This window comes from Bidens hawaiensis, unplaced genomic scaffold (assembly GCF_021521415.1).
Source record: "Bidens hawaiensis isolate Kalapana, Puna unplaced genomic scaffold, B.hawaiensis_p1.1 tig00044214_1, whole genome shotgun sequence".
Taxonomy (NCBI): Eukaryota; Viridiplantae; Streptophyta; class Magnoliopsida; order Asterales; family Asteraceae; genus Bidens; species Bidens hawaiensis.
The window spans coordinates 1-61,680 of record NW_027497853.1 but is presented as its reverse complement, the minus strand read 5'-3'; the positions used below and the strand labels follow the sequence as shown (position 1 = coordinate 61,680).

General features: G+C 37.4%; 6 protein-coding genes, 1 long non-coding RNA gene and 3 pseudogenes across 8 annotated transcripts; 6 read left to right on the top strand and 4 right to left on the bottom strand.

Moving 5' to 3' along the window:
- The first annotated feature begins 21,908 nt into the window (after positions 1–21,908).
- On the top strand, positions 21,909–23,591 carry LOC143594804 (uncharacterized). The gene has a single exon (XM_077074026.1). It carries the CDS (start codon positions 21,969–21,971, stop codon positions 23,535–23,537), a length of 1,569 nt encoding a protein of 522 aa, XP_076930141.1. The 5' UTR covers positions 21,909–21,968; the 3' UTR covers positions 23,538–23,591.
- Positions 23,592–27,661: 4,070 nt separating this feature from the next.
- LOC143594795 (heat shock cognate 70 kDa protein 2-like) lies at positions 27,662–30,167 on the bottom strand. Its single transcript, XM_077074021.1, has 2 exons — positions 29,929–30,167; positions 27,662–29,394 (listed from the first exon to the last, which is right to left on the bottom strand). Exons 1-2 carry the CDS (start codon positions 30,140–30,142, stop codon positions 27,662–27,664), a joined length of 1,947 nt encoding a protein of 648 aa, XP_076930136.1. The 5' UTR covers positions 30,143–30,167.
- A 2,746-nt stretch (positions 30,168–32,913) lies between these two features.
- LOC143594794 (dolichyl-diphosphooligosaccharide--protein glycosyltransferase subunit 4A pseudogene) lies at positions 32,914–33,154 on the bottom strand (annotated as a pseudogene).
- A 3,109-nt stretch (positions 33,155–36,263) lies between these two features.
- LOC143594803 (uncharacterized) lies at positions 36,264–38,928 on the top strand. Its single transcript, XR_013146405.1, has 3 exons — positions 36,264–36,387; positions 38,653–38,690; positions 38,810–38,928. It is a non-coding gene; the product is annotated as an uncharacterized LOC143594803 (long non-coding RNA).
- A 757-nt stretch (positions 38,929–39,685) lies between these two features.
- LOC143594790 (receptor-like protein EIX2) lies at positions 39,686–41,032 on the top strand. The gene has a single exon (XM_077074017.1). The coding sequence runs from the start codon at positions 39,686–39,688 to the stop codon at positions 41,030–41,032; it is 1,347 nt and encodes a 448-aa protein (XP_076930132.1).
- A 390-nt stretch (positions 41,033–41,422) lies between these two features.
- On the top strand, positions 41,423–43,967 carry LOC143594789 (receptor-like protein EIX2). The gene has a single exon (XM_077074016.1). It carries the CDS (start codon positions 41,430–41,432, stop codon positions 43,965–43,967), a length of 2,538 nt encoding a protein of 845 aa, XP_076930131.1. The 5' UTR covers positions 41,423–41,429.
- Positions 43,968–45,466: 1,499 nt separating this feature from the next.
- LOC143594788 (heat shock cognate 70 kDa protein 2 pseudogene) lies at positions 45,467–46,348 on the bottom strand (annotated as a pseudogene).
- Positions 46,349–51,067: 4,719 nt separating this feature from the next.
- Positions 51,068–52,403, top strand: LOC143594802 (histidinol dehydrogenase, chloroplastic-like). The gene is made up of 2 exons (XM_077074025.1): positions 51,068–51,247; positions 51,866–52,403. Exons 1-2 carry the CDS (start codon positions 51,239–51,241, stop codon positions 52,229–52,231), a joined length of 375 nt encoding a protein of 124 aa, XP_076930140.1. The 5' UTR covers positions 51,068–51,238; the 3' UTR covers positions 52,232–52,403.
- Positions 52,404–52,683: 280 nt separating this feature from the next.
- On the bottom strand, positions 52,684–54,959 carry LOC143594793 (uncharacterized). The gene is made up of 8 exons (XM_077074020.1): positions 54,744–54,959; positions 54,377–54,479; positions 54,016–54,123; positions 53,823–53,932; positions 53,621–53,728; positions 53,499–53,544; positions 53,287–53,418; positions 52,684–52,970 (listed from the first exon to the last, which is right to left on the bottom strand). Exons 1-8 carry the CDS (start codon positions 54,950–54,952, stop codon positions 52,887–52,889), a joined length of 900 nt encoding a protein of 299 aa, XP_076930135.1. The 5' UTR covers positions 54,953–54,959; the 3' UTR covers positions 52,684–52,886.
- A 3,973-nt stretch (positions 54,960–58,932) lies between these two features.
- Positions 58,933–61,217, top strand: LOC143594801 (ACT domain-containing protein ACR9-like; annotated as a pseudogene). Its single transcript, XR_013146404.1, has 4 exons — positions 58,933–59,084; positions 60,228–60,445; positions 60,532–60,637; positions 60,898–61,217. The product of XR_013146404.1 is annotated as an ACT domain-containing protein ACR9-like (transcript).
- Positions 61,218–61,680: the final 463 nt, after the last annotated feature.

Genomic DNA, 61,680 nt, shown 5'->3' with positions numbered 1-61,680 from the left:
ATCTATTTCTTAAAAGATATTCACTAATACGTGTTTTTTTCCCTTAAATTTAGAACATTTAAGCAGATCCAAAGCATAATAATATTTTGGTTAAAGAAACCATTTGGGATTTGGAAACTTCAATTGCCTATTGTACTGTACAACTCTGATTCAGCTTGTACCTTGAGAGCCTGTTGTCCTATTCCAACTGCTTGGGCACATTGAGACATAATGACCATGAACTACAGAGAAAAGCATCTCACTCAATAGAGATATATACCACAATATTTAATAACACCAAATCAAAATTAGAGTTTCAACACAATTTAATCAAATGCATTTGTGATAGCTGCACAATTTAAGGGTTTGAATATTATAATGTACATCACACGCATTCAAGTTATTTATATACCAATTGTTAACTTGTATTAATCTGCAAACATCATACATGCCTCCAACTGTGTAGAAGCCTTTTTATATTGTCTTTTGAAGCCATTACTTAAGTTGTATGATGGCAATTATTGTCATATATATACAAAAAAAAAAAAATAGAGTATTACTGTAAAAACTTGTGGGCTAATAAAAATCTATTACCCAACTCTGCTCATAATGTCATCTAAAGAAAGTCATGGATTCCAACTTTAATCGAGCTTAAACTTTCCTAAATTATTCAATTGCACAACAAACCTAATAATCGAACCGAAAACAAATAGAGTTCCAACCATAAATCACCATTGAAATTGTAAAGAATGTGAAATTAGGGATGATTTGACATACATAATTTGGCGAGACGATTGACCCAACACGGTGAATCCAAGAAGGAAGAAGAAAGGTGATGGCAGAAAACCTTTCTTTATTGCATAGCGGTGCTTTATTATTATTATTATTATAAAAGTTGTACATCAATGCAATAAAGACTTGTACATTATAATTAGTATCTCGATATTGAACATTTTATATCTCAAAATGTCAACAAAAATAAGCACGTTGCAACTATGAGTTTGGTTTTTTTAAAATCATAATATATTTAAAGATATAGAAGTAAACCAAAAAATAAATGAAGTTATCAAATGTACAGGTAAGATAAGGGTGCAAATTTGTAACTATTACTTATATTTACAATAATTGACTATAGTTGAGGGCTATTAATGCAAGTTTATTTTCATCCGTGTATTTAATTGTCAAAAGTCTTGCAATTATTGTTTTTAGATCTTTATGAGAAGATTTTTTAAAATATAGTATTTAAAAAGTCTACTATGCCCTAATAACTACTTTAAGACATGCATCAAAAGTTGTAATTTATGTAATATATCTTGTACCTCTTAAGTTTTAAGAGATTCGTGACCCCCTCTTTATATATAGTAGAGATTTATTTTATGACCAAGACTTTAAGTTCTTATGGATTAAATTACGTAGTAGTTTTTTTTATGACATATTCCCTAGTTTTTATGTTAATTATGCAAATTAAAGGAAGTTAATTTATAAAATAGTCTGAAATTTGGTGTATCTTTTAAGAGATTTTAATATAGTAAAACTAGTCTGAATAACTTTTGGAGAAAGTTTTATGGTATTAAACTTAAATATTATAAAGATCTGTAATAAAAAAATAAGTAAATGTCCACGAAATTCATGGGAAGCAATGCATGTTTTAATCAGAAAAAAAGATAGTAAACGATAATGTTATTGTTTATTATCAAACCAAATAGCACGGTATCTATATTGGTAGATTCAAATAGTCCAAAAATACAATCAATTCAACGAAACACCTTTTTCTAATTAACAACCACGACTTTAAGTAATAGTAGTCTCATATTTCACTAAAAGCCATATATTTATATATCAAGTATACCTGCAAATGTATGGAAAAGATGAAAAAACTTCCCCGAAATTTACAATTTTTTTTTTTCAAATATTAGTTGCATAATAACGAGCCAAGCAGCCCACACATCCTATATAAATTAATCATTCTCATCTAGCTTTGTTAACATCAAAACATAATTATATTTCAAATGACAATCCTTCTTGGGATCCTTGGATTTCATAACTGCGAAGGTTGTTCAAAAAAGGTTAGAGACGTGCTACGTGAAATCGGTGTCGAAATGGTGAAACTCGATCGTGAAAGCGGGAATGTCACGGTCTCAAGTGCTGAGAAAAATCAGATACGCTCTAGAGCGCAAACTGAAGAAATCAGTAGTTATTCTGTCACGGGATGTTGTTCCTGCAAACCAAAACGCCCGTCAGGTTGTATCACGTCATGTACCCGCAAAACAAACTTTAGATCTTCAAGGGTTGGGCCAAGTTGCACATAGCCTGGCCCGACAAGGTCATGGTGTAGAGATTAGAACTAAAGATACAATCGGGACCAACTTCATCAGCAGAGAAACTAGATTGATTGTTAAGCCGGAAACCCGTGGCAGTACTAGTGATCGTGATCCACAGAGACACCACCATAGTCGTGATCACCACGGGCAGCCAAAGAACCGGGAAACCAAAGCGGTTGCCAGGCAAGAAACCCATAGACATAATAGTCATCCAGAGAGAAAACACCACCATCACCACCATGGGCAGACATCGAACCGAGAAACCCAAGGTGCTAGGCAGGAAACCCATGGCAATAATAGTCATCCACAAAGACACCATCATAATAGCCACCACGGGCAGCCACATCGCAGTGGACACCACTGATGTCTACCAACTCGTGGCCATGACCATCCTAATGGGCGTTTACTAGCCATGCCTTTTTGGAAATTTTGATGTATATTATTGTATGATTGGATTTTCTGGTCGTTGTGTTTGTGTTTTAGGTGTTGTAAAACAAAAGGTTTAAGGTTGTTTGTGTGTGTGTGTGTGATGTTTCTGGAGTGAATAAAAGAATGAATAAGTGGAATTAGTTTTTTATCTTGTTTATGATTTGTCTTTAGCACGAGTTTGTTTAACGAACAAAATTCTTTGTTCTATGTTCGTTTTTTTTTGTCAAACGGACAAACACGAATGAACTAATTTATGTGCAACAGTTCACGAGCAGTTTGTCGAATATTTGGACATCCAATATTCTTCCAACTCTAGAACTAGTTGCAAACTTAATTGCGTCAGCTAGCTGCCTTTTAAATTAGGGGCGTCCAAATCGCTCACCGCTCGAACTCGCTCGTCGCTCGCTTGGAAACTGCTCGGAAAATGCTCGTTTGTTGATTGTAAACGAGCCACTCTACTTGGTTCGGTTTGTAAACGAGCCAAGTAGTGAGTAAAGGTCTGCTCGGTTCGGTTCGGCTCGAATATTTCTAATTTATTTTATATATAATTATATATGAACAGATATATAAATATATAGACAACACATGTAAAATATAAGTATACAATTTTTTAAAACCCTTTTAAATTTTTTCTATTCCGTCAATTTTATAGTTTTATTAGTTTAATTCTGGTTTTTTGAATACTAAAAGTTTGTTTATATATTTATTATATCTCACTTCAAACTTTTTTCTTCTAATAATTTCCTGCCTATTATACGTTTGTCTAAAAACTATTATTTTGTTTATAAAATATATTATTTACAACTTTCAAACTTGTTTCTTATTAAAATCTTAAAGTGAAAAAGAAATAAATAATGCTCGAAATCGCTCGATGTTTGATCGAAAAAGGCTCGATTTGATTTTGGCTCGTTTTGTTTTTCGCTCGGTTCGAATTTTAGCCGTTCAGTTTGGTTCGATTGTAAACGAGCCAAACAACGAGCAAACCTTCATAAAAGTTTAATTCTGGTTTTTTGAATACTAAAAGTTTGTTTATATATTTATTATATCTCACTTCAAACTTTTTTCTTCTAATAATTTCCTGCCTATTATACGTTTGTCTAAAAACTATTATTTTGTTTATAAAATATATTATTTACAACTTTCAAACTTGTTTCTTATTAAAATCTTAAAGTGAAAAAGAAATAAATAATGTTCGAAATCGCTCGATGTTTGATCGAAAAAGGCTCGATTTGATTTTGGCTCGTTTTGTTTTTCGCTCGGTTCGAATTTTAGCGGTTCAGTTTGGTTCGATTGTAAACGAGCCAAACAACGAGCAAACCTTCATACAGTTCGGCTCGTGAACAGCCCTATTTTAATTCCACTCTATGATTGGGCCCCGATGGAAATAATTTTGTTCAACCCACCTTTTGTGGAAACACATTAAGCCCATATGTGTTGCCTTTTCCGTTCGCCAATTCTAATTTAGTAGAACAGATATAAAAGCTTATATTAAACAGAGACGGAACAATATTTCTTATAGCTCATGCCAAATCCAATGAACAACTTTCAACATATAATGATAACTATAATAATCACAAGTTCACAACGATCTAGTTCAAGCTCTTAATTGTTAAATGCTACCATCACTGTTGGCACAATAATTTCCTTTATTCCTTCCACCAATTTACTGCTTGGTGTCTTCAATTTCTTGAATTCTCCATCGTTTCCACATTGCCATAATATCAAAAATGTTGTTAAAAGGGCAGCTTAAATAAATTTCTTCATATTTTTTGACCTTCTTTGTGCTTTTCCAAATACTAGCATTCGTATAACCGATTGCAAATGCGAAGGAGTTATTTTTAGCCATAAACAAATTTGGCGCTAAACCGATATAGCTAGCAAACAAAGTATTTGCTAATGGTACCTTTTGTAGCAACATGCTATCTTTACTTTTTTTTTTTCTCATTTCAAGTCAATTTATAAATTCTGAATTTTAATGACTGGTTTACTACTAAAATTATAATTTTATTGTTTTGGATCCCTATTTCATTTAAATTTAATACGAATATGAGAACAAATGTTATTAATTATAAAAAGATTGTCTCGTGCTAGTAGTAAATCAATCATTAAAATAGGATGCTGCAATGCGTGAAATGAAATGTCGTCTCTCTCATGGTCGTCTTCTAATTAGGGTTGGGCCAACGACTAGTCGTTGTTTGGTATAGGGTTTTCACAACAACGTTGTTTGGTTAAATGCTAATAAAATTAAAATAAATAAATAAACCTTATCCCTACAACATATCATCGGTATAGGGTACGTGTATGAAAAATATTTTCCCATTACTGAGATTAAAAAAAATTCAAAAACAAAAAATAATTACGTTGTCTGACAACATGTCATAAGGATAAGTTTCACAAGGCATCAAAGTTCCTGATAAACCTATCCCAATGACATGTCACCGATTTGGTCAAACCCGCCTATACCTACGACATCGTCAATATAGAATTGCTATCCTGGCAACATGTCGTCGGTATATGGTCGCCAGAACAATTTTCTTGTAGTCAATAGAGATGGAGATTGAGATGATAAAACGTTTTCGAATATAAAAGGTAAATTTAGATAATGATAAGTTTCAGTTAAATTTTATTTCAAGGATAAAGAGAGATACTAAGATGCAAATATTCTAATTATGGTTATGCCACTTTCTTATGTTTTCTTTAACCAAAAAAAGGAATCACCTATGACTATTATAATCCGTAGGTAATTACAGATGGCTAAAGATGTAACACCTCAATCCGAAACAAGCTGAAGTGTCACTATTACAGATATCAAATTAGAGCCACGATCCAAATTACAACAAAAATCAAAGTAACCTAAGTCATATTATTAAACCAAAATGAATTAACTTTTAAAATCTTGAACTTCATTAGTCTCTCTCATCACTAATTCCCCCGAGTCTCAGATTACTTGTGAACAAATAAGAAAAACACAACAAAGAAAATACGGCTGAGCCAAAAATTGCCCAGTAACGGAAAGAACAATAGTATAGGTAAGGCCAGACGAAGGAAAAGTAAGTCTAAGAACTTTGATTCAAACTCGAAACCAACTTTTTACTGACAAAAATACTAAACATAAACTGACGCATAATCCGACACTTGGTCGTAACAAAATCAAACGCATACAGAAACATATCAGAATATATACACACATCAAACCACGTGACTACACATATCAAGAACTCAAGTCACGTGAAACAGAAGCACCCACGAGCCTAAACAGAACAGACTGGTACACAACTAGCTAGTCCATGCACCTATGAGACGGTGAGCGTGGCGTACACCAATTATTCCATCTCCACACAACAAACACAAACTCAGAGCTAAGATCGATCTATACACCTCTAGGGGCCAAAGTACTACCAAAGTACTAGTTAGAGACGCCGTGAACTTTTATTACACACTGTCACGATAAGTGCATGCCGTTGACGCCCATACGACATTTCAGACATGCTCGAGGTGACAGAGTACAAAAGCTAATTTCATATAAATATGCAACAAAAATGCTACTAACGGAACATGCAATAACGAGTACAAAGTATATAATCTATTGCATGCTACAAAAATAAATATAAAACATACCAAATAAGTAAACCGAACTCAAACTAAAAAGTCCACGCTACAAAGTGACGGACACCGAATATAAAATGGAATATAATTTATACTACAGGTAAACGAAAACAGCAACCGTACTACAGAGCAACGAAATATAATTAATACTTCGAGTGAAGAAAAACAGAATCCGTACCTTGTAGTTTAGCAAGCAAAGCAAACCGGAAAACAAATAACTCGTCTTAAACCGATACGAGCATCTATCGTCTAATTACGTTGTGTAAGGCCCCGAACCCGGTAGCCTTACTTTAGCGTCGGATTTACTCATAAACACAGTTCTTACAAATCAGAGTTCATTAAAACTTTCGCGGAATATAAAAGCTTTCATGAAACGTTACAACAATCCAAAACTTGCCTTAATTAAACATTCTTGTTTTTCAAAATAAACGTCAATTACATTAAAACATCTTGAGTCTTCAGATGCCAGTCTCCTATTCGCCCACCATGTGCCCGCTCAAGCTAGCTGTCTCATTCTACTCACCTGCGTGCATACTAAAAGTCAGCTACGCTGAGTGAGTTCTAGTTAATCATACACTATACAATACACATAACTTATATTCTTTCATGCATACTTTCATACTTTCTTTTGTATTAACTTACTTTCATATCTTACGTTATAAAGAGCATTACGCCCTACATTCCTCGAGTATTATTAGGGCTCGGTACCCTCCTTCCTCGAGTATTATTAGGGCTCGGTACCCTCCTTCCTCGAGTATTATTATAGCTCGGTACCCTCTTTCCTCGAGTATTATTAGGGCTCGGTACCCTCTTTCCTCGAATATTAGTAGGGTTCGGTTCCCTAGTTCTCGAATATTAGTAGGGTTCGATTCCCTCTTCGTTACCATACAACCATACATCATACTTTCATACTTTCTTTTGTATTAACTTACTTTCATATCTTACGTTATAAAGAGCATTACGCCCTACATTCCTCGAGTATTATTAGGGCTCGGTACCCTCCTTCCTCGAGTATTATTAGGGCTCGGTACCCTCTTTCCTCGAGTATTATTAGGGCTCGGTTCCCTCTTTCCTCGAATATTAGTAGGGTTCGGTTCCCTAGTTCTCGAATATTAGTAGGGTTCGATTCCCTCTTCGTTACCGTACATCCATCCTTTCCTGCTTTTATTAACTTTATTTCATTTATACACATAAGCATACATATCATACTTACCTTATACTTAGCGTTACAACCTGACAGTACGTGCAATATCCGAAGATCGTTCACGTACCGTCAAGCCATCGTTCATACATTTTACATTATTCACATAAGGCATACACTTATCTCTTAGGATAAGTGTATTAACAAACATATTGAGTATGCACACAGCCCCGAAAACATAACACATAAATGGGGCTAGAAACTCACCTGAACTCTGCTTCTTCCTCCGATAGTTGTAAATCCCTTCTTTAATTGAGCTCGGCTGACTGTATAAGTTACACGTATCAATACTCGCCTGATTTAATCTGGTGGCCTAGTATTAGTTTACTTTTACTTATCGTTTTTAATTTATTTTCTAATCGAACTTGACTTTAGGCGAAGTTAAACCTTAGGCGAACTTAGCTTTAGGCGAAGTTAAACCTTAGGCGAACTTAGCTTTGCAGGCGAAGTTGTCATCAGGCGAACTTAGCTTTGCAGGCGAAGTTGTCATCAGGCGAACTTAGCTTTGCAGCGAAGTTGTCATCAGGCGAACTTAGCTTTGCAGGCGAAGTTCATCAGGCGAACTTAGCTTGCAGGCGAAGTTGTCCAGCTGCAGGTACTGTTCGTCCTTAAATCCCTTAATCATCTTCGTTTCTTAACCAAATAACTCGATTTAGGTATCCACGGAATCGTCTGACCAGCGCCTACAAACCCCAACCATCAAATCGACCTAACATCGATGTTTAAAGGGTGCGATTTAGGCATATAGGTTACGGGTTCTTTTATCAATCGATTAACCCATCAAATCATATCCATTTTCAGTAAGTTTAGCTTTGTTGGATTCGTTTTTACCATACAAACACAGATCTATCATTTTTATACTAATCCAAACCTAAACGAACAAGTTCTCGATATAAACGTACCGTAAATGAGTCGAACTACGAACACGAGCTGGTCTTGTTGCTTTGGTTCGTCACGACGATCTAGCACCAACGAGCTCGGGTCCTCGCCTTTGGATCTTGGTTCGGGTTGTGTGTGTTTTGGAGTGTGTAGAGATTAGGATGGATAAATGGATGGAATGGAAAGGATTGGGGTTTAAGGGGGTATTTATACTCCCATAAGCCCATGGACCGAAGGCCCATATTTCCTTTTGGTCCATATCTAATCCCATCTAATTATCATACTAAGTCTTCATATTTTGCTATTATTATTATCGTTCCACTAACTCGTTTATTTCACCCGACAAAATAAGATAATAAATATTACTTTAGAAATTTCGGGATGTTACACGTTGTTAATTAGATTTACAAAAATCCATGCATGTTGACTGATTCGAATACTGATTGATTTTTCCAGCGACGACGACTTTTTGAATAATTAACTAATTTGTTAAACACATCAAACCATTTACTTATTCGTTTTATAAATCTTATATCAGTGATAGTAAATAAATAACATGTTAACAAGAAATCATATTATTAGTGATGTGCTCTTTGATATATTCAGACAACACACGTAAAATATAAGTATACAATTTTTTAAAACCCTTTTAAATTTTTTCTATTCCGTCAATTTTATAGTTTTATTAGTTTAATTCTGGTTTTTTGAATACTAAAAGTTTGTTTATATATTTATTATATCTCACTTCAAACTTCTTTCTTCTAATAATTTCCTGCCTATTATACGTTTGTCTAAAAACTATTATTTTGTTTATAAAATATATTATTTACAACTTTCAAACTTGTTTCTTATTAAAATCTTAAGACCCAATTACAAATTTTGTCCTTTAAAAAAAGCCAAATTACGGTTCGTGTCCTTTCCTTGCAGGCGGTGTCCTTTAAACATTTTTTTCCTACACGTTACGTCATTTACGCTAACTGGGTTATAAAAACTCAGTTAAATACCCTCGCGTGAGACGCATGTGAGGGCATTTTTGTCTTTTCGTCTACCCTGCAACTTCTTCTTCTTCTTCTTGCAGATCTCAATCAACTGTAAACACCGCTGTATACACCTTAGGGTTTCAAAACCCCCAATTCAATTTCAATCCTATTAACTCTCAAGTTGCAATCTTTATGATCAAGAAAGCTTACAAGACTCAAGATAATCATACCTTTTACGTTAATTCGTTTCTTAACTTGATTGGACCGGATACAATTAACTATTTCTCCGGCAAGGTTTCACAGCGTGGGTTACGCCTTGTTAAGTTCCGGCCGCCACGGTTTGTGCCACATGGCGTCGGAGCTGAGTTTCGGCTTTCTGGGTTTTGGGAATCAGGTCCCGGGAAGCTTTGTTTGGTGATGGTGATGGAAGGTTTCTAGGTTTTGTGACGGCGTCGGAACGAGGGGAATTGACCGTCGTTTTGTGGGTTTCTGGGTGTGAGAGGGGTTTAGGGTTTTGGAAAGAAGGGATTCGACCGGAGTGGGAGTCGACGTCGGAGATGGGAGTCGGCGTCGGAGATGGAGCGGTGGTTGGTGGCAGACCTGTGGTGGCGGTGGTGATGGTGTTTGAGGAAATCCATGGTCGGAGTGGTTGTGGTATGGTGATGGTGGTGGCGTAGAGAGAGAAATAAGAGAGAAAGGAGTTGATTGAGATCTGCAAGAAGAAGAAGAAAAAAAAGAAGAAGAAGAAGAAGTTGCAGGGTAGACGAAAAGACAAAAATGCCCTCACATGCGTCTCACGTGAGGGTATTTAACTGAGTTTTTCTAACCCAGTTAGCGTAAAGGACGTAACGTGTAGGAAAAAATGTTTAAAGGACACCGCCTGCAAGGAAACTAAAAAAAGGACACGAACCGTAATTTGACTTTTTTTAAAGGACAAAATTTATAATTCTGTCTAATAATAATAATAACCTTTTAATAATCATCTTCGTCTTCTATTTACAGAGACAAACAAACATGACCGGTGGTTGTTTAATATAGGAGCTGAATCAAACGAACAAAGGAGTTATAAAACTTTCATTAATAAATAATTTCCCATCTTGGAAACTATAAAGTCGCCGGAAACCAATTAGAACCCGAACAACCATATGAAACCATATCGGCTAAACAACAAAGGATTAACAAAAACGACCATTACCTTCGTAACCGAACAGCACCGAACGGATCGAGGAGCGGGAGCGGTGAAAAGCGTGACGATAACTGTCTTCACTAAAACAGAGAGGTCGATGGTGGTTTATTCCCGGAAGTTTGCAGAACGGTGGTGGCGTACGTCGTCGGTATCCGAAACTGATATGGCGAAACCGAACAACTCGGATTGCTAGGTGGTCGGTTCGTGACGGTGGCTATATCTTCGCTAGATCAAAGAGATCGATATGGCAGCGGGGCAACTGGGGGTGAGGAGGTTGGCGTTTTCCGGCGATGAGTTGCAGGGCGGCGGCGTTGAAGCACGGATTCTGGTTTTTGAGATTAAACTTGATCTTCAAAACTCCTTGCCGGAAAAATGTGGATAAAGAAGATCAGTGGTTTTCAAAATAAGTTTTGGTATATGGCTAAAGTAGTCCTCCTACTTTGTTGAATAATTAATTTAATCTTTACAAAACAAACCTCTATGTTTATAATTTAATTTAACTAACCCATAAACCTTATTTTTATCGTTTATCTAAAATGTTCGACTATTTTTCGTTCCAACAAGATATTAACACCTCTAATAATTGACCCCAAATATCCGTCAGTTATTACGTTATTGTTATTATTATTATTATAATTATTATTTATTATTATTATTATTATTTCAAATTTTCGTATATTACAAAAGATACGAAAATAAAGTATTATTTTTAAAGTAGTTTGGCCGTAATTTTTGACGAAATACCAATCGAGATCATTTTGGTGAAGATCGATCCTCCATCACTAAAAATCCATTGTTATTAATTATAGTGTATATGAAACCAATCTACCATTCAGCTTCTGGACTTCTTTCATGGTGGATGGCGAGGGCATGTCAAGGATGGCCTCCACCTTCTCCGGGTTCACCTTGAAACCATCCTTGGTGACCATTACACCTAGGAATTTTCCCTCCAGTACGCCGAAAGTACATTTGCTCGGATTGAGCTTCATGTTAACTTCCTTTAGGCGCCCAAGGGTTTCTTCGATGTCTTTGAGCATTTGCTTTTCCTCCCTGCTCTTGATCACCAAATCATCCACATAGACTCTAGGTTTCTTCCGATTTGCTCGCTGAAAACGGCATCCATAAGTCTTTGGTAGGTGGCGCCCGCATTCTTCAAACCAAAGGGCATTTTTGTGTAGCAAAAAACACCCTTGTCGGTTCTAAATGCGGTCTTGTCCTCATCTTGTGGTGCCATTTGAATCTGGTGATAGCCTTTGTAGGCATCCAGGAAACATTTGAGCTTGAATGGCGCCACGGAGTCCACCTTTGCGTCGATGTTTGGGAGGGGGGTAACAATCTTTTGGACACGCTTTGTTGAGGTCCTTGAAGTCAATGCACATCCTCCACTACCCGTTACTTTTCTTTACCATCACAGGATTGGCTACCCACGTCTGGTATCGTATCGGGCGGATGATGTTTGCGCGCAGTAGATCCTCAACCTGTTCATTCATGGCCCTCGCCTTTTCATCCCCCATGATTCTCTTCTTTTGAGCAATTGACTCTACAGACTTGAAGGTGTTTAGAGAATGCTGCGCCAGATCTCGCGGAACCGAAGTCATATCAGAGTGTTGCCACGCGAATACCGACATATATGTTGTGAGCAACCTTTTCATTCTCAACCTCGTGTCGTCTGATATCGTTGCGCCAATTGTGATTTTCTGCTCCGGGAATTTTGGGTTGAGAATCCATTCCTCTGGCGCGTTGTCTGCCATTGGAAGTTTCATTTTCCCCTCCCGCGGAGTACTTGTCACTGCACACAAATGATCCCGGTATACAAAAGTTATACCTGTTGGTGTTGGGAACCCCAACGCGCCGTGCGCTGGCGACGGTATGGCGTTGAATTGGGCAATCGTTCCCCTACCCAAGATCATATTGTGGCAAGAAGTGGTGGGCAAGACCAAGAAGTTAACAACTTCGGCTCGCTTGTGTTTCTCATCCCCCATGGTTAGTTCAAATTGTATTTGACCTAGGGGATGAATGATTTCATTTGAAACACCAGAGATTGGTGCATTCACAATTTCAAGCCTTGCTTGGTCTGCCGGATCCAGTTTTCTGAAACATTGCTCATACATGATGTCTGATTCGCTGCCAGTGTCCACCAGGACTTTCGACACTTCATAATGAGCAATGTGTGTAGTGATGACAAGAGGACTGCTGATGGAAGGGCCTCCCCTGATTCTTGGGAAGATTACTTGTTGCTCGCGCCAATCTCCTTGGATTTGCGCACTTCTCTTTCTTGATGTTTGCCCTTGCCTTCCTCCCTCGGCTACACAGATTCTTTTGTACCTTTTGCTGGCAGAGGCTCCCTCTGGTTGTTCATTTTCTGGTCTTGAGTTTTTTACCAGGTGAGCCAGCTTGCCTGATTTCACATCCTTTTCAATTGCATCCTTCAAGTGGTGGCATGCATCAGTGTTGTGTCCTGTGGACTTGTGAAATTCACAGTACTTGCCACTGTCTGATGGTCCCTTGTAATGTAGTGGCTTGGGGCTTTTGAATTGGACATTCTCAGTGTTTAACACCTGTGAAGGCGTTTTAGTGAGGGGAGTCCATATTCTTGGCAGAGGTTTGTTAGGATCTCTGCCGCCTTCCCTCTTGTCACCCTCCCCGCGATTACGAACATCTTTTTGGGGCTGGGGTGAGCTTGGTTGCGCCTGCTTTTCTGCGGAAGAAAAACTGGTTGGTTGCAACCTGGACCATACAGAGTTCTGTTTGCCCCTTTTTTCTTTGCTGCGCGGTGACTCAGCTTGATGCGCTCTTTCTCTTGCCCTATCTTGAGCAATTTGTTTTTCATTTCTCGCGAAAACTCGCGAGGCTTCCATTAACTTGGCCCACGTGGTGGGCATGCCATCTCTGCTTACGAGAGCTCGGCGGAGTTGATCACTGCGCGCGCCTTGTATAAAGGCCACGCGCAATAGTTGCTCAGTGATACCTCCGATTGCCAGAGACTCCTGATTGAAACGAGTGATGTAGTCTTCAATCGTTTCATCATTCCTGCGCACGCAGTGCATGATGTCATCAGGGTCGCGCGTGTGTCTGCGCTGCTGTACGAAGTGGGCTTGGAACTTTTCCAAAAGTTCCTCGAACCCATCGATTTGCCCAGTCGGCAAGCTCTCGAACCAGACACGCGCCGCGCCCGTGAGGCAGCGAGCAAACATGTGACACCATGTTGGCATCGTCCAGCTCTCTAGGTTTCCCGTGTTGTAAAAACCTTGCAAGAAATCGTCTGGATCTGTTGTGCCGTCATATTTGCCCAAACCACTTGGCATCTTGGTTTTGTGCTGGATGGGAGCCTTAGCGATGCGCTCAGTGAACTTTGAATGTTTCACCAAGATGGCCGGTCTGTACGGTGTGGTTACGTCCACTTGCCCTCTAACTGGTGGGCTGTACGGTATGTGCAGATCCAGATCGGCTCTGGCTCCAGGCGCCATGTTCACAGGCGCGCGGAGCTGTGAGCCTCCTGCATGAGTATCTCGCGTCTTCCTCATGCTGTGCACTTCTTCATCACTGAACTCAGTGTGTGCAGTGTGAACAGAATGTCCTTCTTCCGGCGCGCGCGGCCTTTTTGTTCCATGAACAGTTTGCTTATCAAACGCTTGCCTTTGCGTTAAGTCGGCTAGTTTTTTTTGTTTGACCATCTCATTGTACTTGTCCATTAGACGCCGCTGCTCGTTTATGAGCCATTCTTTAGGATCATTTGTTTCATCTTCTGGACCCATTGGTCCTTTTTGTTTCGCGCCGGCAAGATTTTGTAACGTGAGATCGTCTGGAGGAGTTTCAGTCTGGCCGTGAGGAGTTGTGATGAAGGGACGGTTACTGGTGGTGCGCGTAGAATCACGCGGCCCCCTCAGAAACTGCTGTCCCTCATTAACATCCTCACGTTCAATATCCTCCAGAACTTGATCAACGTTATGAACGCCGGAAACCATGGTGATTTTTTTTATGTATAGATCTGATGAGATCTGATTGCCGTTGTAACAGTGGATGGCGCCAATGAAGAAGCGTGGATCGACTCACTGGTAGACGATCTACTTTACTCGGGTGTGATTATGCTATTTCACCGATGGTTTCTCTTGAATCTGATGTTCTTCCACCTACAAAACGAACAACACCGTCAACTTACCCCTCAGAAAGGGACAGAGGGGTCCTCTTTGGGGTAACCCTCCGGTGTGAGAATAAGTATTTGTGGGAGAAGATAATAATATGTCAGAGTAAGGAATTTGGAGTGTATTGCTTAATAGCTGAATACTCTGTGATTGTATGTTGTCAGGTGATATTTGATGATCCTTCCTTGTGGAGTTGATGCTGTATTTATAGTGCTAGGGTTTCCACTGATTGGGCTCAGACCCAATTAGGGTTTTGTTGGCCTCCTCCAATTGCTTGGCGCCACGTGTCCTTGGGGACACCTGGTGCTTTTTCATTGGTTGTAATCACGTGGTAGCACATGGTTTATGCTGAGTTGTCCACCTTTCATTTGGCAGCTGTCAACATCAGCATATTCTTATTCCTTAAAAAGATACCTTCTGGAAGGTTGTCTGACGTGCACAATCAAGGTTGCCCTAATCCTGATTTGGATAAGGACGAGGTTGATTATGTGCATGTGTGATATGCGCCAATCCTGAGGATGCGCGAGGTCCTCTCTTTATTCTCACGCGCAGATGTTTCATGCGCAGATGTGATATGCGCCGCGCGCTGATGCGCCACGCGCATATGTGATATGCGTGAGCATATGTGATGCGCGAGCATATGTGTGCCTGGGCATATGATGCCTGAGCATGTGTGGTGCCTGGGCATATGATGCCTGAGCATGTGTGGTGCCTGGGCATATGATGCCTGAGCATGTGATGCATGAACATATGTGATATGCGTGAGCATATGTGATATGCGCCATGCGCGTAGGTTTTGGCTTTGTGCCTTCATAATGTCTTGATTTCAAGCTTCTTGTCTATATCTTGTGGGTTGACCCGCCTTGCTCGGTGTTGAGGCGGGTACATACCTCTTCAACCGCGGTTATTGATGGAACACCGATGCGTACAGCGCCAGGTGATAGCCCTTTATTTTGTAGTGTTTCATGGAAACGTTTACGTACGGTGAAAAATGGTGGGGACTGTTGTGGAGGTTGGTGACTTGGATGATGTTGTAGATAGCAGTGAATGACGGGTAGTAGTTGGTATAAAAATGTTACAGAAATGGTATAAACAATGATCAATGTATAAAATAGTTACCAAAAGTATTCAGAAAATTCTTGGAAACTAATGAATTTAAGTTTTAAATTATATTAAACAATATAATTTAAAACATTTTAAATATTATAGTTAACCGGCCAGCTTAGATTTAAACCAATCAAAATTACAACCATGTCATTAACATAATTTCTATACGAAAAAGACTTGAAGTGTCATGACTTAAATTACGGTAGTTGCTGCTTGACGGTTAAAAGATACAACCGTTCTTCAATTTCTTGACTCACTGAACTTCATCATATTTGATTTGATTAGTTAATTGTGAAAGTTTGAGATGAAAATGATTAAATATATTAGAAGATGGAATCTTAAAATATACACAACTACTAATTTGAATTATAATATGCACTAAAAAAACTCATATGACTGATGATTTTACATGTTGTTAACTGAAGCACGCGACACGTTATTGTCGACAGGAAAACACAAGCAAAATAGAGAGAAATAACAAAGAACTTCCCCAGAATATAGACACAAATTTTCAAATGTGGTTACGTATGCATGAATCCTATATAAATTACTAACGCTTAACCAAAAAATAAAATTATATTTCAAATGACGATCTTTCTTTGGATCATCAGGTTTCATAACTGTGATGGTTGTTCACTAAAGGTTACAAAGGCACTACATGAACTCGGTGTTGAATTGGTGGAACTCGATCGTGAAAGTGGGAGTGTCACGATTAATGCGAGTCCTGATCAAAATCCTGAGATAATCAGGCACGCTCTCCAGCTCCGACTTAAGAAACCAGTTATTGTTTTATCACAGCTCGTCCCCGCAAACCAAAGCCCTGGTCCCATTCAAGAGGTAGCAGCACAGGTTGTTGCTGGATTGGTCCAGGCCTTGGATGGCGTGGAGATCACACGGACGAACACGAACACGACCAGGATCTACTTCATTCACAGAGAACCTCACCAGGCGGTGTTCAAATAAGAGATGCTTATGTTGAGCATGCGCTTCCACGGCCACCGCCACGGTCACCACCATGGACAGCCACAGAACCGTCGGCACCAATGATGCCTGTGGTGGAACACGCGGTTTATGGGTATCCACAGGGTTATTATTATTCTGGAGTGTCTAAAAGTTGTGGACATGACCACCCAAAAGGGTGTTGCAGCATAATGTGAGGATGTATGTGTGCCTTTTGAAGCCAAATGTAAAATATTTATCTGTTTTGACGATGCTTTTGAACGTCTTCTTATTGGTAGTTTTGATCTTGTATACTTGGAATTTCTGGTGATTTTGTTTGTGTTTTCAGGTGTTGTAATTGTAGATTTGTAGGTCACATTGAGTAACCGCATCCTTCCTCTCGCATTTTCATGAATATTTTAGGTCTTTGTTGGTTAAACAATTATGTGTGAACCCTCGGGTGGGCAAAAGTTAAATTGCACTAATTTTGACGTTATTTTACTAATCTCGTGAAAATAACGTTAAAAGTGACGGACGGTTAATCAGGCATCATGTAGTGGCGTTGATAGCTGAAAGATAAGGGTACATGCACCGATCAGCCGGTGTCCCGATGATTGAGTGCTATGTGCCTTATGTCCAAGGCTTGATGCAAAACTACTATCGAGCCGGGGGTCTCACCGGAAGCAGCCTCTCTATCCCTATGGGGTAGAGGTAAGGCTGCTTACATCTTACACTCCTCAGACCCTACCATAGCTTTGCTATTGGTGGGATATACTGAGTACGATGATGATGATGATGATGATGATGTTGGTTAAACAATTATCTAGTTTTTATTATTATTTTTTATTATAAGAACAATCATTCGCATGAATAAAGAAAAATTAGATATTTAGATATCATATTGTTTGACCTGACTTAAACCGAATAAACGACCCCAACCAAAATTTTTTTAAGTCCGTGACTTCGGTTACCGTTGTGACTAAGCTGAAGCTTCGCCACTGCTTACAATCAAGATGAAGAGATACAAATATCATTCAATCTATAGCTCTAAAACATACCAAACATGCTTTAATTACTCTTAAATAAATAAATAATTATTTACCATAACTAAACTCACATGTTCCTTTAATGAACTCGGGTTTCAACTATTGTAGGTCCCACCTCACACCACCAAACCAACACACAAAACACACACAACATCGTCTCGTTTCATTCTCCTACGTTAACATCTCAATCTTAGTCTCTCTAGGGTTATCAACCAATTGTCATCACCGTTTCTAAAGGAATATAACAAACTCTTTTACAAAATTAAATTAAAATTCAAAAAATTATATTCACAATAATAATAGAAACGACAAATGACAAATGTAAAAAACAATTCAAGTAATATGTAGGCTATAAGCTAGCGTGTGTGTATATATAGATTTTGGATTTTATGGATTGGTTCAGTTAAGATAACGCTGACTGAGTTATGACCCGTGAGAGTTACATTTTGTGTAACGAACCTAAAACCTGCTTAAACAAGTTAGCCAGTATTAATAATAATAATGAGATGGTATTATTTATGAACCAGGCTAGAGATGGGCTTGGTGATCTGGTTAGGATTAACAAGTTTATTATAACTAGTTAACCTAATGATAAGTCGATTATTAGAAAAAAACCTAGCCACCAAAAGGCTTTTAGCCCCCTCTCTCTCTACTCCACCGTCGTCATCCACCCAGCCCGTTGGAAACCATCAACCGCCGCTGTTATCTTGTGCCTCTGCGTTGTCCGCTGTCGTCCAGCCACCGCACCGCCGCCGCCGTCCACCGCTGTTGTCGGCTGCCTCCAAGCACCGCCACCACAGAGTCTCGTTTAACATTGTCACGTAGCGAAGTTTGTTATCCCTCGGTGTCTCAAACGGTTATTTATTAACCGAGGTAAAATTAAATATTGTCGGTTTTGATTTATATTTAATTGGTTGTTAAGATTTGTAATCATATTGTATGTAAACAGATCCTATCAAGTTCCATAAAGTGATGATTACTCGTTTAATTTATCCGATCTGTTACGTTGATAGTAATTAATGAGATTAATAATTATGAAACCTTAATTAAAACCGGGTTTAATTGGTAAACCGTTAACTGATCACCACTATAACCCAACAAGAGAGAGAGAGAGAGAGAGAGAGAGAGGGGTACGTATATAGGTATGTGTATGTGTATGTATGCATATATAAACATAAATATAATTAACATAGATGTGGCAACTCATAAGTAATTTACTACCTTAGCGGCTACTTCATGTATATGGGCCCAACGGCCGTTTTTATTCATGAAATAGTCGTTTGGTCGGCTACAAACGCGTAGGTGAAGTCCTGGGTTTAGCGCAGTCATAGTCTCTTTCATCTTCTATTTTATGCTTACGTACACCTTGACGTGAAAAATAATATTGGACATTGGTCAACAGATTTATACAATTGTCATAAGAAAAAAACCATCCAATCGTACCATGTAGTATTTTCAGATTTGGATTTAATAACACATTAATGCCTAAAGTCCCAATACATGTTTGCTATTATTAAACATGAATCAACTTCCAAATATTAGGATACGCTGTTATTAACATGAACCCACATATTAACTAGAGCATTACTAATTTAGTGTAGTAATTCCCAATTATAAATGTCTAAATATAACATTATACTTTTTAGTTGTTTTTTAGCTATTTTTCTTTTTAAAATTAAAATATATATATATAAACAAGGCAAAGTCATATACTCATATAGTTTGTATAAAATCAATATTTTTCACTAAGTACTTAATATGTAATAAACTGTATATAAATTGCACCGATCGAAAGTAATGGAAATGATCATGGTTCTATTTTTATTGTTATGATACTATAAAGCCATAATTTATTGTTATAATACCATAAAGTCATGGTTCTGTATTTGTTAATTGAAGCTAGCACGCTACACGTACGTACGCCCACTAAATTCAAAGATAAACACATGGGAGAAAACATCAAATAATTTCTAGGAAATGTGGAGGCACTATTCTTCCATACGTTGTTACGCAATTAATTAATATTAGTATAATGCATGGCGCAATCAATACACATCCCAAATCTATATAAACCATTATCACCATTCATATTCCTTCAATAACATTATCTCGTTCGATCCCCTTCCTTAAGAGACAAGTCAAATAAAATCATATTTCAAATGACAATAATTCTTCATATCATCGGATTTCATAACTGCGACGGTTGCTCACGAAAGGTTAGAATCGCACTACGCAGAATTGGTGTTAAGTTGTTGGAACTCGATCGTGAAAGCGGTAATGTCACGATCGAGACTGCTGAAAACTGTGAAGTGATCAGGTGCGCTCTCGAGCGCCAAATTAAGAAATCAGTTGTGGTACAATCACGAGCCCTCGTCCCTACAAACCAAATCCCTAATTATATCGTATCGCATGATCAAGTACCCGCAAATCAAACTCTAGATCTTCATGGGTTAGGCCAAGCTATGCTTAGAATGGCCCAGGTCAATGGTGGTGTGGAGATTACAAATTGGAATATAGTCAGGATCAACTTCATCAACCGAGATACCGCACTGGTTGTTAGACCCGAACCAAGTGGCAATATGGGTGTTCAACAGATAGATCGTGCGGATGTCGAGTATGCACCAGCACCAGCGCCATCATGGGCAGCCACAGAACCGTCGGCACCAGCGATGCCCATGGCAGAACAAGTGGTCTACGGGTATCCACCGGATTTTTATGGGTTCTCTACTACTCGTAGTCATGATCATCCAAATGGGCGTTGCACCATCGTGTGAGAATGTATATGTGTTTTCTTTTTATTTTTTTTAAATGGCTTTGAGAATGTATATGTGCATTGGTAATTTGTTTGTATAGTTTTTTTTTGGTAATTTGATATCGTAAACGTGAAATTCTAGTCGTTGTATTTGTGTTTCAGGTGTTGTAAATATATAAATAATATATCTGGAATTGAATTTTTTTATGTGAATGACAAACTATCATATTCTCAAATTTCTTTGCACTCTTTATTTGTATTTCAAGTAAATTAATATATGCATTAGGTCGTTGTTAACAGAGTCAAATTACAACAACATTTTTGTTTATAGCTAGTTGCCTAATTATTAGAGAAAGGCTTGGTGATTTTTAAAGTGTGTTCCTCTACACCGGCCATCAATCGAGAAATGTGTTCGCTCTCCATATATAACAATGTGATATGATATGAAATACCAGCTTTTACATCTTTAATTGGGTGTTCTTATATTTACTTTTACAGTTTTACTCCATATTTATTTCAATCTAGAGGTGGATCATAACCCAATCCAAATCTGGTAAGGATTTGCTTTAACACATACTAAATACATTTTACTCTTAAACAAATAAATAAATGAAATAAAATAATATTTAACATAACTAAACTCACATGTTCCTTTAATAAAACTCGGGTTCAACTAGTGTAGGTCCCACCTCACACCACCAAACCAACACACACACAAACACAACCTCGTCTCATTTCTTTCTCCCACGTTAACATCTCAATCTTTGTCTCTCTAAGGTTATCAATTTTGACTTTTCTAGGCTTAGGGTTTCATCAACCGTTCTGTTTATTATGAAATTGTTTGTATTTATCGATCAATTCGTTTGATTTCTGAACCAAATTCATCGTAAATTGTTTAAATTATTGATATTGTTTATAATTTCAGCTGAATTGTGTATGATTTGAGTTGATTTGGGGAATTTTTGTATAGAAATATGTAAATTGATTTCTTTGATTTAGGTTTAGGGCATGATAGAACTGACGGGTTCGCGGCTTGACCCGTTTAAACCGTGTATTTTATATTTAATTTTTTAAAGTGTGTTTTATGTAATAAACGTAATTTTAGACTATTAATATGTGAAAAGGATTAAAAAGTTATAAACTTTCGGGTCAAACCGGTTGTGCTCGGGTCAACCCACAAATATGCAGGTCTTGTTCAGGTTCACGTGTTATAGGATTTTTGGGTTTGGGTTCGTGTCCGATTGGAGACACAACGCATTTAACACCCCTAATTAGAATGTATATAAGGAGTTTCGGTTGAATTGTGTATGATTTAGGAAATTTTTTTATATAGAAAGGTGTAAATTGATTTCTTTGATTTAGGTTTACGGCATGATTGTATGAGGTTTTTTGTTTCTTCTCATGCTGTTGAGCGTTGATTGTGGTGGGACGAGTGATTCCACCGAAGAAGATAAGATCACAATAATGCCTGCAAAAGAGAAACTTAATGGAGATTTGCTGACTAACTTATCCATGGATAATAATAATCATCTGTCAACAATGTTATCCATGGATTCATGTATATCGGTACATGATGAGATGGAACGAGAGCTGAACCGAGCGGTGGTTCTTAGCTTACCTCCCGATATTAACCTTCCGTTTTCAGCGGAACCGAGCCCTCCGCCATTTCATGACGCGTGTGACATGTTGGAGGTTGGATTAGGTCCGCAACATTATGAAGTGGAAACGAATATTAATGTTACAAAGCTTGGTAAAAAGTGTGCCAAACGGCTTGATAGCGTGTGGGGCGCTTGGTTTTTCTTTAATTACTACTTCAAACCGGCTTTAAACGAGAAATCGAAGAATAAGGTGAATCGGGAAAACGTGTATGATAAGTCAGATTTGAAGTTGGATGTTTTCCTTGTTCAGCATGATATGGAGAATATGTACATGTGGGTTTTTAAAGAGCGGCCCGAGAACGCGTTGGGAAAGATGCAGCTGAGAAGTTACATGAACAGGCATTCCCGACAAGGTGAAAAGCAGTTTCCGTTCAGTGCGGATAAAGGGTTTGTGAGATCTCACCGAATGCAAAGAAAACAATACCGGGGGCTTTCTAATCCGCAATGTGTTCATGGGATTGAAGTCGTGCGGGCCCCGAATTTATCAGGGTTAGATGAGGAAGATAGAAAACGATGGGTGGAGCTAACTGGCCGGGATTTAAACTTTTCAATCCCGCTTGATGCGAGTGATTTCGGTTCGTGGAGGAATCTGCCCACTACCGATTTTGAAATTGAACGTCCTCCGGTCATCAAGAACGTTAATCAACCGAAAAAATTGTTAAATGGTTCAGGGTTGAATCTTTCAACTCAGGCATCAGAGCATGTGGTCGGTGAGTCAAACGGGAGTTTAAACGGGGTTGAGCTTACGGTCGGGTGTAGCAATAAACGGAAGAAAAACTTCTTCACGAATGGTAACGATGACGATAACTATGATGGAGTTCTTGATGTTAATCATGTGGAGCCGCATTGGGTCAATGATTTTTCGGGGGTTATGAGGAACGCATGTGGGCCCGTTACAGCTGCCAAGACAATTTATGAAGATGACGAATCATTCTTAATTGTTGTAAGCTTGCCTTGTGGTGATCTTAACAGGGTTAAAGTTACATGGAAAAACACTCTTACTCATGGTGTTGTGAAGATCTTTGGTGTTAGTGCCGGGTGCATGCCGGTCTTGAAACGAAAAGATAGGACTTTTAAGTTGACTGATCCTGCACCCGAGCATTGTCCGCCTGGCGAGTTTATTAGGGAAATATCTCTGCCTGCGCGTATTCCTGAAGATGCTAATATAGAAGCTTATGGTGATGATAGTGGGACCATACTCGAGATTGTGGTTCCTAAACATCGGGAAGGACCGGAAGAACATGAGGTTCGCGTTTGTCTTCGCGTCTGTGATCAGCGTCAGTATGTTGACTTCACAGAGACTTTGATTTAAGGATTCGTGAATGGACCGTTTACAGAAGAAAATGTCGCAGTTTCGCTGTTTTTTTTTATCGTATTTATTTTTATCAGAATTGGGGTAGTTTTGCATTCTTCATGAGCGAAAACAGTAGAAACTATGAAGGGTGGGAAAGTTGCATTCTGTAGATTTCGTTTTTTGCATCTTTGTTTGTTGAATCTTTTTATATGTTTAGTAAAGAAATTGCTTATTGCTCATAGCCCATGGGTTATCTATATGCTATTTGAATATGGTAAGTCTTAACTTGTAACCTAAAAACGGTTGTGATGCAACATTCGCTGGCTGAATTAGGAAGGTTCGTTTTTTAACCGTTGAAACTGCTTGAACTGTCTAAATTGCGATTGGACTGTCAATCCAAAAACGGAAGAAATTTGAGGTAAGTCGACTGGTTTGAGATCCAGGTTTTTGCGTTTGGAAATTAACGGTTTGTCCGGTTTAAAACATGAAACCAACCGTTTGACCATATTTACTATTATAATAAAACAAGGTTTTTTTAACACATGTCATCCCTACAACAGCCCTCATTATTATCTTTACTTTATACAATTCATAACATAAATTTAGGCCGCTTCAACCTGTTCCCTCCATCTGAGGAGTTGCCAACATATTCTCGGCTATCAGTTTTTTCTCTTCTAAAACCACCTTGACGATGGTTTAGACCCCTTTCTCTTCTCCTTCAATCGAGGTTACTTGAATTGATATACAATTGCTATTTTGTCATTGAAAATCAAATTTTACTTCATATGTTTAGACACATGATGCAAAACTTGGGAATATTGCCTGATCAATCTTCCGTGTGGGCGGGCTGGTTGAATCGGAGATGACACCATATCGGAGCTCAATATCTTGCATTGCTTCAAATGGCACACCAAATTCGAAGGTGACATCTCTTGATCAGTTGTAACAAATTCGAAGGTGACATCAATACTTCATTTGGAACGTTATATACTTTCACTCTACCAAACAACTTTTTAGCAGCATGTTCATAGTACACATACCAAAAAATCTCCTTCAGAACATAAGATTGGATCACAATTACAAACCTGTTGCTGAACAGTCACTCCTCAAAAAAGTCAACTCTGATGCTTGGTTAAGTGGTCAATTAATACATTATCAAATCAATTCTGCCAACTCGAATTCATCATCCCAAAACGTAAGTATTAAACTGATTTTAGGTCGATTTGGGATAGGCGTGTAAAATTAACAAAAGAAAAGCCAAAAAGCCATTTTTATGCATAAAATTTATTAATTAAATCATCTGATTCAGTAAACCAGACTAATACTAGGCAACCAATTATTCATTAAACATTCAAAACTTCTTTGGTCAAAAATACTTCAGGTCAACCCAACCCATCCGTCTTTTCTTTGTCTAATGACGAGTAATTGCAGGAGAGAAAAACAAGTCGTCGTAGTCTCGGGGATCCCCTTGGAACTTCGTTTACTGATAGTGCCAGTCTTGACAGGCCCGGTAGACTTTCAGATGTATCTGCTCTATCTGCTGTAAGCTTGGGGACCAAAATCAATCTCAATCTGGGCCATCGGTTTCTTCTGCTTCATCCATGTCTTCATTGGGAACCCATAATCTTTCTGATACATTGAGTCCTTTTTGCAATGAAGAAGCCACATGGGACAATAAACACAATAATGTAAAAGAGGAAGGAGGGCCATATGCTGAAATGGTAGAAGTTTTGCAAATAAATGTTGATGAGGATAGTTTTAAATACCCTGAGCCACTTGTCCATCTTTCCCTTTCTTTAGGAGCATTAATCTATGACCCTGCGGTATGCAAATATAGTTTTATACTACTTTCTCGGTGGCTTATAGGTGATAAATTAGGATTATAGTTTGTCTGTGTTGTGTAAAGATGGCAGCTCGACCCTTTTTTTATAGTGAACGGGTGACTTTGGTTTGTGTTTACTCTAAAAAAGGTCAAATAATGTTATTTTATTTTTGGTAAAATGAGAGGGTGGTCAAACGGGTTGATTTTGTGTCATAATTAGATTGATTATAAGGATGAGTGATATGATTGATAATGACCACAAATATGCATAGATCCACACCTGAAATAGTTGAACCAACTATTGAAATATGATTATTTTCTAACATATAATTATGGTTTCCTTGTCATTATGTGTGTGTGAATTTTGTTTACAACAAGTTATCTTTCATTAACGGGTAAAGAAAGGTTTTGTTATCGGGTCAAATTTAACCTGCTAACGGGTCAACATTTTTGCTTCATTAACAGGTAAAAAATGTTTCTATTGTTGGGTCAAATTTAACCCAGTATCAGGGTCAACCTTTTATTCCTTAACGTTAAAAAGTGTTTTAGATAATGAAACAAAAAACTATAGTATGATACTAGATAACAGTAGTTTGTTTCATGTTTTCCTAATTATCTTTAGTGATCAGATTTAGTTTTTGTAAAGCTATTTAGGTTGGAAGAATGTCTCTTATCTGTGTACTTAGGGTGCCAAATCACATGACACATGCTGATTTCTGTCAGTTTTGTGGCTCCTTCATTTATAATATTTTGGAAACACGTGTTGTCAGGTTTGCTGTCAATAGTCATTAGTATTCAATATTGATTCTTTAAGGCATAGTTTTGTTAATCTTGTATTGCGGTTTAGAAATGATGGAATGGGGAACTGGTATAGTATTCTGGTAACATTTGATGACCAAAACTCAACGGATGCATTACATATTTACATAAGCATTTTAATGGAAGACGCTTCTCATCTTCGGAGGTCTTTGTTCCACTAATCACAGTTTATAATAAAGTTTTATTCTGAATCTTTGTTAATTGTTGCGTTAGAATGCAGGCAGAGTACCTCATGTCGTGCGCTTTTCACTGTTGATGTGCAATATATATTGTCTAATTGAACACACGCAAACTTCACCTGCAAATACAAAGCAGCCCTCGTGTACAGTTTGTCTTGGCCAGTATTCACTAAATAACTTAATATATATGTATATTTCTATGAAGTTTTATGAATGATTTTCTTTTCTTTTTGTTTTATTTTGTGTATAGAGATTGGAAATATAAGTGGGATTTTGACAAGCATCTGCAATCAGTCATTTTATTGCTCATGTATTTCAAGGTGAATAGATTCTTCATTTTTACTCCGTGTAAGTCACCAGTTTGACTTTGGCTTTTCATTTTAATATTGGGATGTGCATATATGTTTGCAAAAGGATTCTTAAATTACTGAGAGAATTGGTTGTAGCTCTTATTAGTGAGTTCACTTCCCGTGTTATCAAACAGTTTATCTATATATCCAATTTTTTTACTTGCGTATTATTCAATATTTATTTGATGATTTGCTTTTGACATTTCATGTTAAACATAATGATGTTAAGCTCAGTTTCTTGTGCACAGCCCCGTGTAGTATACGGGTTTATAACCTAGTTATGAAATATATGCTTTTTTCTTCAGAAGTATACCGAAAGCCTTGGTACTTGTCTGATCAATCACACTGATAGCTTAACTTTTGGATTTAAACCGATTGAATGATTAAACTTAAAATTAAGTCACGTCAATTTTTTGAGACCCAGACATTCAGGTTATTATCCTTTGGAAATTAACTGTTTTTCCATTTTTGGGTTAAGACCTAAACTGTTTAAACTTTGGAATGAAGCAAGTAGGTGCTTTGAGGTCCAAACAAACATTTAGGATTTTGCAGTTGAGAATTTAGTAGTCCGATCTCACTAAAATAAAATTCCTTTTAATTTTTGGAATGAACAATCATCATGAATCATATTTTTCTCAAAATTAATGATTTGAAAGGTTACTGGTTCGGTTTGACCTGCTCAGCCCAACTAGTTTGATTTGCCGTTTTCTCAAACCGTAACGAGTATTGGTGATTCAGATATAAACTTTGTTAAAGCCAGCCAAATTGGGAAGATGGATCAAATATTATTAGTCATTGGCATTGTGGAAATAGTTATTGTCCTAGGTTGCACAGCATTATGGAAAATATTGGGTCGAATGCTATATCATTAAAAAGTTTAAAAACATACCATCCCATACATTTTATAAAGAAAGAAAAAAAAATACTGCAAAAAGCTTTTCTCAACCAAGAACAATATTCCCAAAACTAGACTTAATCAACTTCTTCAATCTTGGGGCCTGCACCATTCCCATCAGCAGTTTGACTTGGACCATCAGCTTCCATATCAGGCACACCACCAGAACCTTGATACATCTTAGCAATTATAGGGTTACAAAGACCCTCCAACTCCTTCATCTTGTCTTCAAATTCCTCAGCCTCTGCAAGCTGATTCGAGTCCAGCCACTGCATAGCCTGCTCAACCGCATCCTCCACCTTCTTCTTGTCATCAGCAGGAAGCTTTGAACCGATCTTATCATCTTTAATTGTATTCCTCATGTTGTAAGCATAATTCTCAAGAGCATTCTTTGCCTCCACTTTCTTCTTGTGCTCTTCATCTTCCGCCTTGTATTTCTCAGCCTCCTGCACCATCTTCTCAATGTCCTCCTTTGACAACCTTCCCTTATCATTAGTAATGGTAATCTTATTCTTCTGACCACCAACTTTATCTTCAGCCAACACGTTCAAGATACCGTTGGCGTCAATATCAAAGCACACGTTGATTTGAGGCACGCCACGTGGCGCAGGGGGAATTCCCGACAACTCAAACTTGCCCAACAAGTTATTGTCCTTTGTTCTTGCTCTCTCCCCTTCATAAACTTGGATCAAAACCCCGGGTTGGTTGTCAGAGTAGGTCGAGAAAACCTGCTCCTTTTTGGTGGGAATTGTGGTGTTTCTCGGGATCAAAACAGTCATCACTCCACCTGCGGTCTCCAAACCGAGAGACAATGGAGTAACATCCAAAAGCAAGAGGTCCTGCACTTTCTGGTTACCTTCACCACTCAATATAGCAGCCTGGACCGCGGCACCGTATGCAACAGCTTCATCAGGGTTAATGCTCTTGCAAAGCTCCTTCCCGTTGAAGAAATCTTGTAACAGCTGTTGCACCTTTGGGATTCTGGTAGAACCTCCTACAAGAACAACATCGTGAACCGAGCTTTTGTCCATTTTAGCATCTCTCAAACACCTCTCCACAGGCTCCATACATTTTCTGAACAGATCCATGTTGAGCTCCTCGAACCTTGCTCGTGTGATGGTTGAGTAGAAATCAATACCCTCAAACAAAGAGTCAATCTCGATGGTTGTTTGGGCGGTAGAAGAGAGGGTTCTCTTGGCTCTCTCACACGCGGTTCTCAGCCGTCTAAGAGCTCTCGGGTTTCCACTTATGTCTTTCTTGTTCTTCCTCTTGAATTCTTGAACAAAGTGATTCACCATCCGGTTGTCAAAATCCTCACCGCCCAAATGCGTGTCACCAGCAGTGGCTTTCACTTCAAAGATACCCTCTTCAATGGTAAGAAGAGAAACATCAAAAGTACCACCACCAAGATCGAAAATAAGAACGTTTTTCTCTCCAGAAGAAGTTGCCTTCTTGTCAAGACCGTATGCAATAGCAGCAGCTGTAGGCTCATTAATAATACGCATCACATTGAGGCCCGCAATCGCACCTGCATCTTTTGTAGCTTGCCTTTGAGAGTCATTGAAGTAAGCAGGAACGGTTACAACAGCGTTCTTGATTGAGGTGCCAAGATATGCCTCTGCAATCTCCCTCATCTTTATGAGAACCATTGAAGAAATCTCTTCTGCTGAGAACTGCTTCTCTTCGCCTTTGTAAGTAACAACAATCACCGGTTTGTCAGAAGGACCGGGTATAACCTTGAATGGCCATAACTTCATGTCACTCTGGACAGAAGCATCACTAAACTTTCTGCCAATCAACCGTTTCGCATCTGTCATTCAAGCAAAACTTCTGTTTAGTATACAATCTAGGATTTAACAAATGTAAATACAGTAATTTCTAAGCAGGCAAGTAGGCAATTAATAGTTTTCCTCAAAAATACATAAAAAATAATAAAAAAAACGTATGTAAATTTAGTTTAAAAAAATAATAAAAATTTAGTCAAAAAATAATAAGAAGCCGAGACCGAGCTAGAGAAAACGACCTGCTCAGCTCGTTTACAGGCAAAGCAGGAAACAACAGAACAGAGTTGTAATGAACAGTAAAGGGTTATAACCGGAGATCCATACAACAGTCCAGATTAAACCCCAATTCTTCAACAGAATCGTCATAATTAGGCTTTCATAAAAAGTAATTCGACGAGTAATACATAAAATAATGAGCATAAAAGGAATGCAGAAAATAGAATTTATAACAATTTCATAAATAAGCCCTAGGTTACTAATATTATTTATAACAACGTCAAATTAGTCAATGCAGTTGGTAAATTAATTAAGCGAAACAGAGTAGAGAAATAAAATCTTACCAAAGACGGTGTTGATAGGATTCATGGCCACCTGATTCTTGGCAGCATCGCCGATGAGGCGTTCGGTGTCCGTAAAGGCCACATAAGACGGCGTCGTTCTATTCCCCTGGTCATTAGCGATGATCTCAACACGGTCGTGCTGCCAGACTCCCACGCACGAGTACGTCGTCCCTAGATCTATTCCGATTGCAGGTCCTTCACCTTTTCCCGCCATATTTCTTGAAGAAGAAGAAGAAGAAGAAGAAAATGAGCGTGTGTGTTTGTTATTATGCGTAAGAAAATATTATTGTAACGCTTTTTTTTGTTAAAGTGATTTGATGTGAGGAGGAGGAGGTTATATGGCGTGGAAGATATTCCAGAATCTTCATTACTTTGATTCCTGACCGTCCGATTATCGGTTAAATTTGGAATCCAACGGCTGATCAAGATCTTGACCACTTTGACGAAGATTTTATTTTATATCATTACTTCTCGCTCCTTCTCGACGATTCTTGTTTGTTGCTTAAGTTTTTGGACACGTCTTCTTTTTCTAATGGATCTCTACTTTCCATTTTACAATTTTGAATTAAATGATGATTTAATTGCATTTATATCCCTATGATGACTTAGGTGCTGTTTGTTTTTGCAGACATAAACTGTCTGCAAGCTGATTTCATCTGTTTTCATGTCTGCAACTGAAGATGTGGTCTGAAGATCTGCAAGCTGAAAATATAAGACTGTTTGTTTTTATAAGCTGATACTGTCTGCATAACTGTCAAACTTATCTCACAAGATAGAAGTAATTTATTCAAGTTACATAGAAAATATAATAATAAAATTGTGGCGGCGGACGGTGGGTAGTGGCGATGGATGGTGGTGGTGGATAGTGGGTGGTGGTAATGGACGGTTTTGGTGGGTGGTGGACGGTGGTAGTTGACGGTGATGGCGTCCGACAGTGGGTGGTGGTGGTGATGAACGGTTGTGGTGGGTGGTGGACGGTGGTGATTGGTGGTGGCTGTGATGGATGGTGGTGGTGGTGGTGGTGGTGGCGGACGATGGGTAGTGGTGGTGGATGCTGGTAGTGGCGGCGGACGGTGGGTAGTGGCGGTGGATGGTGGTGGACGGTGGCAGTGGGGGATGGTGGTGGTGGCGTACGGTGGGTGGTGGTGGCGGACGGTGGTGGGAGGAGTGGATGAGAGGGTGGCTTCAAAGGGATAAGAGTATGATTTTTTTGCGAAGATGTTTTAAGCAAGATTTCTTTGCTTTTCTTTTAAGATGAAAGAAGATAACTTAAGATCTGTTTTAAGAAAAAAAACAAACAGTCTTCAAGGGTAATGTCTGCGCGCGTGCAGACATTAGCTCCCTTGAAGATGTTTGAAGAAAAAACAAACACCCCCTTACTTTCAATTATGTGGTGGTCATTTCACATATAAGGTTCATATGGTGTCAAGTCACAACTTTAATTTTTCTATGAAAAGATATCAATATCCTTGCAATTTTAAATAAATGCAATTTGAACCCTCGTTTTGTTTAACGATTTCCCTCAAAAAATAATAACAAAACCGACCACCATGGGTTTCGAACCCGGGTCTAGCCACGCTAAGAAAGAACTGGTGTACCACATAACACACTAATATACTAAAATGTTCCAATGAACATGAAGGACCTTTAGATAGCCTTGAATGTTGTTACCTAGGACCTTCAGGCAACCTCAGATGTAATAAAAGGGTTTAGGCATAAAATAATAGTACTTGAAACAAAACACAATGAGACATTTATGTTTTCGTAAATCGAATCTTTCCACGATGTTTTTGTAAATAGACGAATGGTTTCCACAATGTTTGAACGCTAGTCTCACCAACGTAAGCTCCATGGTTTCTTGATTAATCACAAACCAATCTCTATCCAATGTTATAATTTTTAGAATATTATTCAATGTTATAAATTTTAGAATATTCTTGCGGTGTTCATCATTTTGAGGGGTCTATTGTTATTGTTATGATGGTTTTAGTCGTCCGTTTTGTATAACTTTAGCAAGTTCTTGATACACAAGTCGTCAAAAAAAGTTACAGCTGGCTCTTTCGAACTCTTTCAAGTGTATGCGTGTTACCTTATCTCTCTACGTATTGATGCAATCTTATAGTGCTATGGTGAGTTCTCTATTGCAATAATTATATTTTCACCCAATTTGTTAAATGTAAAAAATGGATAAAAAAAGAGATGCTTAAAGGGTTGTCCCAACCCCAATCGATCTATCTTGACCTACCCATTTTTCACAATTTGCTTAGAAACAAATCAGAACATTTTCACTTTTAGCAGTATATCAGTAGAACTGGTTTTATTATGGCGATTCATTCCGGAAGATAAAACATTCAAAATCAATCCATTTATAAACATATTTGTTGAGATTGAATTTGATGAATATAACTTCATATCCATCGCTAACTAACAGAAACAAAACAAGCTATACTATGAAAATTTTTGAACACAACATGATTACTAGATCTGTATAATAAACTTTTGGGTTGTCACATTTAACCCTTCTAAAATAGGGTCATGTTCAGGTTGACAGGTTTAATTTACTAAATTACAGAGGTCGACGTGTTTTAACCTATTTAACCATTTTTTTAATTGATCCACCTTTCTAAAAAGGGGTTCAAGTCCAGGTTGGCAAGTTTAATTTACTAAATTACGGAGGCCGACATGTTTTAACCTATTTAACCATTTTTTAACTGATCAACCTGAATGTCACGCTTACAACTTCATTATTCAACACTGTAGAAAAATAAGTTAAACGGGTCACATTCGAAACGACTTTAATTGTGTGCAGGTCAAGGTGGATGTTTTTTAAACGAAAATAAAATTTCGGTCATGTTCAGATTGAATTTCAACCTCACACAATGGCACCCCTGTATTTATCTAAAACTCGCAAATTGGACAGATATCTAGTCCTTAACATCCTACCATATATCTCGGAAACACAAAACACAATATCCACCAACTGATAAACAAAATTACCAAAGTTTTAATATCATAATAGTGCCTTCTTAATGTCAAATGTGTAATTCTTAATCATCTCATAACACCTCTACAACTGCATTTCACCATTCATCTCACCCACCAAAAGGCCCCTTCAGTTCCCTTCATATTTCGGGTCAGCAAGCACACAGTGATATGCAATTACCAGAGCAAATATGAATATGCCAAGGAAGTTGGCAATGAATCCCAAGTCGTTATCGGTAATCATCTGCAAGAAGAAAACCACAAGAAAAATCCAATATATTAGATCAAGCATACAAGTAATTCCAAGTTGTTCAAAAATTAAATGATCATAGTGTGTATACATCTAGGTGTTCAATTTGAAAAATCGTATTTGAACTGATAAAATATCTTCAAAATTAGAACTAGTTTTGAAACAATATGCAATTTTAAAGAACCTGCATTTTCCACAATTGTCAAAGTTGCAATGAGTTAAAAATATAAAAATAAAAAAATGTTTGCAAGTCTTTTAAATAATTTAGAACTGAAAAAAAGCATTTGAGTGTAAACGAGCCAAGCTCGGGTCAGCTCGTTTTGACTTACAAGAGCTCAATCTTGGCTCGTTTCCAGCTCTTTTTTTAAAGCTCGAGCTTAGCTTGTGAGTTGTTTTTTCACCTTCTGGTTCGTTTTTTATTTATTAATTAAATCATATACGTTTTTTAATACATTTTGCGAAAAAACTTAAACGAGCCTAAGCATGGCTCAAGTTCAACTCTGCTGTTTGAAATTAATACATAGAATTCCAAAAGTCAACATAAAACTTAAAAATACACAAGGCTCGACGAGCCTAAACAAGCTTTGTTTTTGAGCATGAAAAAACTCGGCTTGTTTCGAGCTTTTCGTTATACCAAACTCAAGTAGCTCGGTAGCAGCTTTTCACGCCTTAATTCAAAACCCTAGGACCTCCTGTCTGATGAAAACCAAAAAAGGACAAAAACAAGGGCAAACACATAAGAATTGGATGCGATCGCAGTGAGATTTGAGATCCTGAGTCTACTCCAAATTAGGGTTCAATTGCAGTGAGATTTACACATACAGATGATACTGCTAGATCTAGAAATTAGACGTGCAAATGCCAACACAATACTATCAATTTATGCATCAATTTAATATCTATTAAGATAAATAGTAAGAGATCGCATACCTTTGATCGATTGCAGAAATGGTCAAACGATCGACTGGAGAGAGTCCTAGCTACGGTAAATAGGCGAGTAAGTTACAAATACTGTCCTTATACTTATGGTTAATCTACAGTTTTAGTCGGTGAAGTTTTTGTATTTTGTTGTTATTACTTACGAGTTATGAGCTAATACAAGTCTTCTAAGTCTAACAAATTACTAGCACATGAAGAAGTCTGTGTAAGAATAAAGATTCATTATTTCAAAACAATAAAGTTTATAGCACATGAAGGATAAAACATTACTACGACATGAACGATATACGTATATACAGGGCCGTTTCCGGTAACCCTTTAAAATTTGGGGTCCGGGAGGAGTAAAAAATAAGCCTCTATAATGGACTTTTCAATATGTAATAAACAAAAATAATAATAATAAACATGTTACTAAAAGTATTCATATGAAACAAATGAATGTTCTTTTTCTATTCAAAAAAGAATACTAATAGTAGGAACTGAACTATGACATATGTTTCCATAGTCTAGGAAATTTTTCATTCAATCAAAAAGTCATTTTATATACTTTTATGTCAAAACAAACTATATATAAAATATAAATTTTATTTCTTTAACATTTATGAGCCTCTTGGGAGAGCGGGCCCGGGTCCGTTGCCCTCCTCGCCCTCCCCTTGGGCCAGGCCTGCGTACATAAATATGTATAGAAATAAATTTTTAACTAGAGTATTTTTGTATTCAAGAGATTTTCACTAATATTATCTTTTTCTCTTCTTTCTTAATGTGTGATTAAATTCCTATGTTTTAAAAAAGAGTTGTCATTTAAACTTGTCTCTGTTTCTTGCTTCATAATCGAGGTAGACATTGGTAAAATGGTTTACTTTAAAATGACTAAATTGACAACTTTCATAATCACACATTCATATATTCCCTACCCTTTGTTTGCTTTTTCATCTTTCATGATTTTATAGGCTTTCTCTCACTTACTTTAACAACATTTTAAAAAATAATTTTAAATTTTACGTGTGTTTTTACAGAAGTGTGGAATTGACCAAACAATATGCGCTACATGGAGTGCACTTTCACACAAAGACTTTTCTGTAAGGTCGTTCTACAAAGAGTACATGTGTTTACGCACATTACGTGTACCCCTGGAATGAGTTTTTCACACAAAGATGGACACGTGGAGTGCGTTTTGTGTACCGGTTAGTTTTTAGGATTTGAAAGTAGTGGTTATTTTGAAGACATACCTAATGTATCTTATGGTCAAACAAATATCTAATTATGTTCATAAGTGGACTGACTTACAACAAGCAAAGAGCTATAACCAATTTGATAGTCAAAAATGATACTTTAAACCTCGGTACGGAAGCTTATAAGGGTTGTCGTGTTAACTATATGCAGTCCAATGATCCATACAAGACTCAAATAGTTATAGTTATCTGTAGTAATAAAGACATCACACACTTGAATAACATGACACGAACGTAAACCATGCAACTAATGTCTCTATGCATGCCAACATTAAAAGTAGAGGGGGTGTTTTGAAATCATATGGAAAACGCCAATGCCAATACCTGATACTCTGATATTACAAACGAATCAAACCACAAGCTCGTACCACTCTCGCCGCCGTCTTCCGTCGTCACCGGCCGCCGGTCATCGGCATCAATCCATCTGCCTGCCACCGCCGATCGTTCCTAATCTGTTTCTTCCACTCTTCAACGCTCCAGTAACTAATCGTAAGCAATTCCTTACAGATGTCAATTGTATTTATGAATTATTAGTATTTGCTGAATCGATAATTTAGGTTATATAATTCAATTGATGATTTCTGTTATTAATCCGTCTATCATTATTATTATTATTATTATTATTATTATTCAAATGCGTAGTATTTGTCCAATCGAAGTCTACGAAATGTATGAGTGTTTCGTTGTTGAATTCATAATTTAGGTCATATTAATCGAATTCGTGATTTTTGCTCTGAATCGTCTTATTAATTATCACTCGAATGCGATAGCTGTCCAATCGAATTCAACGAAATGTATGTTTTGTTATTGATTTGATGATTTTATGTTTTTTGTAAGTACTATTGAACCAATGCTTTGTGATTTTGAGGTTTTTTTTTTTCGGTTGATTATCAGGACTCTCACCATCAACCACAGCCACCAGCATACTCTCTAGTTGTTTGTGGTAATGTCAATTGTTGCATACAATCAACTGATTTTCAGTCAGAGCTCTGCTTGCCCTCGTTTTTGTTCTTTACGCCGGTCAACGATTGGCTGCTTCAGAGCTGTATCATCCAGGTCTATTTCTCTCTGTGGTTTCATTTTTCGTGTCAATTACTTATCCTTCATGCATCAATTGTGAGATATTAGACGCCACGGTAGCGTAGTCAAATTAGTTACTGCCACGTCAGCAAAGTTGTTTAGCTACTATTAGTTATATTAGTTAATGTCATTTTCCTCTCACAATTTCATCATTTTAATTTTTTTTATTACTAGTGGATCATCTTTGGGAAATATTACTAGGATTTTGAAAAATTTAACAACCAGTACATAAGTTTGATCTGTATTCTCGAAAATAGAGCATTCTCATCTAATCCCCCAAAATTTTGTGTGGGGAGTTTGTAAATTATAGGGTGGGGTTTTGAGTGGTTGTGAGTGTAAATTATAGGGTGGGGAGAGAAAAGGTAGTGATTTTTTGTAAATTTGGGGAAAATGTATTGATTTTTTGTAAATTATAGGGTAGAGAGAGAAAACTGTAATAATTAAAGTACAAAAAAAATATATATTTAATTAAACAGAAGAGAGAAATGTAGTGTTTTTTAGTGTAATTATAGAGATGGGGATAGGGGATCGGTTGAGAATGCTAAGGCACCACGTGGATGATTTCTTAGCAATTTTTTTTCTGGTGATGGCTTATGTGTTGGTATATGATGCGAACCCGTTTTCTCTATGTGTGGGTATTAGAGCCAGATCCAAAGAAGTAGAAGGGTCCAAGGGAAATAAATGGGTGAGGATGCTGAAGGGTCTAAGTAACCCCATCATTATTAATATAGTTAGGTCTATTTATATGCTAGTATTTTAGTTTATTGATCATCCATGTTTTATATATTAAAAATATTGGGGTTTGTTAACCTTGTATTTGGAGAATTGTCAACCCTAATCAGCTAACCGGAGACTAGCCCATCTCGAATCGGGTCAACTAGTTATTGTTTATTTTAATCAATCAAATTTCTAGGTTCTATCATTTGGTTCCATTGCCGGGAAACGAAGCAAAGATGGCTCATACCCGGAATAGTCAAATCAAAATGGGAGGTTCAAAAGTTGATCTGATTGCTGTTCAATTAGCAGAAATTGCAGCAAGATTAGATGTTATTTTTGGAACCTTGAAGGACGACCTTGAAGCAATCAAGGCTCGGATGTATTGAACACCCTCCAGGTGCCACAAATATGAAGCCATTCTCATAAAGTCAGAAGTGCCAACTACTGGTAACCATGAGTTTCACAAGGGGGACCATATCAGATCCAATTTGGATATGGAGGTTGACGGGATTCGTCTGACGGTTGATGAGGTGATGGGAGATGACTATAACTGTAAAGAAGTAGATGATGATGAAAAGGACACGGAGGCGGAGGATAGTACGGTGGTGAAAATGATATCAAGCCAAAACATCAACCCCTCTAAAGATCAACATGAAACCATGGATGATGTTGTTTCTGAGAAACTTCACAATTTGCAATCCCTCAACGTGATTCAGCTCCAAGAGACCATCGAGCATCGCTTGGCGGGGTTTAATCGAAAAAGGTTGGAGATTGGTATTTTGAGCAGCAGGTCGAGCATACTTGAAGTTGAGATCGGTGAAGAGAAGTTTATGTTGTCTTGGGTTTCTGAGGAGAGAGATGCAATCAGGGGTCAGTATAAAGATCAAATTCAAACTGGTGGGTATTTCGAAGGCTCACTTTCTGGGAAGCTTCCGTGTGAAAAGAGGTGTTTAAATGGTCCTGATCGTACTACAGGATTGGTGGCTGCTGCTCATCAGTGAGTTTCAGCAGCTGGTTACCCGGTTTTGGAGCTGCTTATCGCTTGGGAAAACTACAAGCAACTAACTGGTCAACTTCCTTCTCGACTTGAGGACAAGTCGTTTTGCCCGGCGGGATGCATTGATGCGAACCCGTTTTCTCTACGGGTGGGTATTAGAGCCAGATCCAAAGAAGTAGAAGGGTCCAAGGGAAATAAATGGGTGAGGATGCTGAAGGGTCTAAGTAACCCCATCATTATTAATATAGTTAGGTCTATTTATATGCTGATATTTTAGTTTATTGATCATCCATGTTTTATATATTAAAAATATTTGGGTTTGTTAACATTGTATTTGGAGAATTGCCATCTCTAATCAGAGACTAGCCCATCTCGAATCGGGTCAACTATCCTAGTTCTTGTTTATTTTAATCAATCAAATTTCGGGGTTCTATCAGTATATGAGTGTATGTGTTATAAGTTATAATTTTACATATATGATATATTTAATCTGAATCCTAATTACTTTTGCTTTTTTTAATTTACAGGAAGTTATCATTCAACAATCACAGAGGACTTTTATCAGGTATAACTAATGCATGTTACTACAATGATTCTGTATTTCTGTATTCTCCATTATTTGCTAAGAGCTAATGTGGATTGTTTTTTTTCCCTAAAAGTGTTCCTACATCGGTTCTGTTGCAGGACCCCTTTCTAAAACTGTTACGTGTGCAATGAAATCGTATAAGTTATCTGATCTCTCACAGAAAGAGGTTGAGGATCTTAAAGCTCGACCCCGAATAAATTTTTCTTCTATTTTCAGTACGGTGAGTTGCTTTACTTCTTTTTCGGAAGGAATTTATTATATTAATAAATTTGAGGGAGTGTTTATGAGATATTGAATAATCAGAATTTGATTTGTTTGGGTATACTTCAACTGTTTTGAGGTTATAATAATCAGATGATCATATGCTGAATGTTTGGCAAAACTTGTAAGAAATGAATGGATAAAATTTTTAAAAATGACATTATTGAGACAGAAACAGAGTTGGTATCTGGAATGAAAATTAAAGTCTATCAAAGTAGGTTAAGAAAGGGCTAAATGATTAGTTTTATTTTATCCCCAGATAATCAGTTTTATTGTCACTGATATATCAAACATATTATTAACCCTTAGGTAATTAAATAACAAAAGCATAATTTGTGTATTCATACAGTAAAGTTTTATCGCTGCATTTTTAATTCTCATTTACCAGATAATCAGTTCTAAAACACAAATCCAATCATCCCCCATAATTTTATATGTATGCCTATTCACTAGTTCCTAATTTTCCTGGATGCCCATCCCTGCATAAGTTAGACCTCTCTAGAAATGGATTAACTGGAAAGTTACCCAAGACCGTGCAAAAACTATTAAATCTTGAATATCTTGATGTTTCATCCAACTCCCTTAACGGTGTAATCTCTGATGAACATCTTCTAAACCTCACCAAACTATCCTATCTGGACCTGTCTTTCAATTCCGTCGCACTAAAATTAAGCTCCAATACAAGAATCCGTTTCCAGTTAAACACCATAAAAATGCAGTCATGCAAATTGGGGCCTAGTTTCCCCATGTGGATTCAAACTCAAAGACATTTTCAATATCTTGATATCTCCAATGCTGAAATATCAGATCACGTTCCTGCGTGGTTCTGGGACCTGCCACGTGGGTTGAAGTTTCTTAATCTTTCTTCAAATGAAATAAAAGGTATGCTACCAGATATCACATTAGTCTTTGAAAACCATCCTGGAATAGATTTGAGTAACAACCAACTGGAAGGTACAATACCGTTGGTACCTTCTAAACTGGCAGCATTAAACCTCTCTGGAAACAGGTTCTCAGGGACACTTTCTTTCTTGTGTCAAATTGAAACGACTTTGACTTTCCTTGACCTCTCCAGCAATTTATTATCAGGGAGTCTGCCTGATTGTTTGAAAAAATTCCAAGAAATGTTTGTGGTTCTTAATTTATCTAATAACAGTCTCTCTGGAGAGATCCAATCTTCTTTGGGATTCTTGTCTAAACTTCAGGCATTGTATTTGCGAGGGAACGCCTTTGTTGGTGAAATACCAAAGTCTTTAAGCAACTGCACAAAACTAAGGTTTGTAGATCTCGGGGAAAATAAGTTGTCTGGTAACATACTAGCATGGATAGGAGAAACACTTTCAGAGTTGCGTGTTCTTGTTTTACGGTCTAATAGATTTAATGGTAGTTTACCATCCCAACTATGTTTTCTGAATAACCTTCAGTTCCTTGACCTATCTAATAATTCGTTATCTGGAAATATCCGTCGGTGCTTTGGTAACTTCACGGCTATGGCTAGGAGAGGCTTTCAAGATGATATTATGAGCCATTCTTACTACTCTTACACTGCAACTTTCTATGGAACCAAATACGGACATTCAAGTTATTATTCGGATGAAGAGGCCCTTTTCATTGACAATGCACTGGTTGCGTGGAAGGGAGCACAACGTGAATTTGGAAGAGGCCTTTACCTACTTAAGAGCATTGATATTTCAAGCAACAAGTTAAATGGAAAACTTCCCTATGAAATCACTAATCTTCAAGGGTTAGTCTCCTTAAATTTTTCCAGCAACAAATTTTACGGGGAAATTCCAAAGTATATGGGTCGGTTGAGATCTCTTGAATCTCTTGACTTGTCAAGAAATGAGTTTTCTGGGAGTATTCCATTGAGTTTGTCACAGATAACGCCTTTAAGTTATCTTGACCTCTCTTACAATAACTTGTCAGGAAGAATACCACTCGGACCACAACTTCAACTCTTCAGTTCCTCTTCCTACACCGGGAACTCTCAACTTTGTGGGCCTCCACTTACACAAAGATGTGAGCCTCCAATTCCACCTCCAACTGCTATTGTTTTGTGATTCCTGTTATTTCATCAAACTTTTAGTCAAACTGTAAGAAGCTCAATTACTGTTTTTGAGTTAATAAAATATATTTATAAGACTGGTTCAAAAGAAAAAGAAACCAAGAAGGAGTTGTTCACTTCTGTTTTCAAAGTCAACTTAAAAACTAAAAAGTACTTGGAAATTACTTCAATTAAATTCTCCGTATTAAATTTTATAATACCAACTAATTGACAAGACTTGTTAGGAGACTTCGATCTTATCTTCCGTGTTCAAAACTCCAAACATTCAACAATATATATAGAGCCTTCGTGTTGGATTGGAAACAAACAAGTGTTCTCCTTCTAAAGTTTAAAACAGGTTTTAAAAACCATATTGATTTTGGTTTTAATTACACGCCAACGAACATCACATAATGTTTGTTTTCGTGTCGTTACTACTTTGCATGGGGTCATTAATCAATGGTGGTCTTACATCGGGTTTCAAAGAAGGTGCCAACACGACGACTGCAGGTTATTGTAATGACAAAGAGAGGGAGACACTACTAAATTTTAAAGCAAACCTAGTAGACATCAACAACACTCTAAATGATTGGGGGAACAAAGAAAACAAGGATTGTTGTCAATGGGCGGGTGTCCGTTGTGACAAGAACACTGGTCATGTGACCGAACTTCACCTTGCTGGCTTGTCTGGTAATTTTAGTCCTTTGTTATCATTATTACCGAAATTACAATATCTTGGTTTAAATGGAAATGATTTTCAGTTGAATCCTATACCAATTTCTTTGAGTTCCCTTTCCAACTTACGGTATTTGAAAATATCCTCTTCGAATCTCAGCGGGACTATTCCAGTTGAACTAGGTTATCTTTCCAACTTGCTTCAAATCGATCTTAGTAATAACTTTCTGACCGGGGAGATTCCGGTTTCCTTTGGGGAGTTGACTTCTCTTACACATTTAGACCTCTCGGAAAATCAATTAGTTGGTGTCGTTCCAAATTCCTTTGGGAACTTGGCATCTCTAGTTCAACTGGATTTGTCAAAAAACCTCCTTAACGGGGCATTGCCTAACTTTGTTAGATGTCCATCCCTGCACAAGTTAGACCTCTCTAATAATATGTTAACTGGACATTTACCCCACAGTGTGGGCAAACTATCAAATCTAGAATATCTTGACGTTTCATCCAACTCCCTTGAAGGTGTAATATCTGATGTTCATTTTCTAAGCCTCACCAAACTAACCTATCTCGACTTGTCTTCCAATTCTTTTACGGTAAAATTAAGCTCCAATGCAAGAATCCCATTCTCCTTAGAGACAATAAAGATGCAATCCTGCAAGATGGGGCCTAGTTTCCCGATGTGGATTCAAACTCAAAGATCTTTTGCATATCTTGATATTTCCGATAATGGAATATCTGGTCGCATCCCTGCGTGGTTCTGGGACATACCACCTGGGTTGAGATTTCTGAATCTTTCTTCAAATGAAATAAAAGGAACATTGCCAGATATCACATCAGTCTTTGCACGCAATCCTGGAATGGATTTGAGTAACAACCAACTAGAAGGTACGATACCGGTGTTACCTTCTAAACTGGCAGCAATAAACCTCTCTGGAAACAGGTTCTCAGGGACACTTTCTTTCTTGTGTCAGATTGACGACGTCGGTTTGGCTTTCCTTGACCTCTCCAACAATTTCCTATCTGGGAGTGTGCCTGATTGTTTGAAATTCAAAGTAATGCTTGTCGTTCTTAATTTATCAAATAACAGCTTGTCCGGGGAAATCCCTTCTTTGGGTCTGTTTAAGCTTCAGGCATTGTATCTGCGTCAGAATGATTTTTCTGGTGAAGTACCAATGTCCTTGAGTAAGTGCACAAGACTAACGTTTTTGGATCTAGGGGAAAATAAGTTGTCTGGTAACATACCAGCATGGATAGGAGAAACACTTTCGGAGTTGCATGTTCTTGTTTTACGGTCAAATAGATTCAGTGGTAGCTTACCATCCCAATTATGTTTGTTAAATAATCTCCAATTCCTTGATCTGTCTGAGAATGGATTATCAGGAAACATTCCTAGGTGCTTTGGTAACTTTACGGCTATGGCTACTAGACAGTTTCAAGATGATATTATGAGCCATTATTACTCCACTTATAACCCAACTATCACTGTAACCATTGGACAACACAACTCTAGTACAAATAATGCACCAGACAAGGGCGTTGTATCTCTGTGTTCGGAACCTTTGGAACGAGGTGGTGTAGTTTCTTTAACTTGCGGTTTGGGTGAAGAGGCCATTTTCATTGACAATGCGCTGGTTGCATGGAAGGGAACACAACATGAATTTGGAAGTACTCTTCACCTACTGAAGAATATCGATATTTCAAGCAACAAGTTATATGGAGAGCTTCCTTCTGAAATCACTAATCTTCGAGAGTTAGTCTCCTTGAATTTTTCCTTCAACAAATTGCATGGGGAAATCCCGAGAGATATCGGTCAACTGAATTCTCTTGATGCTCTTGACTTGTCAAGAAATGAGTTCTCTGGGAATATTCCGTTGAGCTTGTCAAATATAGACCGTTTAAGTTATCTTAACCTCTCTTACAATAACTTGTCAGGAAGAATACCAACAGGGACTCAACTCCAAGGCTTCGATAATGCCTCCTACGCTGGTAACCCTCAACTTTGTGGACTTCCACTTACACAAAGATGTGACCTTCCACCTCCAACTGCTACAGTTGATGGAAAGGAAGACGTTAAAGAAGAAGGAGGTGAGTTTTGGAGATCATATTACACAGGTATGGGTGTTGGATTCGTTGTTGGGTGGGGAATTTGTTGTGCTTTACTCCTCAACCGAAGGTGCAGATATTTCTTATTTGCTTCCTTAGAAAAGATGAAGGATTGGATATATGTAACAGCGGTTGTGTATTTTCGGAATCTTCATACCAAATTTAGATGGTAAGTGCACGTTCTATTCATAGTGACGTTGTTAGTGTTTTCTATTAGGTAAGTAGATAATTTAAGTTGCATACGGCCATGGATGATTATTGCCATTGTGTTACCTTGTAGAACTTCTGTTCGGTAGTTTGTGAGCAGGTTATTTTCTGTTTGTTAAAATGATCTTTGCAAGAATCACAGAATTTTTATCACACGTGTCTTAAAAGCAAATGAATTATGTTGAATTAAATGTTTTGATAATAAATGAAAATAAAGTGGCTAAATTTTTCACAAGTTTTAATCAGGTCATGTTGTTGGATTTTCACTTGTTGGTATGTTTGTCGTGGTGCTAGTAAACATCAATTAAACAGGTCGCCCAATTAATGTTTTTTTGATTAATAAAATATACTTATTGACTGTTTCAAAAGAAAAGGAAACCAAGATTTTTTAGACCCAATGAGGTGTTGGAAGACTTATTTACTTCTATTTTTCAAGAAACTTAATCATGAAGTCTATATATGGTGGAATTTATAATACCAATTAAAGTGTTAAAGTGATTAGGATACTACATGTTCAAACTCAGTTCCTAATTACATTTAGCATATAAATGTAGAGCCTTTGTGTTAGGATTAGAAACAAGTACTATTCTTAGCCTCTACAACAGGTTCTAACTAAAAAGTTGATTTATTTTGGTTCTGATAAGACACGAACAAACGAACATCATAAAATGTTTGTTTTCGTGTTGTTGCTGCTATGCATGGGATCGTTATCAATGGTGGTCTTACCTCAGGTTTCAAAGAAGACGCCAACATGACCGTTTGGCCATATTATGAAATATTTTTCTTCTTCAGAAGTGTACCAAAAGCCTTGGCACTTGTCTGATCAATCACACTGATAACTTAACTTTTGGATTAAACCGATTGAATGATTAAACTTTAAATTGAGTCAAGTCAGTTTTTTGAGACCCAGACATTCAGGTTATTATCCTTTGGAAATCAACTGTTTTTCCATTTTTGGGTTAAAACCGACTAAACTGTTTAAACTTTGGAATGAAGCAAGTCGACGCTTTGAGGTGCAAACATCTAGGATTTTGCAGTTTGGAATTTAGTTGTTCGATCTCACTAAAACAAAATTTGTTTTCATTTTTGGAATTAACAACCATCGCATATCATATTTTTCGAAATTTCAATGCAGCTAATGATTTAAAAATTACTGGTTTGGTTTGACCTACTCAATCAGACTAGTTTGATTTGTCGTTTTCTGAAACCGTAATTAGTATTAGTGATTCAGATACAAAATTCGTTAAAACCAGCCAAATTGGGAAGACGGATCAAACATTAGCCCTCGGCATTGTGGAAATATTTATTGTCCTAGGTTGCACAGCATTATGGAAGGAAAATATTGGGTTGGTTGTAATTTCAAAATGCTATATCATTAAAAACATAACATTCCATACATTTATAAAGGCGAAAAAGATTACTGAAAAGGCATTATCAACCAAGAACAATATTCCCAAAACTAGACTTAATCAACTTCTTCAATCTTGGGGCCTGCACCATTCCCATCAGCAGTTTGACTTGGACCATCAGCATCCATATCAGGCACACCACCAGAACCTTGATACATCTTAGCAATTATAGGGTTACAAAGACCCTCCAACTCCTTCATCTTGTCTTCAAATTCCTCAGCCTCTGCAAGCTGATTCGAGTCCAGCCACTGCATAGCCTGCTCAACCGCATCCTCCACCTTCTTCTTGTCATCAGCAGGAAGCTTTGAACCGATCTTATCATCTTTAATTGTATTCCTCATGTTGTAAGCATAATTCTCAAGAGCATTCTTTGCCTCCACTTTCTTCTTGTGCTCTTCATCTTCCGCCTTGTATTTCTCAGCCTCCTGCACCATCTTCTCAATGTCCTCCTTTGACAACCTTCCCTTATCATTAGTAATGGTAATCTTATTCTTCTGACCACCAACTTTATCTTCAGCCAACACGTTCAAGATACCGTTGGCGTCAATATCAAAGCACACGTTGATTTGAGGCACGCCACGTGGCGCAGGGGGAATTCCCGACAACTCAAACTTGCCCAACAAGTTATTGTCCTTTGTTCTTGCTCTCTCCCCTTCATAAACTTGGATCAAAACCCCGGGTTGGTTGTCAGAGTAGGTCGAGAAAACCTGCTCCTTTTTGGTGGGAATTGTGGTGTTTCTCGGGATCAAAACAGTCATCACTCCACCTGCGGTCTCCAAACCTCAAACAGCTTAATCTCCTAATTCTGTCTATTCGTCTAAACCGGACCCGACCCATGATGGATCGGAGACCACAACATAACAATCTCCCACTTGGGCTTCGAGACATCTTCTCTAAACCACCACTTGGATGCGTCAAACATTTCAACCTGCTCCCATTTGGAGACGTAAAATGTCTTCACCTGCATTGCCTTGTACATGTAAATAAAACCCATCTGGTTTTGCACCTCCTAGTTACCCTTCGCCTTCTCAACATTATTCCTGAAGGCCTGCTGAAGCTCTGCACAGCTTCAGCTTATCCAGCATCACCTGCTTTGTGAACATATCTGCTGGATTCTTAGCACCTGAGATATTTTTCAAACTGAAAACACCATCACTGATCAAATCTCTGACAAAGTGATATCTCCTCCCGATGTGCTTAGTCTTCGAATGATAGACTGGATTCTTCGCAAGTTTCACTGCACTCTCATTGTCACAATATAAGAAGAACTCTGCATGTTTCTTTCCCAACTCTTCAAGAAAAGTTCTCAACCATACTAATTCTTTACTTGCTTCGGCTGCTGCCATATATTCTGCCTCAGTGGTTGATAAAGCAACACTTTTCTGAAGTCTGGACATCCAACATACTGCTGTTCCCCCAACTGTGAAAACATAACCAGTAGTGCTTTTAAACGTCTTCTTACATCCACCCAGATCAGCATCTGAATAACCCCTGAGAATTGTATCCTTCCCCTTAAAACATAACCCCAAACTGGAAGTACCCTTTAAGTATCTGAGTAACCATTTCACCGCTTCCCAATGTTCCTTTCCCGGATCCGACATAAAACGACTAACTACCCCGACAGCATGAGCAATGTCTGGCCGTGTACAAACCATGGCGTACATGAGACTGCCAACAGCAGATGCATACGGAACTTTAGCCATCTCTGTTCTTTCTTCCTCTGTTTTGGGAGACTGGTCTTTGGTAAGTTTGAAATGACTTCCCAGAGGTGTGTTTCTCGGTTTAGTCTTCTCATCATTCATCCTGAATCTTTCTAACACTTTCCCTATGTATTTCTCTTGGGATAGTGTTATGGAGCCATCTTTCTTTCTGGATATACTCATCCCCAAAATCTGTTTGGCTGGACCAAGATCTTTCATCTCAAATTTATCAGACAACTGTTTCTTCAACTTGCGAATCTCCTTCATATCAGATCCTGCAATTAACATATCATCTACATAAAGAAGTAGAATGATATATGAGCCTTTAAACTTCTTTAAGTAGCAGCAATGGTCGGCCTCGCATTTCTTGTACCCAGTTCTCACCATAAAATCATCAAACTTTAAGTACCATTGCCTAGGTGCCTGCTTCAGACCATACAAGCTTTTCTTCAATTTGCAGACCCATTTTTCTTTCCCGGCAACCTGAAATCCCTCAGGTTGTGCCATATAGATCTCCTCGTCAAGATCACCATGTAAAAATGCTGTCCTAACATCTAATTGCTCTAGATGTAAATTTTCTGCAGCAACAATACTTAAGATCAATCTGATGGTGGTCATCTTCACAACTGGAGAGAATATTTCATTATAATCAATTCCCTTCTTTTGCTGGAAACCCCTGACCACTAAACGAGCTTTGTATCGTTTAGACCCATCATGTTCTTCCTTGACTCTATAGACCCATTTATTCTGTAGAACTCTTTTATCTGGTGGAAACTTGGTTAAAACCCATGTCTGGTTTTTACTCAAAGAGTTCATCTCCTCCTTCATAGCATGCTCCCACTGGAGTGAATCTTTCAACTTAAGTGCTTCATAATAACTCTCTGGCTCACCATTTTCAGTTAAAAGGAGATAATTAACTGAAGGTTTGTAACGTACCGGCTGTTTAGAAACTCTGGTGGACCTCCTAACCCAGTGCTGAGGCGGGTCAGGTTCTTGTGGAGACTGTTCATCCTCAGACTCTGAACTCCCACTGTCAGAGACTCCCTCTGACTCTTCATTTCCACCAATATCATCATCTTCAAATTCAGGAACTGTGGTTTCTTCAGTTTCTGTCTCGGGTTCGGTAGCTGACTCAACTGTCTTTTTCTGAGCATCAATTTCGTATTCAACCTGCTCTTTCTGAACCCTTGATTTTGAAGTGTTTCTATCTTTGTATAACTCAGCCTCATTAAAAGTTGCATGCTTGCTTCTGACTACTTTTCTGCTTTCTAAATCCCAAAGCCTGTAGCCCATTTCGTTTGACCCATATCCAATGAAAACATATTTTTTAGCTTTAGCATCAAGCTTGTCATTTTTCACTAGATCATAAGCGCTACACCCAAAGACTTTCAAATGCTTATAATCTGCAGCTTTACCTTTCCACTCTTCTTCTGGTGTCTTGAAACCCAACGGTACTGACAATCCCCGGTTAATTAAATAAGCTGCAGTGTTAACTGCATCTGCCCAGAACGTCTTTGGAAGCCCGGCATTAAGTCTCATACTTCTTGCCCTTTCATTTAACGTCCTGTTCATTCGTTCTGCCACTCAATTTTGTTGAGGAGTGCCAGGGACTGTAAAGATCATCCGAATACCGTACTCTTCACAATAATCACGGAATTCTTTGCTAACGTATTCACCACCGTTATCCGACTTCAAGCATTTCACCTTCAAATCAGTTTCCAATTCAACAGCAGTTTTCCATTTCTTAAAAGTATCAAAAACATCAGATTTATTTTTAAGAAAGTAAACCCATACCTTGCGTGTCGAATCATCAATGAAGGTGACATAATAGTGCGATCCTCCCAAAGAAGAGACTGAAGTTGGTCCATAGACATCAGAGTGAATAAGCTCCAATTTCTGAGCTTTCGGTTGTTTTCCGGTCTTCACAAAAGATACTTTCTTCTTTTTACCGAAAACACATGGTTCACAAAATTCAGATTCAACCTTCTTTAGTTCTGGAATTTTTCCTCTAGCAACGAGCATTTTCATCCCTTTTTCACTCATGTGGCCGAGTCGTTGGTGCCACAAACTAGACTGACTCGGTCCACTGGTCACTGCATTTACCCCATCAGCTGGAATTTCAACCATGTATAAAGTGCCCTTCTTTTTACCTCTGGCGATCACAAGATTCCCTTTCACAACTTTCCATTGACCCCCACCAAACATAACATCATATCCTTGGTCATCTAACTGCCCAACAGAAATTAGCTTTCTTCTAAGGCTAGGAATGACCCGAACATCCTTTAGAGTCCATGAGGTGCCCAATGAAGTTTTTAGTTCAATATCCCCCATCCCCGTGATATCAACAGCATGATTATTAGCCAAACGAACTTTACCAAAATTACCTGTTCGGAGATTCTTCATCTTCTTCGTGCTATAAGTGGCATGAAAAGATGCACCAGAATCCATAATCCATGAATCTGTTGATTCTTCAACACAGCAGATAAGAGTCTCTTCTGAACCTTCTGAATCATCTGAACCGGTGGCCAGATTAACTTCCTTCTTAGATTCTTTATTTTCTTTTGAAATTGAGGGGTTAGGGCATTGGTTTCTGAAATGCCCCATTTCTTTGCAATTCCAACACTCAATGTCTTTTCTGGGCTTTGACTGACTTCTTCTTCTAGACTTTGACCTACCCCTGCCATTACCTTTCTCTCTTCTCCTACCTCTCCCTTCGGTGCTCAATATAGAACTAGATGTCTCACCAGAATTTCTTCTTCTTATGTCCTCCCCTAAAATCAAATCCCGGACTCCTTCAAAAGTAAGCTTAGTATTCCCAGAAGAACTACTAACTGCAGTAACAGTCCCTGACCAACTTTCGGGTAACGAGGATAACAAGAGTAACGCTTGAACTTCATCATCAAACTTGATATCTACAGAAGACAAACGAGAAATAATAGTGTTGAAGTCATTAACATGAGAGGTAACAGATGCCCCTTCCTTCATTCTGGTGTTAACTAGCTGTCTAATCAGAAATACCTTGTTTGATGCAGAAGGCTTTTCATACATATTTGACAAGGCTTTCATAAGACCATACGTGGTAGTTTCATTTACAATATTGAATGCCACATTCTTAGCTAGTGAGAGTCTAATAACAGCTATGGCTTTTCTGTCAAGTACCTTCCACTCATCATCTTTCATACTTTCCGGTTTCCTCTCTTCTAGTGCTTCCATTAAGTCTTTCTGACATAGCAAATCCTCAATTTGCATTTTCCACCATCCAAAATCCTGACCATCAAACTTCTCAATCTTGATCTTTCCGTCCTCAGCCATTATCCAAACTGAGTTTTGATTACAGCAAACAACCAAACTACCCAAGGAATAAAAGGACTGGAAACTGATCAGAAAAAACGAACCAGCAGCTGCGGAACCCTAATCAGCGGCGGCGGTACTGTAGCAGCGGCGGTACTGTAGCGGCGGCGCGGTACTGTAGCGGCATCGGCGGTACTGTAGCGGCGGCGGCGGTACTGTAGCGGCGGCGGTGGAACTGTAGCAGCGGAGCAGCGGCGGCGGAACTGTGTGTATAATCGAGAACTAGGCTCTGATGCCAATTGTTAGGTTCGGAGTCACACACAAACACGAATACAATAGTAAAACCGAAAGAATAAACGAAAGAGACACAAGGATTTAAGTGGTTCGGTCACGGTGTATGACCTACGTCCACTGTCGATAACTAGGGTTTTCTTATTATTGAGTGATACAAACTTACAAGTACAGGAGAGAATATATAGACTAGACAATTAGGGTTTAACCCTTTAACTAAACTGGGCCTGATTAGAGCTTTTGGGCTTGGCCAAAACTCAAACAGCTTAATCTCCTAATTCTGTCTATTCGTCTAAACCGGACCCGACCCATGATGGATCGGAGACCACAACATAACAATGATGACGTGGCATTATCCTCAAGTCCCAACTTTTCCATGTTCAGGCTGAGCATGGACCAGATAGCCAGGTGGTTCTGGTAATTGTTGGTGAAGGGGTAGACATAAAAGCCATTGATGAAGAAATCACCAAGCAATGCAACAATCTCCCTAGAGGAGAGTTTGCTTCAAAAGCTCTTAGTCACAGCTTCACTGTTTTTGCACGCGATATGGTTGAGGTTAGTTTCTTTTTTTAGTGTTCTATATGCATCATGCAACTTTTAAAGCTTATAGGATTAGTTTCATATTTACCCTTACAAACTTGAAAATTTTTATGTATACCCAACCAAAACTAAAAATGTTATGCATACCCTATCTTAATGAACCTTTACTTGATGACCATTCTACTCTTTTCCATTATATATGTTCAAATCTTATTCTTTTTATTTGGATTTTGATCAACAACGACGATTAGAAAGTGAAAAGAACTATTGTCTCTCCTCTTGAATCAATATGTTCGACTCAGATAATCGTACTAGGTATAATCGCATGATAATTAATAGGCAATCTTATATTTTAATAAACTTTGTTTATGGGTAAAAAAAATAAGTTAAAATAGGTTTAAAAGGGCCTTTAAGCTAAAAATGGGTAGTTAAAAATTTGAAGTTAAAGATGGGCATATATGAAATTTTAAAGTTTCTTGAAAAATAAGGGTAAAATGGCCATTAATTAAGTTGTATTTAATGAATTGGTTATATTTGATATTCTAACTACTTTGTAAGGGCATATATGATTTTTTTTTTTTTGCATGGGTTTATATGATATTTACTAAGTTTGTAAACTGTTGCAACTTTCAGGCAGTTACATTTTCCAACTTGTACGCACCCGAACATCTGATCATTAATGTTGAAGATGCAGAGAAGTGGGAGAGCTTTATTGAAAACGCGGGGTCCGTGTTTGTAGGGCCGTGGACCCCGGAGAGTGTTGGAGATTATGCTAGTGGGACTAACCATGTTCTTCCTACTTACGGGTATGCACGCATGTATAGTGGGGTGTCACTAGACTCTTTCTTGAAGTACATAACCATCCAGTCTTTGACAGAAGAAGGGCTTGCAAAGTTGGGCCCACATGTGGCAACCATGGCTGAGGTCGAGGGGTTAGATGCTCACAAGAGAGCAGTAACCCTTCGGCTTCAAGACATTAAAGCGAGACAGGCTGTATGAGTCTTTTTTGTGCCTATTGAATTGGGTGTTTTAAGGATATTGGTTTTTGAGGTTGGAAAACTAGTTATTTAGGTTGTCTTGTTTGTTGTTATGAAAGAATGTTCGGTTTTGAGTATGAAGCTGTCAGCATCAGGCTGTTGATCTGGCTAACTTTGATGTCAGTATTCAATAAATTCATAGTCTTTTTATTGATAGTTTTGCACTTTGTTAATTCATAACAAAAAAGATTATTTATGCATATACAATGTAAAAAGAAAAAAGTTGGGTAGCTTAGATTTTGGGTTGAACCACCACAAGCTTGTTAAACGGTGGGTTAGTTAAAACTCGCTGTCAACACGGGAAGTTTTACGCACTTTTTAGTTAAATCACAACGCATAGTCTAACTATTCATGGACGATTTAAGAGCATGAATGTTTTGAGAGCATTTATAAAGAATACTCTTCAAGAAAAAGTAATATTATACAACAATGAAGCTCAGAGTCTAGATGGTCTTTTTGACCAAAAAAGTTGGTTGCCTAATCCCTCAGAATACAAAATATTACTGATCCATCCCTGATGCATACATTCAAAGCAGACTTCAATGCGAGGCTTAAGATGTCCAAGTTTTGCAATAGAAGCATATAAAGCAGTCACTTCAATGGCAGGCTTATGATGCTCATGTTTTCCAAACGCGTACTGAGCCATCCACCGATGCAGTTATCATACAGTTATCTTTTGGATGATAACTAACGCTCGTTACCTGCCAAAACAATGTAAGGTTTATTTTGGGTAACGAGTCTGCCGGTTATCGGTTTCAAATTTGACTACTAAATGGATAAACTTTTAATACGAGTCAAACATTTGGGCCTATCCAACAACACCTTTTTTGTCCATTCTTTAAATTTTGATAAAAACTATATTGTTAGAAAATAATTAAGCTTTTATGATGAGAAACTTAGAAGGTTTTATGAATATGAGAAAACTTCGGGGTGACTTTTTGCATGTTTGACCCGCTCATTCCATATATGACCCGTTGGAGATAAATTTTAAATGTAAAGATAGTAAGAGAATCTTACCACTGAAGAGTGAGCACGGAAACTTGTAACCACCGACGCGTCCACCAGATCCCAGAAAAAAAGTCGCCCGTCTTCTGATCCTCCAATCACATGAGCATCACTGTTTGTAAGGCAGCAATCCATTTTGAATGACTGGTCAACAAATTCAAAATCATATTATTAACTAGAACATATAACCCAAATTATTAACTTTCTAAATACCCTGATATTACCTTACATGTATGACCTTTATATTCTTGTAGTAATTCACCAGTAGTTCTGAATATAATAAGGATAGTCAGTACCTATACATCCTTTTAGTTAACTCAATATGTAAAAAGGAATACAAATTTACCGGTCCAAAAGCCGCAGAGTAGAATCAAGACAGCTAGCTAATACACAGTTACCATCATTTGACAAAGAGATACAGTTGACAGGTTGGCCCAAGTCATCAGATAATTCTCTGATGAAAGAACAAATAAAAATATAAGATTATTTCAAACCTCTTTCAACAATAAATCTATGAAAACTGTTTCAAATACTGCATTATGACATACCTACCCATTCGAATGTCAAATGTGCGCACAGTTCCATCAACACTTCCCGCAATGATTTCAGTTTTTGTTAAACAAACCGACATGACACTGTCTAGAAAGGTGTCAATAATCTGCAAAAAAAAAAAACTTTCAGCATATGTGCATATAAACTTATCTTTATAAGTATGCGTATAAGAGCAAAAAAATAAGAAACCTGGATAGGCTCAGTGCTTTGAGATCTACAGTCCCAGGCACGCAAAGAACGGTCATACCCTGCTGATACAACTACAGATGCATATTCATTGAACTTTACAGCATTCACCTGATCAAATAATTAAATGTTGGCATAACATCAACAAGACATTAAAATAAAATATTTAGTATTCATAAGGCTTGAAGTTTATTGCCTTTAATTTTGGTGAAAAAAAAATGACAAAGAGAGGATTCATAATTTCTCAATTGCATTTCTCAAAAAGATAAATCAATAGCATGCTTATATGCTTATATAATTATATGCTTGTTATAACTTATATGTGATTTTGTGATTATACACATGTGATGATATAACTAGGTACCTCACTGTCATGGCCTCGAAACTTTCGGATCACACGACCAGTTGACACATCCCAATAGAAGACTTGTCGATCACCACCACATGAGCATATTTTAGAATTATCTCTACAATATAGTTAAGCATATTTCAGAGCAAGAACTAGTCAGGTTATAATACGACAAATGGATAAGAGAAGATAAATTCTTCCTCCCGCATATCAATAAGAGAGGTTTTCAAACTTAATGTTTGTAAACGATTGCATTCCATTGAACATCACGTATCAACTAATCTAAAATCATTTCAATTCATCAGAACTCAGAAGTTTGAGCCCCAGGTTAGTAATTATTATAATTTAGCATATAATAATAATAATAATAAGTAGAGGTTACGGTGTAACGTGGACGTCACGAACTTCACGGCCGTGAGATTTGTAGGTTTTGATATGGACTCCACGGTGAGGATTCCAAAGACGAATGGTCCGATCTTTACCGCCGGAGAGACAGTAATTACCGTCTCTGTTAAACCTCGCCGTTAAAACTGCTCCTTCGTGCCCCTTCAACACGTTCGCCTCCTTGCTCGGTAAATCCTCAGTGCTCATCGTCCTCCGTCACGACCTGCCTGCTAAGCTTCCGTCGAATGTATTAAGCGGGTTTGGACATAAACCGAATCGGTTCGGTCAAATCTGTCTCGGGTTTGGTGGAAAATACTTTGCATTTCGGTCTGATTTGGTTTGAAGCCGGTTCGGATATAGGAATGGGTAGGCCCACACTTAGGCCTGGGCCAAGTCGACGTCATAAATCGTGCAAAGGTAGGTGAGCATTCAGCTCGTCTATCTCTTTGATTGACTCTCATTCATTAGCCCAAAATGGTGGTTTGAAAGGAGAATCGGGTTGGGTTAACCGGTATGGGTCACGAGAGGGGGAAGCAGTATCTATACTTTCGGGTAGGGTCGAGTTTGGAATTGGTTTGGGCCAAAACCGCTGTTGTTGTAATTTATCGGGTCGAGTTAGGAGCTGATTTACTAGGCCAAAACCGGGTTTTTTCCTCATCTCTAGCTTTGGTGGAACACTTAAAATAGTTGGAACTGGAAGTTTGGAACCAGGGTTGTTCATTGGATCGGTTTGGAATTATACGAATCATGTTATCTGGGTTTGACTTCCTCATTTTAAAGTTTTATTCATATTTAGAAGCGTAGAAACCGAATACGTTATACAAGAGTGTTTGAGCTTTGCTCGTTTGGGTTATATGCTTAGAATTTTATTTTAGAGAACTAGATTATTAGTTGATTTTAGAGCATTCTCATCCCACCACTTATTTCCAAATCAAAAAATTATATTAAAAACTCACTTTATTTTCTCTATCGATTTCAATTAAATAATACTTTTTATACCTTTTATCATTACCTTTTCTCTTTCCTTCACTCACAACCACTTTCAAAATATATAAAAAAAATTATAGGGGATGAACAGTAACTTTTCAAATATACAGAAAAATCACTACTTTTTCTAAAATATAAAAACTCTTCACTCACAACACTCTGAATCACTCTCTAAATTACAAAAACACAACTCACATAATATAAGGGGTTGGATGAGAATGTTCTTAGAGAACTAGGTCTCTATGTCTATACCTATATCTATATCTATATATGTTTATGTATGTATTATTTGAATTCGAAAAACTGTAGGTTTCGTCCGAAATTTAGGTTAAATAAGGATTCAGTTTAAATTAAATTTCGGGTTCTAAGTTTGATTCAAACAATTAAAACTCGGAAGTAAAAGGCACATGCCTTTACCAAATGAGTTGGCCTTAAATTCACAATAAATTGCTATTCGCTGTGGTATCTTGGTATGTTTATTTCATACTAATATAGATTTACGACTTAGGACGTTTATGTATATTTGATATGATAACACGAAAAAGACATTATAGTGATAGGTTCGTGAATGATCTTTTAAGGAAGTGGTGATGATTCTTTCTTAAGGCAGAAACCCGCCCAATAAATGCAAACATATGCAAGTGCATGCTTTGTTTTACTAGTATGAAATCATTTATATAAATGGGTATGCATTCACATTTTGCATATTTATTATGTCTACATAGTAAAATAAAACACGTGTATACTACTATAGGGGATGGATAGTACTTTGAAAACTCCAATTAGTTGTGACAACTCGAAATAAACTTTATTTGAACATTTTTTTCTTATGTATTTATGAAAGTTACATATATTAGAATTTTTTATAATTTTTTACACGATTCGAATATTGAAACACGTGTGACAAGTAGTTTCATTACGCGTTCATGATGTATTGTAACAACTTGTTTCACCTATTTTAATAGTCGAATTCGTGTAAAAATAACTCTAGTACGTGTAACTTATATATAATACATATGACAAAAAAATATATTTGTTAAATGAAATTCTTTCGAGCTCTCACAGCTTATTGATCTCAGATGAATCTAAACCTAGTAATATTGTATAGTGGTTTAATGTCATGTATGTAGGTGTATGCAACTATGCATATAAGTAACGTAATTACCTAGAATAGCATCAACTAAATAATAACATATTATTTGAACATGTTAGATGATAGTCTTGCTCAATCTCTGACTATATAGGATTATGTGTCACTATAAACTTATGTAAGAGGTGTATCAATCTTAGAGATCCATATATAGTTATTGGAGTTGAAGCTCTTTCTATACGCAACATTTTCATCCTTTGTGATAGAGTATGGTTCCCATACATTCCGTCATTCTCAGGTCCTACCAATAGCTTGTTATTTGTTACTTCTTCGTGTTAGTGACCTGACCTGCCACCAATTATAGGGAAACCCACCTTGAAGCCCCATTGTGATAAAACTCTTGGCTCGCGCATGAAATTCTGTCACAAACGAGACTCGAACCCGTGACATCTCCTAAGGAAAGCCATGGTGCTATCACTGGACCAATTAGCATATGCTGTCACGTCTCGTTTTCTACCTCTATCTTTGTCATAGTTACATAAGCCTTTGTTTTTGTGTCTTTTTTTGAAAGATCAAATATATTAAACTAAAATGGGAATCTCTTAACCAGTAGCTATGAGCCCAAGTAACATAATGAAAAAAAAAATCTTAAATAGAGAAAAGTTTAACTTCTACCCTATATCTACTTTAGAAAATGGAGATCGATGTCGGTAAATTATGTGCTTTTGTTTGAATTTTCAATATAATTTAGAGATATATTAATAGTAGAGAAGGGGATGTGAATGTCCCATATCTCATTCTTCATCTTCATATTTATCTCTATATCTAAATTGTTTTCATTATTTCTTTCTCTTACTTCCTCTTTACTTAAGGTACAAACCAAAAATTCCTCAATCTTTGATTTTGGAAATGGAGATGAATATAGATTGGGATTTAGAAGAAACATTGGCAAACTCTAAATTTATAGATGAAGATAAAGAAATAGCATATAGGTAACTATAATCAAATGATTTCTAGTCTAGTAATATCAAGATGATATAAACTATAAAGAAGTATCCCTTCTTTTAGTTTGAGTTATATGGTTCAAGTCAAAAAGTCAACAACACATAACGTAGACTAGCTTTAGGAGTATAATTTATGGTGCGTGAATAACCGTTTAAAAAAATATAATATTAGTAAAACACGTAGATGCTACAATTTGTTATTAACGACACTAGATTAAAAATATAGATTTAATTTTACATAAAATTTATATATATACAATTGTGAGAGATTGTGTGCATCATCATTTGTATTTTATGTTTTAGTGATATTCTTTATTTTATCTATGTTTTTTGTTTTTTACTTTTAGTTCTAACACTTTTCATAGTTTACAAACATGTCATAGAATAACTTTGTTTTAACCCCTAATATTTTTTCACTTTCAACTTTGTCTCCTATACTTTTCATCTTTTACAATTATTTTATTTAACGTTTCGGTCTAAATTTAACGAGTTAACACATTGCAAACTGTGTGTGGTTCAACGCTTTTACACAGTTTTGAGGAAAGTGAATGTGCATATACACAGTTTTACACCCCGTCGCAACACAAGGGTGTTAATACCAGTTCATCCTATAGTACACTAATAAAATGAATTTTATACTAAACTAATTTTTGACTATTTATGACAATTCAGTTAAACTGATAATTGCACGGAATAACGAATAATAACATACTTTAAAGTTTAAATTATTCATAGAATCTATAAAAACAAGATATTTTAAGACAATATTATATAATATCCCATATCGTAAATTGTAACTTAACATATTTTAATTTAATTTTAACGTAATTGCAAAAGAATCCAACGTAGGCTTCCTTAACGACACAGCTACACACAGCTTTTCAGCTCTACACCACTTATCGTTTACAGAGCCCCGACACGTGTCACATGTCGGAGAGCTGACGCCACACTACAAATGTACACGGAACCCCATTCGTTTTTTTCCCGATTCTCACCGATAAATGAGACCCAATGAAGTGAATAATTCATTTGCATAAACTAACAAATATATTCATTAACCTCACCGGAGTTGCATTGTTTCCGGTCATATTCGCCGGAGGAGGAGGATGAGGATGTCGTGGGAAGACGTGGTGTTGATTGAGGAAGGTAAGACTTCCGGTGACCGACCGTGTTGACGGTCAACTGCCCGATAAGGCCGGGCTTGGTTGTGACTTGTTAAGGATTGTACTCGAATTCGGACTCTATGTTACCCGTGGAGGTCAGGTTTTTCTCGGTTTTGCCATTTAAAATATCTGTCTCTGTAATGTAATTGATTTTTTAACTTGTTTTATTGAAAGTTAGTTTTGTTAACAATGTTTTCATAATCAGAACGAGTCGAACGGAAGAACCATGACTAAATTTTAACTTTATTTATGGGAAAGCATGCATATAAGTAGTTATTAATATTTAAAATTTTCTTTTTACTTTTTAAGATTAAGAATTGACCATAGCGTTGCATGTCATTTGGTGCAGCAGATTTCTATTTGGCGCAGCAGACCGATTAGGCTAAATTTCAAATATATTTATGGAAAACATCCATTTACATCCATATAGCCTGTCAATATTTAAAGCATCCTTTTAATTTTTTTAAAAAGTTAAAATTACTTATCAGTCATTTTGTGCATGTCATTTGGTGCGCCAGATTTTGATATGTCAATGTTTAAAAACATCCTTTTTAACTTTTTAAACAAGTTAAAAATTACTAACGGTTCATGTCATTTGGTGCGTTAGATTTCGATCTACCAGTTTAAACGACGAACAAGACTAAAATTCAAAATTATATATGAAAAATCATGCATATACAGAATTTTAAAAATATCCTTTAATTTTTAAATTACCAATCACCCATGCGATGCATGCCATTTGATGTAGATTTTAATTTGGCGCAACAGACCAACAGTTTTAAAGGAGAATCAAACCAAATTTCAAATTTATTCATGGAAAATCATCCATATTATACTCGGTTAATAATTTAAAAATATCTTGTAACGTTTTAAATTACTGATCAACCATGCAGCGCTGCATGTTATTCAACGCGTAAGATTTTAATCTGACACAACAGACCAACCAATTTAAAAGAACAAGACTAAATCAATATATTTATTTGTGTAACCAGTCAATGTTACATACATCCTTCTAACTTTCAAAATTACCGATCAACCAAGCAGCCAAGCATTGCGCAAGATTTCAATCTGGTGCAACAGATCAGATTATTTTAACATGGTGCCACATATTTCTAAGTAGAATGGTTCTTAGTTAGTCATGATTTGTCAAAATATTTGATAATTTTCCCTTAATATATCCACATCTATAAACAAGTACTCGTTCAATGATTATTGATTAGTGTCGTCGTTGTCATCAGACTTCTCAACCGATGGAAAATGGTGTTACATAGTGTTGTGGGTAGTCCCGTGTCCAATTTCACTCAGGGTTGATTGGAGAACTTGAACAAGCGACTTTTATCTTGTTGTCCTTCATTTTTGCCTACGTTTTATCTTAATCAGCTTACCAATGGTTCTAAACCACCTTCACTGTACCTACTGACAGTCTTATCCCTGGATCGAAAAGGGTTGTTACATGGTATATAATAACCACCTTTGGTTTTGGATTATATATATTTAAAGTGTTATTATGTTCTGATGCATGGACAATAACTCATTTTATAGATGTGACCGAAGTTCTTTGTGAGCGAGATCTATCAATTCAAAGAGTTAAAGTGACAACAACTCCAGATGGAAAGGTTTTGGACTTGTTCTTTATTACAGATGCCATGTAAGTCTTTCTAACCACACAACTTCAAGCATCGATATCTTATTGATCTTAGCTTTGTTTTGGACGCAATTTAGGTCGCTGCAGAACTATCACACGGTAGAAGCAGACCCAGAAATTGTTACTTATAAAAACATAAATGAATATAATTATTCGAGTCTAAAGTTAGTGAAAAAATAATTTTCACTAAAGTTTTGCAATATTTTTTTGACTCCATGATATGAACTACTGACTAATGTGAAACGTTGCTCGTTTAATAACAGGGACCAGCTTCACACAAAGATTAGATGTGAGGAAACATGTAAGCACCTTAGGGTCATGTTAGGAGAGTGTTGTATCAGCTGTGAACTTCAGTTAGCGGGCCCCGAATACGACACTCAACAAGGGCATTCATGTATTTCTGAAGAAGTTGCAGAAGAATTGTTCAGCAGTGTAATTGTCGGCAGGACGATCAGTCGAACGAGGCTAGTATAACAGTTGATAATCAACTGAGTCCAACGCATACCTTGCTTCAGATAAAATGTCTTGATCAAAATGGTCTCATTTATGACGCTTTAAGATTTTCAAGGACTGTGATATTCGGGTATATTATATGACCATCTTATTTTGTATATTATACATTTATAGTTCTAAAAGTTGTGGCCTTACTTTTTATGTTATAATAAAACCATGCCCAAACATTATTATCATTTATAACAAACTTTTTAGGGATAAAATGAAATAAATTTAAAAAGAAAAAACCATTTTTTTTTGGGGCATTCATATGGGTCATATTCATTTTTGTTGCCAATCATACAGATTGTGTCGTTGTGACCCTGTATGCATGTATGATGTCGCGAAAATGTTCGTGCGGGCCCAAGTTTGTTTTATGTGTGGCTTGTACAATGTGACAAATGTAACAGCTCTGTTGTCTGCAAAAGTCATATGAGTTGCATAACCTCATATGGTTCGTATGATGTGGCAAACATGCTTTTGTATGTTGGGGTGGTGTATGTATGGCATCACCCCATTTTTAAGGTCTGCTGATGGTCATTGTCATAGAATTG

Coding starts and splice junctions, on each gene's coding strand:
- LOC143594789 (XM_077074016.1), top strand. CDS start 41,430: ATGTTTGTTTTCGTGTCGTTACTACTTTGCATGGGGTCATTAATCAAT.
- LOC143594793 (XM_077074020.1), bottom strand. CDS start 54,952: ATGAGCACTGAGGATTTACCGAGCAAGGAGGCGAACGTGTTGAAGGGG. Junction 54,480..54,743: donor CGTGACGTCCACGTTACACC/GTAACCTCTACT, acceptor ACTATATTGTAG/AGATAATTCTAAAATATGCT. Junction 54,124..54,376: donor TTCGAGGCCATGACAGTGAG/GTACCTAGTTAT, acceptor TTATTTGATCAG/GTGAATGCTGTAAAGTTCAA.
- LOC143594804 (XM_077074026.1), top strand. CDS start 21,969: ATGCTGTTGAGCGTTGATTGTGGTGGGACGAGTGATTCCACCGAAGAA.
- LOC143594795 (XM_077074021.1), bottom strand. CDS start 30,142: ATGGCGGGAAAAGGTGAAGGACCTGCAATCGGAATAGATCTAGGGACG. Junction 29,395..29,928: donor TCCTATCAACACCGTCTTTG/GTAAGATTTTAT, acceptor CTTGAATGACAG/ATGCGAAACGGTTGATTGGC.
- LOC143594790 (XM_077074017.1), top strand. CDS start 39,686: ATGCAGTCATGCAAATTGGGGCCTAGTTTCCCCATGTGGATTCAAACT.